At 39.7% G+C, this 72,089-nt stretch overlaps 1 long non-coding RNA gene across 1 annotated transcript; it reads right to left on the bottom strand.

Annotated features, from left to right (window-relative positions):
- Positions 1-34,762: 34,762 nt before the first annotated feature.
- On the bottom strand, positions 34,763-60,734 carry LOC122465480. The gene is made up of 3 exons (XR_006290378.1): positions 60,654-60,734; positions 56,050-56,141; positions 34,763-34,940 (listed from the first exon to the last, which is right to left on the bottom strand). It is a non-coding gene; the product is annotated as an uncharacterized LOC122465480 (long non-coding RNA).
- Between the last annotated feature and the right edge of the window lie 11,355 nt (positions 60,735-72,089).

Here is a 72,089-nt window from a genome sequence, read left to right as displayed (position 1 = left end):
TAAGATGAACCTCGAGAGCCATCTTGAGGCTTAATTTTTGTAATTGGGTTTTTTTTAATCTAGCAAAAGTCTATGTTATATTTTCTCATTTTTGTTTTTAATAAAATTTACCTATTTTAAGAACAGGATTGAATTTTTGTTGTTCTAAGAGGTTTGTGCATATGTTGTTTAATTAGCTGGTTATTTCAGCTAATTAATTTCAGCTAATTTCCTTTGTTTTTCTTTCTCAGCTCTTCCCCGGGGGGAGGGGTGAAAGGGCTTGAGAGTACCCCACAGGAAGGAATTCCCGTGTGCCTTTCTGGGTTCTCTAAAAAAGGGGGGAGGGTTGCACTTGGGTGGTAGCAGCATCTACCCATTCAAGGTCAGAGAGAAGCTGTGACCTTGGGAGTTTAATACCAGCCTGGAGTGGCCAGTATTAATTTTTAAAATCCTTGCAGGCCGCTACCTTCTGCACTCAAAGTGCCAGAGTGGGAAATCAGCCTTAATTGCCTTCAAATAAACAGAATTATCGGTTCTCATAATCTAAACTAATCTTTCCCCTCCAGCCCCCCAACAGCTGGTACTGAATTTTAAAATGGTTACAAATCCACTTTTCAGATTGTATTGGGAAAAGCCCAAGAGTCATTTTTATAATATGCTAATCTATTTGCAAAAATATGGATACATTCCATATCCAATAACAGTTCATATTATATTGCAGGTGTACAAAAATTTAAAAATATCCTCATAGCTTTCAGAGTTTCTTGGCTTCCAAATGTTGGCAGGTAATCAACTGTATGATCTGAAATATTAAGGGTTAGATTATCCCATCCACTTGCAGAAAAAAGTCATAACCCTTCTGAGCTGCAGAGTACAGAATGTGGGCATGTCAATGCTGCAACATCATTCCCCTTGCACTTTCCACAGCCACACAAAAGCCCACGAATGGTGGGATTGGGATCCATGGTTCAGAAAGACCAGGCAGACAGCCGCTGTCTGCAGCATCATCCCTCTCAAAACTTGTGAAGGATTCTCTGCATATGAAGTCATTACTGAATCAATCAGTACCATAGTTTCTGGAAAGGTAACAGCTGACTTACAACTTGGAAGGAGTGAAACATGTTTCTTTTTCTCTGTTCTTAAAGGGACACTATCAACTTGAAAAATTACATTTGCTTGAACATTTTGTAATATGTAGGATAACTATAGCTGAAATAAGTTAGTGAAAAACCAACTTCTTTGTCTGGTGTTTTCTTTGTGAATTTGACAATATTTGTTTCACTGTTTCCTCTATAGCCAGATTCTTCCTTGTTGAGAAAACCCACCCTTATAATCAAGGGAGCACAAAACAGCTTTTAATTTTTACATGAACTTTTTAATTATAATTTAGAATATACTTTTAACAGAATACTTAATCAGAATTTTTTTTAAATTAGTCACCATATTTGAAAAATAAAATTGACAGTATCTTTTGAATTAATGTTTGACTAAGGTCCAAGTGCTCAAAGGTATTTGGGTACCTGACTCATTGAAATCAATGGGAGTTAGGTACCTAATACCTTTGAGGATATGGGTAAAAGTACATGAAAATGGGAATAAAACAACTTGTACCTTTGAAGGAAACCCATAGCCAACAGTAAAGTAAAATACAGAATGAATACCTAAAACATAGAAAAAGATTCTCGGTTTTGCCTCTTCCAAATTATTGCTTTCTTTAAGTTTTCATTTATTATTTCATTAATGGGATTAATTTGCTAATAAATAATTTAGTACGAGAGTTCTATAGTAACAACTTTACAGATATCTACAGAGTTTTCCTTTTAATATATTTTTAGTTAGTTATTCTGGTGGGTTTTTTTTAAGTAATGCAAGTGGGGGGGAGGGAGGAAGAGGATGTTCTTGCTTTTTCTGAAGAAGTGACACACCAGTACATATTAAACAGAACTGATCAGTATTAGAGTCAAGCAAAATATATACAATAAAATAGTTAGAATTCTGCACAAAGAGTATCTTATCTATCGTTTAACAAGGAACTAATAAAAAAATATTGCTAGTGAAACCCAGATGTAAGGACAGTGGGAAGCCATGGTCTGAGAGTCACGTGTGTCTGCAAGCCAAGTCTGTCAATTAAAACGTTTTAGACAAAAAGCATTATAAAAAAATGCCCATCTCAGCAGGATAGTGGGCGGAAGGGTATTTGATCAGACCAGCAATGGAAATTGAGTCTTTGGGGTTTTGGGAGAAGAGGGAAGGGAAGGGCAGGTTTTGTTGCTTTGAGGCATTTACTCCCCCTCTCCAGAATGTTTGTGGAGAGTGAATGGGGGCCAGGAGGAGAAGAGGACAGAATTCTCTGTCTCTCCCCATTGGCAAGGATGTGTGGGGGATGGTGAGGGAACGTGAGGGAGCAGAGTTGATTTGACTCTCACACCCATCTCCTTCTTTTATATGAAGCCTTCAGAGATATCCCAAAGGTAAAGATGCAGCCTGGGAGATAACTGGTGGTCCTTATTAGTGTACTGAAAGAAGGGGAGTCTTTAAGTGTTTCCACATGACGTACCCTTCATATGTACCCTCATCCCCCGCACAAGGGGAAAATAAGAGGGCTGACTTCCAGGAGTTGGACTGAAGATGGCCAACCCTGAATATTATTTGGCAAGGAGGCCATTTAACACTGCACTGGACTGGTTTACATAAGGGCCTAATACTGCAAAGATCCATGCACATACTTACATTTATGCATTGTGATTAATTACACTGCATTGTTCAAGGACATTGAACTCGATGACGAATAAAGGTAAGCACATGTGAAAGTCTTTGCAGGACGGAGGCCTAAGCTGGTAAATAACAGAAGAGGAAAAGCATTTAAATATATAAAATGCAGCATATTCACTGATAGAATTTAGATAATGGCATGTGTGTCAATTTAAACAGGTTGGGCTTGTTTGAGGATCAGAAACAAAACAAACTACTTCAAGACACAGAGGGTTCTGGCTGGACACTGCAATTTTTCTGTTAAACCTGAGAGCAGAAACAAGACCAGTAGGCACCCTTATTGTCTATTGATAAACCAAGTATGGGCCAAAATCTGCCATTGGATGTCTGCATACAACCCATATTTAATTTAATCTCATCATATTTTTTAATCTATTCACCATCCCATTGTCAACATTGTGTTAACCTCAGCATCCCTTGCAGTCAAGAGGAGCTTGACACATGTATCCAAGGACAGAATTTGACCCTAAAAAATTGAATGTTCCTTTCTTTGTAAAATAAGATAGTTATAGAATAGCTGAAGTAACTCTACAAAAAATGTGTTAGTAATAACGAAACAAGGATTTAAACAAAATCCAATAAAATTATAATGTGGACCTGAAGGAAGTTGAGCACCAGTTTTCCAATAGAATTTGAAATGAATTGGCAACCTGGAAGTAAAAAGTTCTATATACTATTTCTAATGCGCTGACCCACCCAAGAAAGAGCATAACATGGAAATATTTTAAAGGGTGCTTTTAATTTCACATCTTCAACATGAAACTTTTTTTGCATTATTTCCCTAGCATTGTTTACAGTTAATGTCAGAATTTTATTTTGCAAAAACACAAAATGTAATATTTGCTGGGTTCAACTCTTTAGTGGTATCTGTGTTTATAAAGATCTAATATATGCAGAGAGATAATCCTGTTCTTGTTTGCTTCCTTATTTTAAAGTGAAGCTTTTTTATTTATGGCCAAACGTCTTTACACCTTTCATTGTGATCATTATTTTCTAAACACATGGCTGCCCTGTTTCATTATTTATGACTTTACCACATTTTATATAGTTCCTGAATAATCACTGAGTGTACATTTGGATATGACCTATATTTAAAATAAAGTTAAAGGTGTACCAAGATCTCTCAAAGAGAAGGAAATATATTTTATGATGGAACACATACCTACTGTGGGCCTATGGGAAAAGCTCTAGTGTTGGCATGTGCACACAAGACAGCTGGAATGCCACCTGGGGTTTCTATAGTGTAAGAGGAATCCCTGAGAGAGACAGAACAGGGGTGTGCAGGGAGGAAAAACAGGGGCACACATCGCCCCCACAAACATTGGGGGCTAAGAACTTTGCCGGCCCCAGCGCCATGAAGGCAGGTAAGAGTGAGCTCCTGCCGGGGGGAGGTGGTGGGGGGGAACAAAGAGCAAGCTCCTCCCAGGGCCAGGGCAGGCGGGAAGGGTAGAGTGAGCTCCTGTGAGGGAATACAGAATGTGCCCCTCCAAAAGGGGTCAAATTTAAATTCCTGTGCACATCCCTGCATAGAACCGAATCAATGTCTTTATCCCATAAGTCTTCTGGCCCCTGGTATGGTGTGGATGGGGGGAAAGAGCATGGCCAGGTGACTGCTGCATTTTGGCTAATCTGTCAGAAATGTCCCTTGGGAGGCCAGAAATAGTTTAGAGCACCTGTAAGGCTGCTCCAAGTTGGACTGAGATTTGAAGTGATCCTTGGCTAGCCCCAGGATTAGGCAGACTGTGTAAAGACTGTAAAACCATCTTAGACACTTCCCTTGGTCCTGCGCCAAGGATAGCTCAGGTGGACCAGAAGCAATGATCCTCTAATTCTATATTTTTACATTTTGAGTGTCTGGAAATTTGTTCATAGATCAAGAACCAGAAAGGTCAATGGATTCCAGCAGATTTATACAGTATACACACAGCAACGGTCCATTTTGTTTTGTGAAGTTAAGAAAGTCTGAAGTGGTTTATGATAATTTGAAAACTGATCACTTATGTGTTACGGGGCTAGGGTAGCAGCTGAGATTGAGGGGGAAGGGGAAGAAAAAACAAAGACAAAAGCAAACATGAGCCAAGACAAAAAGTCTCATTTTGCTTCCATATGCTAGTGCATGAGCAGACTATTGTTCTGGACTCAGCGCGATTCTTAATTACTTTGAGTAAAGAATGGTTTGAATTACTTCTACATATTTTAGTAAGCACAAGCCTCTTATGTGTTTTGGCTGAAGAGCAGCTGCAGGTTTGAGACCATGGATGATGGTTTCTGCTTAAGATATTTTCATGAGGTAAGAGGCTTAAACTCTGCTACCTGTAGTACCATCTTTGGTCTGCATTATCTAAAACTACTTTCATCTTCATTCTGCTGCCTAAATCTAAAATAAAATGCCTTGTAGAGATCACCACATTTAGATACTACCATTTTGGAATCTCCTCTGGATATTATCAGATCCAGATGTTTCTAAATGTCATCATCCATACACTGAAATGATTACAAGGGAAGAGATCTCTCTATAGGCTGTTGCTATTCAGCAAAGATTGCCAGTTTCCACTGCCTTGGAGGAGACATTTATTTCTAATAGGGTAGGGATGCTCCCATGTTCAATATTACAATTTTTTAAATTGCATGCAGGAAACATGGTTGCAGCCTTTGTTGAGCAAAACATGGAGAGATTTCCTCAGAGGTTACAAATTTTAATATATACATGTTTGTTTTATCGCTGAGATTACAGAGTTTGATTCCTTATCTGTTAAAGGTGGTACATGAGTTCATCCCAATTTTTGGATCTAGATTTTTTTCAAACATTTTCTATTATTTGTTTCACTGGAAGTATTGTTTTCCCTTTGCATCATTTACTCACAGGATTTACATTTGACAATTGCAAACATATTTAAATGTATACTGTAATGTCTGGCTTATACATACTACTGCCTTCTGCTGCAAGGAATATCCTGTTCAAAAGGTTATACTGCACTTTCTAGAGACATACAAAACTTGGGGTTTTTTCCTTCACAGACGTTCATGTATTTCATGTTCAGATGTGAGCTGCATGGGTTTAAATTCCTTGACATTTGCTTTAAGTTTTAGATTTTAAAGAACACTAAAACTCAAAGTGAAATGCAGCCAGAATCACTGACTTTCAACTGATTTAATCCTGAAAATATGAACTCGGCTTTCAGGAGTGCAATCCCTCAAAACATCATTTATTTATTTATTTTTGAAGTTGTCTGGCTGGCGGAGAGGTCATCTAGATCAGTGCTACTCAAAGTGGTGGTCCGCGGACCGGTGCTGGTGCGTGATCCATCAGCTGATGGTCTGCGCGCACATTGGAAAAAAAAATTGCCGGTCCCCCACATCAGATAGCTTGAGAAGCACTGATCTAGATCGCAGAAGTGATTTTGGGAGCTTCCATCTAGAATCCTTCCCTTCCTGGGTCATGGAGGGATGCAAAGGTTAGTCAAACCTTCCCTAAAACTCAGAAATCATCTTCAGGCTGTCACCTGGACCATCTCAGATGGTCATAGCTGCTATACCCAGAGCTCGAACTATTTGAGACTTTATGGGTGAAAACAACAACTCACACATCATGCAGAAACCCATTAGTAATGAGTACTGATGCACAGGTGTGGTTTTTGCCATAAAACGAATACCCCTTAATAAACAGGCAGCCGCATTGTGCACTAGTGGTGATTTCTGGATGGTTTGATGTTGCTGTCTCCCCTAAAGTAAGCATGCACTCCCCCAGTGCTAATTTAGCCAAACTGACTACAACCTGGGGAGTGCATGTCATAGTAAGAGCTGCAACACCTTTTGAAAGTCTGCATCATTAATATCTTCCATGTTCCAGTCCAGAGATAACGTGGAAAGGACAGTTATCAGGCCATGACTCCACCTCCAACACCCTGATCTGATCCCCTTTGTGGTGGCTAGAGGTGCTGTCAGCACCAGAAATCTAAATCCATTTGTACCAGGCTAAGACTATGGCTGTTCTTTGCTCAGATGTACAAGTTAGGGAAGTTTCCATCCCTGGCTCACTAGCATGGGTCTACCCCTATAATTTTTGTCCTCAGTTCTGTATATATGGAGTTAGCTAGCGGCTGTGAAGTCTGTAAGTGAAAAGCAATTAAAATGCAATGCTGTATGCAGTAGCACAGCACAAACTATTTCTTACTGCTCCCAAATGATGAATGTACATATTATACCCATTTTACAGATTCTTAAAACCAACTTATAATTAACCTTATAAGATAGTTTGCCTTACACAGAATATTCCTGTTGGAAAGTACAGATCTAGAAAATACTGATCCTGCTTGGTACTAAGTAACCCCTGTGAGAAGCTAAACACCTTTCACTGGCCTTGAGGATGCTCAGTACCTAACAGCAGGGGAGGGGGAAGTGTGATAGTGTTAAGAGCATTAAACAGTCATATGGCCCACATTAAAAGAATTATTCCCCAATACTATCTGCCCTAAGTACATGTATCTCCTCATTAAGTCATTTCTGGCTCTACTTCTAGTTCAGAATTCTTGTAAGGGAATTATTGGAGCTCAGAGCCATATTGTAACAATCTTTAGGCTTTTTGTTAGAATAAAAATTTGGATACAATAAATATGCTTCCAGTGTACAGTGTGTGACTTCCTCATGCATGAGCATTGCTGATTTTTCCAAACTCTTCAAAAATACATGGTAAAAAGAAAGGGAGAAGGAAAGTTTGCTAAATATATCATTGGAGAAGAGCATTTGAGGTGCTTGGTTGAAGACCTGCTGATGACTCATGGAAAAAAATTGAAAAATATTCTACTACATTTGGTGACATCTCTGCCTATATATTATGTACATTGAGATTTTTTTCTTCACCTTCCCTTCCTTTTTTTCCCCCCTTCTATTGAGAAGATTTGCTTGGAATTTTTTTTTAAATTTATTTTTCTTTTTTTAAGAAGCGGTCTGCTTCTTCTCCTCATTCACTTTCTGAAGACACATAATCTATGTAATTTGTAATATTCCAGTTCAGTCCAATCCTTTACTGAGGATATATGACTTTAGCATCACATCCTGAAGACTGGTAATGTACCAGCCAGCTCAACAACTTTACTAAGGCATCAATAAGCTTGGAAGCAGTCAATAAGCATGCTCCAAGCTATCAAACAATTTACTTATCTTGGCAGCATGTTGAACAAAGAAGCGAAAATTAACCACAAAGTGGATGTGCAAATTAAGAAAGGTTTCAGAGTAACAGCCATGTTAGTCTGTATTCGCAAAAAGAAAAGGAGTACTTGTGGCACCTTAGAGACTAACCAATTTATTTGAGCATAAGCAATGATGCGTCCGATGAAGTGAGCTGTAGCTCACGAAAGCTTATGCTCAAATAAATTGGTTAGTCTCTAAGGTGCCACAAGTCCTCCTTTTCTTTTTGCAAATTAAGAAAGCAAGCACCACATGTGGTTGCTACCATTACCAAATTTGGAAGCAACAGGGAATCTGTCTGGATATAAAAATCAAAGTCTTTAATGCTGTTATCTCGTGACATTGGTTTATGCATGCAAAACATGGACCTGTTATCATCAGCACATTAAAAAGCTTGACAGTTTCCACTTGCAACATCTACAATAATTTCTAGGCATCAAATAGCAGGACTGGATTTCCAACATGGAAGTCCTCGCAAAAGCTGGTCAGTCGGCATCAAGGTTCATTTAATCTCTACCCAGCTGAGATGGACTGACCAAGAAATCCGTATGCCTGAGACCGGTTAATCAAAACAAGTCTTATGTTCCAAATTAACCTCCAGCAACCATAAGCATGGCAGATGAAACGCCTCAAAAACATCCCAAAACAAAATCTGCACAATATGAACTTTTCTGACTCAACCTTGAGCAACTGGTGATTGATTGTATTGCACAGTGCCACACCGTAAGGGTGGGTGTCCATGACTTTGAGAAGAATTGCTTTGAGCAGCTGGAAGCACAGCACCAGGCAAAGCAAATGTTCAGCTCAATCAACACAACTAGGCACAATGACACAATGATTGTCAACATTGTCCTTGAAATGGAGGCGACTAGCATCATCATCATGACTTTACCATCACGCCCTGAAGACTGTGGACCTGATATGTAAAGGGATCTTCCTGGCCTCCCTTTTGGTGCCTGAAAATAAATTGTCATGCCAAGCTATGTCATTTAGAAATCTAACTATTTGATCTGCTGTGTTCCAGTTCTCCATCTAAATTCACTGCCTAGCTCTAAAGGTTCGTTGTAAATATATGTAAAATCTGCTCTAGAGACTCAAATCCTTTCAGCTATGTTTTTGAAGACATTAGTCTGTTAGAATTTTAAAATGTACATAGGCTACTCTAGTTCCTCACTTCTTCCTTTACCGGTAATTTGTTGCTTCTATTTATCTCTCAGCAAAGTGAGTGTAGCATGTGAGTGTAGTGTAGCATGTGAGTGAGTGAGTGTAGCATGTATTGTGTCAATGGTGTACTGTTCAAAGTTTAACAAGTGGCTCCCTCAAAACTTTTCTGACTTTGCAATTAATGTGACATTCCTCTGGTAAATATTCTTCACTCCTCCCCAGATATCCCCTAAATATCCATCAGTTCCACACTCCACCACATTAACACACAAATCATCATTCCATATACCTTTCCTTGATTTCCCCCCCCCCCCACTATGTTTCTTTCTGCACAATACCTCACAGAGGTTCTTCCAGGTCATTTTCCTACCTAGCAGTTTTTTCTCATTGCAGACAGCAGCAACAGGTGGATTGTGCAGAAGCCTCTCCTAGCAGCTGTGGCAACAGGCAAGACATGTTGCAGCCTATGACCCTGAGGTGTTTTGGTTGGGTGGGTGTGGTTTCCTCTTGGAGATGTGATGGGTGGTTGGTTGGTGAATGGTCCCTGAGGTGAACAGGGCACCTCTGGGCTCCTCTAGTCTGGGGAGACCTGGGAGTGTGGGCAGTAGGTTGCTGGTGTTTGAGTGGGGTGAGGAAAGAAGAGCATTGGATGGGATACAAACATCTAAGATTTCAATATTTTTTATATTCTATTCTGCTAATCTCTCTCCTCAATGAGATCTATAGAACAAAGTATAAGATACAAGACATGTAATTGGTGGGATTTCATTGATTGATGACCATCTAACTATTTGGACTGCACATATCTAAAATGTGAACTGACCAGGCCAAATTCAGAGGGAATGTAGGGTGGGAGTTTAAGTAATGCATTGATAAGTGGGTGAGAGTCTAAGTGGCTCTAAATAAGTAAATCTAATTTAATAATGTAAAAGTAGCAAACGTAATAAAGGAGTATAAACAGAGTTTAAACTAATGTAATGTTTGGGGAGGCAGAAAAGGTGTTAGTTCCACTAATTAAGAATTCTTCTAGATTTATTTAGACTCACCTTTGAATTTAACTCACCCTACATGTGCCATCTACTGCACAGATGCTAAAGCACTATGTAACTATGGGTCAAAGGAAGAATAGAATCAGTTTTGAGTTAAGGCGGTGAGTGAATTTGGGATAAATATTTAAGATGAAGTCAAGTATTTGTACAGGAAGCTGGCCATTTACCTTCCTAAGTTTATCCCCCATTACTACCTAGTTGTATGCAGCAGACATTGATTTGGCAAGTTGTAGTTTCAGAAGTTTTAAGTGGACTTATTTTGGCACTAAAATACCATATTGCTTCATTTTGCATGCTTGAGTTGTTCAATTCCTGGCAGTAGAAATTGCACTTTGGGGTTTTTGCAATCATTCCATTTAAGACTCAGAAATCGTAAGTGGTTATGTCTCTCTTGGTGAATTACAAACCAAGAGCCAGACTCTCCTCTGACAAACAGAAGACTAAATCTGGAGTAACACCACAGAAGTTAATAAGGTTACACTGATGTAAAACTGGAGTGAGAGAAGAATAAAGCATCACATGTATTTGCATGTTTAACTAAAATTCCTCAGACGTGGCTCTAATAAACATAGGTAATTTTTGTGTACATTAGTCTCCTAGTTAATTTGGAAGTTCAGATGCTAGATTACTTACAGATGTTTTATTTTATTTATTTTGCAGATTTTTAGTGATTTTATGTAATTCTGCAAATATTACATAAAACAAACATTGACTGTGACGTTTCAAATGGTGATAGGATGAATTGGCTCTGCTGGATTAAAAAGATGCTGCACTGTGGAGTCTATTCCTTCTTTTGCTAATGTTTTTAATTAACGTAGCATTCCTTATTTTACCATGATTATTTTAATGCGAGTATTTTCTTGTAGGATGCATAAGACAAAAAGTAAAGTGGAGTTCTAGGCTTACATTATGGTTTACAAAAGGTATTCTTAATACCAGAGGGTAAATATTTTAGCACTGTGTTCATACCAAAAAAGTCAGCAAATCTTATCCAAATATTTGGGTTTGTCCATTGCAATAACCTACTAAGTAATACTTTCGCATAACATTAATAAATGCAGAAACTGTAATGTATTGGGAGTCATGGAAGCAGAATTGTACAGGTGATACCATCTATTAAAAAGAATTATATACAGTGCTTTTGAACACATTAAACTAGCACTAAATTCACATCACTCTCTATCAGACATTTCAGGTTGACTGCATTTGGGATTCATTCCCAACTCCATTATCTTTTTTTCACTTTAATACTCAAGTATCATGTAGAAAGCACATAATTCACAACTATCTAGGGCCCTGATTCATGAGGCTCTGACACCAACTTTATGCCAGAATGATTCCATTAAACACTATGCAGTTTCACTGGTAAAACTGGTTTAACAGAATTTCAAATAAGGCTTTAGAGTTTTTTGTTAGTTCTAATTTTTCCAGTAGAGCAGACTTCTTGAAACTCATAAAATCTCTCAAGTATTGTTGTTCCACTGTAGGCTACCAACATCAGAAAATTATTATATTTAAGTAAATTCCCAGCTGGTTGAAGGACAATTAAGGTAAACTCACTCTGTTTGGCATGCTGATTTGTTTTTGTTTTTTAAAGTTACTTATTTGAACCAGGCAGCTTCAGCATCTGCCATAGATCTCAATTTCTTATCCAGACTGTAACGGGTAGTGCTCACCACCGTGGCGCCTTCTGCTGGTTGTTCCGGGAATTAGCTCTGTCCATCGGGAGGGCACCCTCCTCTTGTGGTGTCTCATTCTCCGTCCCTGCTTCTCCACCGTCTCTGCTGTCTGTGGGGACCCACGTCTCCCCCAGACTACGGCGTCCTCTTCAGGGCACCACCCTTCAGCTGTGCCCCAACTCCATTGTCTCCCCCGTTGTGGGGGAACCGGCAGTCCTTCGCTTGGCCTCTCGCCACAGTGGCGAACTGCAGCCCCTAGTCCAGCCCCTCACTCAGGTGCAAACTGCAGTCCTTTGGCTGGTCACTTCCCTTGGTGGCCAGTGGGGCAAATGCGGGGGAAGGCCCACCCACTACTCTGAGCCTCACCCCAGGAACCCTAGAGCTGGCAGCCACTCACTACCTCTCCTTCCCCTATGCAGCTACCTGCTTTCCTTGGGCCACTTCCCTGTAGCCCCAGCACCTACTTGGTCCCTGTATCAAGGCCACAGGCTGGGAGCCAGCCAGGCTGGAGCTCTGCCTGCACCCCTCACCCTGACCCTCACCCGACCCTGACCAGCACTGTCCTGTCCTGTCCTGTCCTGTCCACTTCTCTCTACAGTCAACCAGTCCTTCTCCCTCAAGCTCCAGGGAGAGACTCTCCTCCTTTCTGCCCTGCAGCCCTTCTTATAGGACCCAGCCTGGCCCTGGCTGGCTGCTTCTAAGCCTTCCTCTGGTTGGCTGGGTTCTGCACAGCCGCTCCAAGGGCTGCTATTAACCCTTTGCCAGCCAGTGAGGGGCAGCTGCCCCATCACACAGACATATGGTACTATCATAGAATTTACAGCCACCTTCTGTATCCCTGCTTCCTCTTGAGCCCACATGCAGTATGGTGCTTGAAACAGAGTGGGGTGTTGGCAGGACTCTGACTCCATCACTGCCTTTGAACTAGCAAGTGGAGATAGCATGCTGTGGAGGCGAATGCCCAGTGCATCGTCTCCAAGCGTGATGTATCTGCTACCTGGCTTGGGAACTGCTTGGGAAACTCAAAATGGTATTCTGACTCAGTCAGCCAGAGTTCCTGCTGCAGTTTCTGACTGCAGCACGACCCCTCTCCAATGTCTCCAGCAAAACTGAGAGTGATAAGGGTGCAATCAGTATCTGGAGGAATCCAGACGAAGCAATGCCATTACCAAGCATTCAAAAATCAGAAGCCAGGCACCTAAAAATAATTATACTGGTTTGAAAATAAAGAGATTTTTAAAAATATATATGTATTGAGTTATTTAAAATTTCCCCTTCTAGTTTTTGACCTGTTATGGTTCTTGCTTTCAAATTTTTCTCTGCAAACATGAAGGCTAGAAACTTACTTTTTTTTATAAGTGAAAGCTGTGCATCCTGAGTAACTCTTTTGGCTTTAATCCTTGTACACTGGTGTAACAGACAGGAGGATTTATTCCCTGGTCACTGCCTTTAGGAGCTAAGATTCTGGTGTGGAAGGGTCAGAGCATAATAGGTCTGTACCCAGGGTCCAAGCTTCTAGAGTCACTTAATGAAGGGAGAATCTGTTTTCAATTATTTTTTTTAAAAGTAAGTCTCTAGCCTTCATGGTTGCACAGGAAAGCTTGAAAACGTGCCCTGAATATAACCAGTGCAGTTCTGAACTGTCCCAGCGTATCTCAATAGGGTCTTAACTCCAAGGCCCCCTGTTTTCAGGGGCCCTATCAGCATCAACCAGATAGAGGACTATGTTTGTAGCAGGAAGACAGGAATGTAGCCTGTCTGGCCCAATCATCCAATTAAATACATTCCAGCTGCTGGAGTAAATCCCATCACTTCTGCTCCCATAGCGCTACTTCTCTGGGAGATGAGGAAAGCACCACCTGTCATTCTAAGTGGGGGTAGGACCCTGGTGCGGAAGGCTGGGCTGCAGAGAGGCTCTGGCATGCCTAGAGACCCAGGTTACCTTAATCCAGCCCTGGAGAGAGTCCTTGTGTCTGAGCCAATTTGGCCATGGTGTATTATTAATTATTATTATTTTATTTATTTAGTATGCAAATAAGGACAACCCTTATAAGGTTAACAGATTCGGGAACCTATCTTGCGCTGTCTGAAGTCAATGGAAATAATTATCAAAAATTGAGATGTTTATTAAAATCTATCTAAAAAATTATTCAAATTTCTTCGGTCTGGAAATAGATCTGAAAAAGTCATTGGGACCAAGTCTGATTCATATTTCAAGTATTGTCCTGGCTTTGTCCAATCCAACGGAAAGTGTAAAAATAGTTTTTGACTAGCCATTTGTTGCTTCCATTTGGGGTTAAATTAGGAAGTTCAGAGGTATGTGAGATGGCAAGGGGGAGGAAAATTAAAAACACATTTCAGTCTCAGAATGGTTCCTGATATAGTACCAGTCTTGAGCAAAAATTCATGTGGGTTCTAATGGATGCAAACTGTTTGCCTATCCTTAGTAGCAAGGCTCTTTTTTTGAATATTTAATACTAATTTCTACTGCCAGACATACACTTATTGTGGATTGTCCAATTTTGAAATAGATTGGCCAATTCCAAAGCTTTCCTTGGATGTCAAGAGAATTCATGCATTGGACCGAAAAGACATTGCTCACCCAAAAGAGCAGGAGGACCACCAGAAATTAAACAGAAATAAACAAAAATATTGAAAATCATTTAGGAAACAATATTTTCTATATAAAAAACAACAACAACAAACTAGAACAGTTCATCTACGTGGGCAGCACTATATTGGTCAACAGAGACCTCAAGAAGGAAGGCAAGGATAGGAAAGACAATCCATTTACCAAACTTAAAAACATATAGAAATCAAAGATATATAGCATCAGAACAAAATTCAGAATTTGTCATTCAAACATAATCTCTTTGCTAATATATGGCTGTGAGAGCTCGAGATCTACCAGAACAGTAGGAGGAAAACTAGATGCCTTCCAGAATAAGTGCCTACGAAAGATTCTGGGAGTTGGTCGAAAAGACTTCATTACCAACAAAGAGATCCATGAAATTAAAGACAAGCTGCTGGTTGGTGATCTGAATCAACAGGACATATCTGGGGCATGTACTCCAGTTGCTGACACACAGACTCTGACATGAAGCAGCCAAATGAAAGCAATTGGTGCGAGGAAAAGAAGGAGCTCAAGAGAAACCTGAAGAAGATTCCTTAGCAGGAAAGGCGTAAAAGTTTATCTCAACAGCATAGAACAGATGGAAGCAGCAGCAAATGATGAGAAAGATATAATAAATACATAATACTTAATTGTAATAAGTTTATTTTGGTATTATTTGCTTTAAAATATTTTGAAAAATCAAAAGATCTATGTAAGATCGCTCACCCCCTTATTGTACACCTTACTGTACCCAAGTTAGCTTTTCTTTTCATTTAGCCATGTGTTGAAAACAACATAGAAAACACTCATCATAATCATAGCTTGTTCAGAGAAATAAAGGGATGGACAAAAGTGATACATGTGTAACCCTTCTGCCCATCAGAGTTGGCAGCAACAAGGGGCGATTTCAATATCTAGGGGATCCATTCCAATAACACAATGCAAACCGGCTCAAGCCCCCACCCAGTGACCTGGGACAAATACATACCACCCCCGCTGGGCGCCTCCAAGAGGCAATACTTCCCCTCTCGCAAGCACATAGTCTGAGTGTAGCAAAAAGCCTTTTAATAACAGAGAGAACCAATGTGGCATTATGTTGGGGAAACACCACCAACAGGATTCATAACACAACCCATGAGCAAAAAACCCACCCCAAGCAAATTGGGGCATGCCCTTTCCCTTTGGTTCTTGAGTCCAGCAACCCCAAAATCACCCAAAGTCCCAAAAGTCCAATGACCCAAAAGTCTCTGTCCCTGGTCAGGGCAGCCCCAGAGTTCGAGAGTTTATCTGCAGAGCTTTACCTCCCAACCTGGGTGGAGATGGGGGCGGGGGTAAGAGGCACTTTACATGATCTGAAGCTGACCGCCCCATAGCTCCATAGGCCTTCACTCTGCTCTGCTCCGCTCCACCAGCCACCCCACGAACTGCTTCGCTCAGCTGCACTCTGCTCTGCGGCCCACAAGCTGCTCCTGCCGTCCCATGAACTGCTCCACCAGCCGGTCCACGAACTGCTCCACGTCCCACCAGCAGCTCCCACTGTCCTATGAACTGCTCCACCAGCCTGTCCACAAGGCACTCCAGCCGTCCCGCAAACTGCTCCACGATATATCTTCAGGCTCCCCCACTACTTAACACAACACTCAGTGATTTCAGCTTATAGTAGGAGAGCCTCAGTGGTGGTGCACCAAAGCGAGCTCAGCAGCCTGTAACTAGACTCCTAATGAAATCAAAATTAGCTCTGATATTCCACAGTGGAGAGAGGAAGAAGTGCAATTGGCATGTAAGGCCCTCACCAAGGGGCCCATGCCACCAAGTATTAATACTTGTCCCCAACCTCTCTCAATTCACAGAGTTTTGGAATCCATGACCCTTGCCTAGCAAGTGCTACTTAGTTGATGGTGAGTCCCTCCATCATAACAAAAGGCCGAGTACAGTTCCAAGCACAGTTCCCCTAATCCCCTAAATTAATAACAATTTATTCTTCCTGCCCCAATAACAGAGACACGGGGGATCCCACAGCAGCCAAAGTGGGGCAGCTATGGCCTCATTCTAGGCGGGGTGGGTGTGCCTATGCAAATGAGATCGGCCCCTGAAGTTCTTTTCCACAACTTGCCACACCTCACCAGCAGATGTCAGGGTGGAGCTCATCCTGACACTGCTTACATCATGCAATAACAACAGTAATGAACGGACAACAAGGGAATTAGTCAGGCTGGGCTGATTCAAACAGAAGTTGCTGCAAAAGCTAATTCTTTCAAAAACCTAGCATCCCCTTCTGTAGCATATGGATCTGAAATGCTGCAGAATTACCTTTCCAAAAGCTACAGGTTCATCTTTGATGTTTTTGGCCCTCAAACCTTCATAACAGTTCTCATGTGCACAGATCAGATTCTAGTTACATGACTATGTTCATGGTGTATGACATGTATGAACTGTGGAGCAGAAGATGAAATTTGGATGAAGTTGCCCCTAGGAAGAATTTAATTTTGCTTGCAAACAGAGTAAAAAATATCCGTAAATGGAAACGGCTGTAAATAGCCTATGAAAACATGCTTCACAAATTGTTTAGAACTTTTCTTCATTACCCTACTTGACATTTGAGGGGATGATGAGAAAAGAAGATCCTGTGTTTTCTATAAAGAGATTCACAGGAATTTCAGCAAATGAGTGTGTTTTCCTGTTCAAATATTTTTAGTATTTTTTCAATGTTTGCTCCTGCTCAAGATTTCTCAGCCTGTGTATTAATTTACAAAAAAACAAACAAAAAAAACCCAACACCATTTCTTGCTTTGCAGAGACTCACCACATGGCACACAGTTGAAAACACTTTGCTTTAACAAGAGCCACGGGGTGTTTAATGGCTTGCAGAGTAGGCAGAACCTCCTGCTGTATGTGGTTCTTTACACTGACTAGGATGCGAGCAGATAAAATATGTCCAGATTTCCCAAAAAGCAAATTATATGAATCTGTGGCCATATGGCTGAAAGGTAAGACCACATCCAATTTAGCCGCACAGATGTAATCTGTGTTTATTCTTTAAATTTATGAGTGGCTATGTTATAGTGCAATCAGCTTCGATTGCAACAGTCTTGGATGTGAACAAATAAAATATTTTTTTTTTAAAGTGAGCCTGCCTTATTCCGAATTTCCTATACCTGATTCTTTGGTGTCTTGTGACCACCAACAAAGTTTCCCCTCAGCCCCAGCAGTCTGTTTTAAATATGTCTATTGTACCTTTTTTCCAGAGGGTTCTGGTAAGATTTATCTGTTGAATGACATACAGAATGCCAGATTCAACCAATGACAGCTTAAGCACAGCACCAGTTGGTGTTCTTTTAATTTTGTTACTTTACTCTTTCTTCTAAGAATTTGCTTTCAGGGTTGACTTTTTGCCCCTTAGCAAATTGTTTCTTGAGAATTCATGATAATTTTTATGTCTCACCCCTTATTGAGAACTAATTTTACCTATACCAGTGTTATACTGGTATAACTCCATTGACGTCAACAGAATTGCTCCTGACCTGACACTGAAATCAAAATCAGGCTATATGCAAGCAGACAAAAACAAGTGCATGCGCGCGCGCGCACACACACACACACACACACACTATGTCTATGTAGCACATTAAATCTGGGCTCTGACACAGGTTTAAGCCCAAGCACTCCTCCCACATCCACACAGAAATCGGTCTGATTCAGGCCAGGAACCACTCTGGACTCAAGCCCACAGCCCCTGCTTTGGGGGCAGAGTGTCAGAACTTGAGACCTGTTTTAATGTGGATCGAAGCCCAGACATTTTGTAGTGTGGATGCAGCTCAACTTCAGGGTGCCAGACTCTGGTCCGGAGAGTCTGCCAATGCTATCCCACAATTCCCTGGGGCTGTGTTTCCCAGCCCTTCCGTCCCAAAACTTGTTACTCACTTTTCAGGAACTGGAAGTCACCTGGTTCAAATGTAGCTGCTCAGCATTAACCTTTCATTTCCATGTCGTCTGTTCAACTAGAAACACAGTTAACCTTCATGTGGATTAGCTATAACCAGCACCAAGAAATGCTCCGTGCTGGCTGCTCAGAGAAGACTAGGTACCATCTGGGGCAAGGCAAGCAAGATGTTTGACTTCAGCAAGAACACAAGAAATGATTGTATCTACAAAGCTGTATTCGAGTGGCTGGGGATCAACCAGACAGAAGAACAATGCAGAAAACAAATCAAACAACTGAAGACAGCCTACCACAAAGGCAACAGTTCTAATGGCACCTCTGGGAACTCCCTGTCTGCCTGCTGCTTTTAGGAGGCATTTGACTGGGTATTTGGCACTGTAGTGAGCAATGAGCCCACGGTGTTGGACGATACTATGCTGAGCAAGGATGGCAACCTTATAGCCCTGCGGTCACAGGCACCGCCAGAGGAGAACCAGCCTCTGATTGTTACAAGCATGGGTTGGGACTCCACAATTAACAGCCTCACATACCCCTCCTTATATTCAGCCACACCTGTACTGTCTCAGACCTCCTGAGTCCCCCAAATAGACAAATAAAACCAAAGTATGCTGTTGGTTCATAGCTGTCTTAAACTACAGTGGAGTCTGTGTTAGCAGACCCTATGGCTGGCAGTCAGATGGATCTGTGCATGGACAGAGGGTGTTTGTAAAGAGGCTGTATTGCTTCTCCATGTTAAATCAACATCTTGTTGATTTTACCATGAATTTTCAGCCATTTCTGGCTGGTGATGAAAGCTAACTTCTTACAGGGCAGGCACACCAGATGGTCTGTTATGTTGGGGGGAATACTTATTATGGCCCCCCTTCTGAAACTCATGAGACCCTCCATTTTCAGAAGTAATGGTCAGTCACTAGATGTCTAAATATCTCCTTATCATACGTGGATGGCTATCCTCCACTGTCTTGGAACAGAAGTCCATGCATCCACTTGGGGAACCTCCAGAATATCAATGTTCTCCATAACTTGTCCTGGCAGAAAGGACTGAAAAACCATGGCTAGTGAAATAGTTGTCCATTTCATTTGGTAAGATGCACCTTTTACGGTTTTGGCATTGAGTTTTGTATTGTGTTGTATATTAGGATTGCAGATGGCTTGCCTTTCTGGTACTTACACTGGTATGTAAATATGTGTGTAAAATAAATTGTTGAATTTGCACACAATCAAATTTTATTATATGCAATGTTAAAAGTGGCACAAACTTTAATAAATGTCATCACATGTCCATTCTCAATAAATTTAACAATAAAAATATTTGATTACTATGATGACAGTCATTAAAACTGAGTTGAAATACATGATCAGTATTTTTAAAAAAGCATAACACATTTCAGGAAAGTGTTTACAAAATTTGTAATCCATAATACCAACACATTTAAAAAAAATCCCAGTGCTAACCCGGCACCCATAAACAGCATAACTTCAAATATCATTTCATTCCCGCTGATGCATGAGTCCATGAAAAACCCATTACCTGAGCTTACAAAGCATCCTTGATTTCCATTGTGCATGTGGATCCAGTACCAGTATTGTCTGGCTTTGTGTACTGATTCAGAAATCTTGCACTGTCTTGAGTCCATTCCTGGTGAAAAGTTTCCCTCTTCTCCTCGCAGATATTGTGAAGAACACAGTAGGCCACAATAATGCAGACTAGATTGATGACACTAGCATCTAAGCAGCTTTGAAGACAGTGACAATGGGATTTCAATCTGCCAAATTCACATTCTACCACCATCCTATAGGTATGGAGTGTATAGTTGAACCTTCTTTTGCCAGGTCCTCTGAAATCAGGGTACTGTTTCATAAGCCATAGCAACTGGACATAAGTGGGGTCCCCTGGAACAACACTGGGAACAGTGACTCACTATAACAACATAATTCAGTGGGAATAATGTCACAGCTTGTCCACGAAGATAAAGTCCTGATCTCTGGAACGTGCTAGCATCATGAACCCTGCATCCCACATTAGTGCATCCCACATTAGTGTCCATGAATTTGCCCCTGTAATTGACCAGGGCCTACATAACAATGGAGTGCTATCCTTTGAGGTTTGTATACTCGTGCTCTTTGCAGAGGACAAACTATAGGCACATGACTCCCATCAATAGCAGAGCACAGTTTGGAAAGCCCTTTCTCTCAAAGCCAACAATTATTTCAGAAACATTTATAATACCTTCCACTTTGGGGTACAAAGTCCTGATTGCCTCACAGACCTCTGCCACAGTAACCCCTCATAGTGGATTCACCAACTCCAAACTGGTTGGATTCACCAACTCCAAACTGGACGTGTAGCAGTCTGTTGTAGCCAGCTTCCAGATGGCTATAGCAACCTGCTTCTGGATTGGCATGGCCTCCTTCATATGGGTGTCATGGCACTGGAAGGTTGGGGCAAGCTGATCACACACTTCCAGAAACATCTGCTTCTTCATGTGAAAGTTTTGGGCCCACTGCTGGTGACATGATCCCACCAGTCTGTGTTCATGGCCCTGCTCCAGAAGCACTGATATAGGGAAAATCTGCAGCTAAGACAACAAGCATGAGCAGCATCAGCTGGGTCACAGTTGACATGCCAGTAACCCCTCTAAGAGTTGTGGGAGACAGGTGCTGTTTAGACAGGTCAAAAACTGCTGTCAAGTGTCTCATGGATGCTCTGTCTGATTCTTGAACTAGGACTGAAAGTGTGAGGTGGACAAGGTTCTTTTACTAGGTCGGGATCCATGTCGATGACTTGGACTGCTGGAAGCATGCAGATACAAAATGGCTTAGTTGGATGTCTTGGTGAGCTAAAACCTCTCAAAACACTTCTGGTCAACTCTTGTGGAATGAACAGACAAGTTCTCCCACAACCCATTATGAATCAAACCCTAGAGCTATGACAGAGGCCAAGGGTGCTAATAACTCTGGGATATGCCTACAAAAGCTGAAGCTCTGATTTGAGTCTACATAGTGCAGCATGGATATGCCAGCATGATTGCCAGGCCTGGATTTCCAATGCAGTGAGGACAGTCAAGCACAGACTTGCAAACATCAACGTCTGTGTGACTCCTGCAGGAGCACGTCACACAGATCCAGGTTTACTATACAGTGTAGACATACCTACATGCTCTTTACTGACAGATTGTTTTAATGCAGTTTGAGAAACCTCAGAAATAAAGGAGTTTAATATATGAGCAATGATGAACCTTCTTTATTTACCTTGGCTTTTTTAGATGATGTAACAAATCCAGATTTTGTATATTTTGATAACCGTTCCTACACAATACCCCTTTTTCAGTTTTTTTCAGTATTGCCATTAGAATACTAGTCTGTTGTGATAATTCTGAGTGTAGTTCAAATTAATCTCTTTAAATTTAAGATTACACACTATGTAAAATGGTTTTAGAAACCCAAGGAATTGGAAAGTTAGACAGCAGAAAATTTGTCTGAAGCAAATGCATCCTTCTCCTCTTTTACTATCTGTGCACCACCATAATTCTTAACATGGATTTCCTTAGCAAACAACATATGCAAAAATAATACTTCCCCATTGATACTGGCAAACATCCTTTCAAACAAACTCAAATCCATGCACATGCACAACTGGAGAGGGAGGGGGGAGGATTATTTTAGCATACTTATCTTTTCTGGTTCTCATCATTCACTAAGTATGAACAAATATGAAGAGTGCCAAATTGCGTACAATAAATGAGACGATTTGAGCGAAAACCATGAATCCAAATGGCCTCACACTTTGGAGATTTTCCAATCTGGATATGAATCCAAATGTTGTGGCTCAGGCCCATCTCTATAAAAGTGGCAAAAACCAAAAAATGAATGTTAAGGATATGGATTCTACTTTAAGTTTCACAGTGAGCACTGAAGATTCATCAGATGGAAACAAAAACATTGTTGGCCTTGCAAGCGGGCATTATCCTGAATCTTGAAAAATGCACTATCGTACATCTGAGTTTAGAATCTAGCCCTAAGTGTTTTGTACTGAGCTCCAATCCCCTTATTTCCTACCACAATTTTCAAAACAACCAATGAGCTTATGAAGTCAATAGTTATATTCAGTATCATTCTACAAAATGTCATAGGTTTCAATCCAGCAAAGCACTTAAACGTGCTTAATTTTAAGCACCTAACTACTACCATGGAAATCAATGTAACACTGTTTCAATGTAGTAATCAATGTAGTACTGTTCACATACTTAACATTGAGCATATGCTTAACATACTTCGTTGCATCAGGGCTAGAGTAATTAATGATGTGTGAATCTTGTGACACTGATAGATCAGGTGCCAGCTTTTGCCAAGGCTGTAGGTATCATCTAAGCACTGGCAAATTCATAACTGAAAAACAGATCTGCTCACATGTATGTTAGTTTTTTAAAGATAGGTGTTAGACTTGTAAGGGTGTGTTTAGTGTTTAGACTCTATAAAATGCTTGTAAGTTGCTGATTGCATTAATCTTCCTTGTAATGTCTGTATCCCATGCTATATAAGGTAATATGAAGTTTTTGCTTTATAACTGTAAAAATGACTTCTCTGAACTTGTGAACCCAGGTAGGAGTAGTTCCCCTCCCAATCAAGAAGGGCTATCAAAACGAAGTGGGCCATTGTGAAACATCACCAAAGACTGTGTTGATGGTCCTCTTACACCCATGAAGGTGCTACGAGTGAGAAAGCTCCTCCCATCAGCTTGAATTCTGGAAGAAGGGAATAAAGATAGCTAACATGAAAATTATTCACCTCTTTGCTGTTTGGACTCTCAGAGGGCTGAACTAGGAAACTAAAGCAAAGATCCCCAGGGTCATTCAGTACAGACAGATTACTACATGTCTGTCACCTTTTGGAATCATAAACTAACACATTTGTGTATACATGACACCTTCTTTAACGTGTAAATAACTCTCTCATTTCTTTTTCCTAGTTAATAAATCCTTTGTTAGTTTACTATAGGATTGGCTACAAGAGTTGTCTTTGGTGTGAGATCTAAGGTAGAAATTGACCTGGGATAAATGACTGGTCTCTGAGGACTGGGAGCAACCTGAAAATTTTGTGGTCTTCAGTGTAAGTGACCATTTATCAATAAGTCCAGCTTGCCTGCGTGACCAGATAGACTGGAGTGTTCCAAGGAACTCTGCGATTCCATTGTAAGACTGTTATAGTGCTTTAGGAATTCACATTTGTTACTGGGTTGGTGAAATCTAATTATAGAATACACCACAGTTTGAGGTGTATGCTTTGTTTTTTTGACAGTCTGTACAGAGGTTGGCACTTACAGTCTTGAACCACTGCATACAGCATGACAAATCTCAAAAGACATGGAGAGTCAGATAAACACTCAAATACTGGGGGATGAAATTGGGCCCCTATTGAAATAATTGGGAGGTTTGCCATTGATTTCAATGGACCAGGATGTCACCCTGAATGTTTATCTCAAACATCCTAACATTTTTCATTTCCAAAATGGAAGTATAAATCTAAGGAAAATACTTTTTGATGAGATTTCCAGTATTTCTGTTTTCTTATTTTTTTCTTACTCATTTTTGGCATTAATGCATCCATTACTGACCAGAGCTGGAATTTGAAGATATTTTCAAGCAACAGAATAGGCTTGATTTAAGGTTTAAGGAAAGGTTGGATAATTTCTTATTGTAACCAAAACTGCCTCCTATCCCTTGTAAAAAAACATAACAATATTCTAGAGAATATATACCACCTTTTGTTTCTGTTCAGAGAGCTGAAGCTCTTAGCCAGGCCCTTATCACCTCTAATTTTGACCACTGCAACCTCCACTTCCACAAACTTCTGTGTTTTCTTTAATGCCAAACCTTTTGCTTCAATGGCTGGGACGCTTTCTCCAAACTGGCCTGTAAACCCTGACCATGATGTCCTCCTTCAAGCCCCTTCTCAAGACCTACTTCTGCTGCCTACATGAAATTGTCCACTGATAATGGCTAATAGAGGGCCAATAGAGATTGCTGATACTTTACAAATCATGTAAACTTTAAAAAACATCACGGTGTGAATGTAGGTAGGCTAGGATAACTCTGTAATTTTATTACTGTTACCCTTCTCCTTCCTATCCTCTACTTTTCTAAATTTGTAACATTCACTTGTGGAGACTTGTCTTAATTTGGGACCCCTATACGACAATGCTTTTACACGTGTGCTTAACTTTACCCATGAGCATAGTTCCACTAATTTCAGTGCAACGCCACGCATACCTTAAATTAAGCACATATAATTTATGACAGTGATGGACAATGCTAGAAAACAAGGTACAATGCGTTATGCTAGCATATTAGAAAGGGGAGATACGCTTGGGTCACATTTTAGAGACTATGGTGGAAACATTCAAATGCACAAATGGAAGTTAGGCACCAAATTCCCATTGACTTTGGGAGTTGACTGCCTATTCACCCTTTCTGTCTTTGAAAATCTCCCCCTTTATTTATACATGAACTATCAGAAAAAGTCATTGAAAATAGTGCTACATATTAGCAGGGGAAAAAACAATAATAATAACATTATGAGCTTTGATAAAAAGAAATCGTTCCAAGACAGTAGAGTAGCTCCACTGGCTTGAGCCCAATGCTTTATTTTCATTTCTCAAGGCGATGCTTGGATCAGATACAGTTCTGACTCTGCACATAAATCAAATCTGACAAAAGACTGAGAAAAACAACACTAGGCAGTAACTTTTGATCGTAAAAACTCCAATGCAACTGGTGGTGGGAAGTTTATAATTTAAAATGATTTAATCTTTTCAAAGGCTGGCACAGAAAAGGGCAAAAATAGCCTCTGCACAAAGATCAGATGAGAAATTGGATGGAAAATACAATAAAATAATTAGATTAACAGCTACAAAACATGTAGTCACTCTGAGAAGAGGGGGGCAGACACACTCTGAGGTTCACTCTGTTTAGTTTTCACTGGATTACTCCTAATGTGGGAGAGATTTTCATGTGTGCAAGTCTTCTCAACTCAATGAGCCTGTTGGGAATGGAAGCTCAAAACACATGGATGCTGATAGGTCCAGGGTAAGACCATCTCTTCTGGCCTGCCTACTGTGTCCTCCACATGGCTGCACAGCAGTTGGCACAAAAGACATTCCAAAGGAATTAATGCAGCTTCTGAACAGAAATCCTTCTTGTTAACAGAGAAAGATGCCACAGAATGTTTCTGGATTTCATTCTTCACCCATTCTTACTTCCAACTCCTCTTCCACCGAGCTACAGTTTCCTGCTTTCTGTGCCTTAGAAGAGATCCATTGTATTTCAATCCCTTACCTCATAGATGTGGATGGAATGATTGCAGCACTAGGAATTAGCAGCAATAAAGAAAGTTAAGTCACCTAGTCCATTCCCCTGCTGATACAGGATTATTCCTCTAATGTCTTTCTCGTGCACTGATTGCTACTTTATTTATCTCACAATGCCCAAAAACCTTGTTAACTTCACTACTGTTTTTACAGATTATTTTATTTTTTCAATTATAGATCTTTTAAGTCTTCCAGATGAAATAACTAAACATGTAAGAGGTGTACAAGTGCACACAGGGATGAATGTACTATGGATACAGAACCATTATCTACTCCTCTTGCAGTCATATTTCCCTCTGCTCATGTTTTGTACACTGATGGCGTGCCTGCAGTGTGACAGATTCCCAGAATCAGACTTTCCCCTCAAGAGTCTCTTTCCATTTTTTACATGGTGTCATTGTTTTCTTAGTGTTATATGAGTATGAGCAGCATTTCTAAACCCTATTTGTCACCTCTCCAATGCACTACATATAAACAGGAAAACAAAGTCTGTGAAACAACACTGTGAAACTAAGAGACAGGTATATATTATCTTACAAGAAGTGTAAATGAGCCATTACCAATTATGAAATAAGGGTAAGATCTGTTGTCACCGTAGATTAGTTGTAAAGCCAGTGAAACATGCTTATCACAAATAGTGAGCATTTTAAGAGGCAGAATGGGTTATGAACACCTCCAAAGGTTAGCAGCTCTGTGTCTATTTCAATTGCTGAGTTTGCAGTCTCCTGCAGTACAAAATCCACATATTTCCTTCATGAGGTGAGTGTGATTATTTGATTACACACAGATATTTTGGAGATACCTGAAAGCATGCAGCTGGTTTGGACAAAGTATAGAGTTCACCTCTTCATTAAGTCCATCTTACTAATGTAGGGTGACCAGATAGCAAGTGTGAAAAATTGGGATACTTCTTTTCTCAGGGGAGAGGGGGAATAGTTGCTTATATAAGACAAAGCCCCTAATATCTGGATTTTCCCAATAATATTGGGATGTCTAGTCACCTTATTCTCATGGCATGGAACCCTCCCTCTATACACCGTGTCCAAAAGGAGTACGTAAGCCAAACACCATATAAAAGTGCAGTTAAAAATACATATGATAGATACATATACAGTCTGTACAAAAAAGCATTTTAAAGAACTGTAAGGTTCACCAGAAGGTACCCTACACCAGTTAAAGGTACCTTGGGAGGCTATTTAACATTCACTTTAGCCATTTTGCACACCATTTTATGTTATTATTTACTACATAACTGAATCAAAATGTGAATTTTCCATAGCAACTCAACTGCTTTGTAGAGTTACAGCACCTCCTTAAAAAGGAGCAGAGAATAGTGCACTATGTAATCTGAACTCTTACAAAATGTTAATAGCAAAATATGGCTTTAATAAACAGCATATTTTCCCCATTTTTAGAGTGCATTTAATAAAAATAAGGTTGCAATTACAAATGAATCAGCTTTTTCAACTTCTTATTCTTTCTTTAATGTTTTCTCAAAAGTTAATCCATTTTTGAGAACAAAAGCAAAGGTGAGGCCTCACAGCTGGCAAAGTCAAGGACTTCAGGGCAAGTGGAAGGCTGGTTGGGTTGTTTGCATGATTTGGCAGTGTTTTTTTGTGCCACTGCCATCTTATTTAACAGTAAGAAAAGCAAAACTGTGATATTACAGCCATTTAGACTCTTGCCCTTTAATCGGTCCTTTTGCCAGAAAAATGAAGGGGTATTCTGTATATGACATAACTGCACATAAATAAATATTTATCCAAATCCTGTACTCACAGTAACATCCCACTACCAAAATAACAGAGTCAGCTGGACTTCTGGAAAGCAGAAGATGTCTAAAGTATCACAAGGTTATGCATCATTATACTGCTTGACTGATGCTTTGAAAGTCTCAAATGTACAAAAATTAACATATATATTCATGTTTATTATACAAAAACTGTGGAATTTCATATCAGTTTTTGATTTTATTTCTCTGCTAGCCTCAATTAAATATTAAAAATTCTATTCTAAATATCAATATTGTTATGGGCAGCTTTTCTGTTGTAGGTCTCAGTCACCAATAAAAGAGTCAACTATATATATATATATATTCAAGTTCCATAATTACAGCAGAGGGGAGGAAAGTTCTGTATGCTTATCATCTGAAAATAAACTATAACAAATGACATTTTTCTCACCCACATAAGCTGTCCTATGTTGATTCAAATCATACTGCTTCTGACATTTATTGTTATGTCTGTGAACACTGCAGAACAAGTACAGCTATCGAAGAGTGACCTAGATTCCATTCTACCTCAGGCATGAGTTAAATTAACAGCTAAGTCTTGACTGAAGAATCATAATTACAAATTATACTGCGATGAATGAAGGGGTGTTCTGTGGGAAATACGGAGCTGAACTTTAAATTATTGTTTGCGTAGAGAATTCCTGAGATCCTGAACTAACCAGCTGTGCTAACTTCAATTATAGCTTACATCTCCTCACTGCCCAGCTGACTGGAGTTAAAAGCACCACCACCCTTGAGTTAAGTCCTGTCCACGCACAAATGAAGCCTTAAGTTATGGGCAATATTCAAAGTGTAACACAAGTTAACTTTGCAGTAAAGACAAGCCCTTAGCTTTTGACATCATATTTTCAGTAGCAACAGGATATTGATGACATCAGCTTTTTTGTGCTGTGTCTCCAAGTCTAATGAGAATGTACACAAAAGGTTGCCATCTTGTTCATGCAAACACTTTCACTGTACAACTTACACAGTGCTCTAAGGCGCTAATGAACATACACAGTATGAATTTCTAGCGTTAAGCACTAAGGAGTGACTTTTAGTGGAAGGGAACAGAAGTGAATTATCAACAAAATATCAATCAGATGATCATTAACTAGATATCAGTGTACGAGAACTTTGTCTGGCTGCCAGGCGCATAGTCAATATGCTAGTGAGGGTCTAAAAACAATAGCAGAGATCTATGCAGTGGTGTAAATCACAAGGTGCTCTATGGCCTGGGCACAGCATATCTAAAAGATCATCTAAAGCTCAGGGATGAAGCTCATGGATGACAACTCCATTCTTCAAGCATAATGGAACCTTCTCCCAGAAGGGTAAATCTCATCTATGCAGGAAACAGAACTTTCTGAGTCCAAGACTGTGGAATGAACTCCCACAGAAACTAAGGACTATCACAAACTTCTGCAACCTTGACTTCTCTACAATAAACCCAGAGCAGTGTGTACATTTAAAAACAGTCCCCTCAGCAAAAGAAAATATTACACTACACTACTATCCACATACCTACCCCCCGCCACCGAGAGAGAATGAACCATACATGACAGATATTACTTATGAGAGACAAGGTGAATGAGGTAATATCTTTTATTGCATACAGTTTAGTCTTTGGGTGTTAGTATTTATTATCAGTAGGTAGGGTGGTGCTCTCTATTTTTTCAGCTATCACTAAACAAAGCATTTAACTGCTCCCTCATTTAGCCTGGCTAACACCCATCAGCTTCAGTGGAGCATGTGACTGCCCACAGTTCAAAGACATGTTTCCTGGGAGCTACCAACACCCTTCAGCATAGCAATACAATAGAATAGGAGATCTTCTCATGAACACAGGTCTGTTCCCTTGTTATTCACCTGTATCTGTGCAAAGTCCAAACCTCAGGGCTTCTCTTTGAACCTACCAGTGCCACTGCTGGGGCAATCCTTGGAGTACATACAAACAGCACGTGACTTGAAGAGGGTATCCTTTTTTCTTAAGGCAAGTCAGCCAAAGTTTCATTGTTTGGAAGATTGGACTAGACCACTAGTTCAGCATAGCAGCCTGTGGGATCCTTTTTATTTCTTTTCTCTGCTTCCTAGGGAGAGCGCACTGGCTAGGCTGGCTAAAAGGACAGCAGATAAGTGGAAGAGGCTGGAGCTGAGGCCAGTTGGCTCAGGAGAGATAGACAATGATGTCCTAATAGTTCTGTCCAAGGTCTTATTCCCCCTCTATGGTCAGGTCTCTTGTTTTCATCTGACTTTACTCCTGAGCTACTTTTAAATCATTCACCTGCTGAGTAGGACACATTGTTATACTCTTTGGGGACACAGATCCTGTGTTTTGATGTAGGTGTGGAGAACACCTAGCATGCCATGGGTACTAGCAGAACACTAAGGACAACAGGGCCATACTCCCTGTAGAGGGCTCCACCTGTAAGAGACAGCAAGGATAGTTTCATTTTCAGATTTGAGTGAGCAATGCTGGCAATTACAAAAATCACCTTTTCAGTTTATTTAATCACAATTGTAACTAAATTAGCCATGCTGTTGTCACTCTAACATTGTAAATTCTTTAGTGTTAGGTGAAATTTTCAAAAAGCACTTAAGCGACTTAGGAGCCTTGGTTGTATTAACTTTCAGTGGCACTTAGGTTCCTAGGTCACTTAGTCATTTAAAATGTTTTTACCTGTGTACCTTTCTTTTGGGACACTATATTTTCCTTCGGTTGGATTGGTGTGGCAGCTGTTGTTTGGGTGGGTGGGGGGGGAGAGAGAGAGGATTTGGTTGTTTTTGGAACTAGCCCTCTGCAACTTTGCTTAGTGGATGATGTTGAAAGATATAATTTAAAATGATTACTGGTATGAAGTGTCAAATTCCCATTTACCCAGTACGAATCCTAAGTGATAATTTCACAAAACCAAGAGAAAAATACATTTCTGGGTGTTGTGCTGTTTAAAATTCTGTTACACTAATACAAACTATGCTGTGCCTGATTTTTGGTTTTTATCTAAAAATCTGATTTATTATAGGTCTATTTATATTTGATATATATATAAGGGTATCAAACGGCTCTTAATTGTGTAAAATCCTACTGTATGTGATGTTGTAAAGTGTCACTTTACGTTACTCTTCCACATATATGTAGATGTAAAATCTATTTTATATCAAAACGGGTAATGCAATATGGGATAAGTTTAAAAATGGCTAATGCAGAAGGAAAAAATTATCTTCAAACAGTAAAAAATAATGTTGTAATCCCATCCTAGGTTTCTAGCAACGCCATACACCATGAGACAATAAAATACTATGAAATGATTTGCTCACTTTAACAAAAAGTGTAATATATGTTAAAAAACCCTCTCCCCCCTTCACTACTTTTGTCATCTTCACTTCGCACTTTAGTTTCTATCCTATTGTCTAGAGCTCCTACTTCCTCTGCATTTTTATATTTCACCCATTACTCTGCTGAAAAGCATTTCATTTTACCAAAAAGCTGCTCCTCCTACTTTTCCCCCCACAGCACGCATGGCCATAGACATCAGTCTCTAAAGCACTTCACAAACAGCATGGCCATTTCTCAGTTTTTTAAAAAAATTAAAAAGTAAAACTGTATCAAGAACACGTTAACATTCCTTATTTAGGTTTCCAATGAAATGAAAAGTTGGTTATCTATGAACAAAGTATATTTGAATTACATGGCAATGTATTGATGCTAAATCTTCAAAACAGAAGCATTATCTGTAGTGTAATAATTCTGTGGCCACATACCAAATTCCTGGTAATCAGCAAGGACTGAACTCAGAACCTTTTCTTTCAGAAACACAAGCTGTTACAACATGAGGCAAAATGAAATCTCTATTAGTTGTATATATCAGGGCCAATGTCCTCATATAGGTTAGCCTCTACAGGGAGATATTATCACAGAAATTTCTACTGTTCTGACATTCAAACCCCATTTGGTAAGGCCCACATGCTTCAAAAGGATTGTCCCAATCTCATCCTTATGCCCACCTGGAGTATTTTTGATCCGAAAACAAGCAAAACCGAATAGTTTCAGTGAATTTTGTTTTGAGTTGTTGGGCTCATTTGTGTAAAATGCCCCGCAACTAAGATAAATCAAATTCACACAGCACCTCTGTATAGTTGTTACATTATTTGAACAGTTAGTATGCTTACACTGTAAGCTCTCTGGGGCAGGCCTGTGTCTTTCCAGGGATAATGCCTAGCAGCTTCTGAGCACTGCATTATTTATAATATAACAATATAATATCAGTTGATCAACTTTTAATCTGTGTAAAGTATGCCCAGATGCTACAATGATGGGCACCTTATATATGCATGTAATGATTGATAGACAGTCACGGTCATGTTTAAGTAACTGATGGTCTCAGTCTTGTTTCAGATCGACAGATACAGTTGATCACATCAAATACACTATTACAGTAATTAGCCCTAAAAAGCACCCTTGTTTTTGGTCTCAGAGGAGATACCAAACCTCTCACTTCTAGAGTCCCTCCAGGCCAGAGTTAAGAGGTGTGGCAAATTGGTGTGGGAAAGCCTGAATGACAGATCAATAGATTGAGCAATAACACCACAAACATAAACTGTTTGGGGCCCTATTAATGAAAAAAATCTATTCCGTGGTTAGATCTGAGAATAAGCAGGGCCGCAAATTATAAGCAAGATTTGTTATAAAATCCATGTGTTCATGAGCATGTGTATGATGGAATATGGGTACAGAAAGTTATATGTGGATTTCAAATAGATGCATGGGAATTCCTGGTACTCATATAATTTATATGTTCTACTTAGAGGCATAATGAAAAGGGTCAGTAGACTGTAAATATGTTTCCTTGCCACATAAATTAGAGTGATAAACAATGACATATCCACATTCTTGGAAATTAGTTTTGAAGCCAAACTTCAGTCTGACACTAAATGAAGTAGGTATGTGGGATAGATAAACACAGCTGCCCATTGAATGGACACTAAAAAGCATGAAGAGCTAAAACCAGAAATTATGAAACACAGGATAAATGATAACTGTTTCTTCACCATTACTACCTTGTTCTGTACCTGACAGGATTGCTTGATAACAGTAAAATAAGCCTCCTTATTTTACATTTCAAGTGGGCTTCTGGAATAGAGAGAAACTAAGAAGCTGTTAATGGTTGAGACATATTGTGTATTTCACATAGGTTATAGGAGTAAAGAATAGTCATTTAATGTAGAATGGTGTCACAGTGTTATTTGTCCCTAAAATACCTATATTTATTAGGAATTTGTTTTAACCAAAGAAGTGTCCTTCTGAGGAAAATATTTTTATTATACAATGGCCACCCTAGGCAAGCTGTAGCCAAGATATGAGCAAGGCACTTATGTACTTCTATTCTTGTCTGCCTCTTAAAAAAATATTTAATTTTCCATTTATATATTCATCCTTAATTTTTCTTTTCAAGCACAGCCAAGGTACATGAGATGAACATAGTAGATGTGTCAAGTTTTTGTTGACAATGCAAGCAGTATTCCTATTGCCCATCCTCTAAGATCAAGGATATCACATCTACAGTACACCTACATCCTAACTAGTTCATGGAAGCACTTTAATGTGGGGACCAGTTCTTCAAAGGGGCTTCAGCTCATTTTCCATTTGTTCAGACAGAAATGTCTGATCACATACTAATAGCCCACATAAGTGATAGACAGAAGACATGTCAACCCCATGTAAAAGACTGCATATGGCCAAGGGCTGAAGGAACAGAGTAAAAAAGTCTGCCTTCTGAGAACCTCCTTGCAAGCCCTGGAGTATGGGATGTGCCAGAGGTAGCGGCATGTCAGGAGTGGAGCCACAGGATACAATACTGTGGAGATTCTGGGCAGTGCTGCAGCCCATAGTGCACCTTGGTTAGGCTGCCTTAACTTATATAGGACCTTGAGACTGTCTAAATTACACCAGCTGAGGATCAGGAAGGGGGAAAAACAACGTATATAGATGGACCTCTAGTCTGATTCAGTATGGCAATTTCTATCCTTGTGGACATGAATTCTCATAAAAATGCCTGACACATATCCTGTTGTGACCAAAAGTAACTGGTCTTGCTGCTGAAGTGGTCTAATATTTCCTTCTAAGCACGAAACGCTGTCATGTGATAGCTGCTTTCTGCAGTTCAAGATTGTCCCGTTCTTTAAAAATGGTAGCAGAAAAGAACAGTCTGAGTGGCTAGAGGAATGAATAGGCCAATTCATTCAGGCAGTGACATTCTGTGGCTGCACAGGATGTTCTGATGATCAAGTATATGGATCTCAAAGGCTGCATAGACTTTATACATGATAGCGAAGGTAGAATTTCTGCTCCAAAACCACAGTCCCCCACCACTTTATATTACATTACAACATGAAACTCTTTTACCTGCTATGATGTGTTTAACATCATCCACCAGATCTTACTGGTAAATATTGTTTTAACAATGTAAAGTATGGTGTGTCAAAATGCAATGGCCTTCATCCACTGAAAATAGAAACTCTTGCATCATCTGTGTGCTATGGCTTCGTGAAGTTCACTTTAATAGCGCTATAGTCTTCAGATAAAATGTATGCAATGGGGTGGCTAGGAGGCTTGACATAGGGGGAAAAAAGCAGTTGTCACAGTCAATATCTTCCATATACACACAAGGAGTGTATTAAGTACTCTATTAATTACTGGTGCCAAGCTGGCTAGGGTAAAGGGGGGCCAAAGTTCCAAAAATAATAAGCTGGTAGGAAAGTAAAGAAAGTCAGTAGTTAAAAACTCAACAAAAATGGAGGAAAAATAAACACTACCAAGGTTGTGCAGGAATAACAAAAGGCCCCAAGAAATGTTTCCATGGTAACAGCAGGTTTAATCAAAAATTATTAGTTTAGATTTGGAAAGAAGTTGTGTACAGGACAAAGATGGGTGGCATAAAACAGAATAGTATAAATTGACATAAATGACACTGTTATCTGTTACAAAATAGCAATAGCTCTACCCAGTATCTTCTAAACAACCTAATTAACAGGATTTTTATCATGAACATAGGAAATAAATACATTTATAACCATATAATGTGCATATATTATTACTATATACATATATACAATGCCATACGTATACAGATATTTTATATAGCAAACTGTAGACTAGGGCCAGTCGTTGCCCTAACAGTCTTACAGTTTACCACAGACAAGGCAAGGGACTGCACTTCAGGTCCAGAGACCAATATAGGGCCCAATGTTGCAAGGTGGCTATTGCACTTAACTCCTACTTCTGTCACTAGGGTCTCTGTGATAGGACTGTAGATTGCTTGAAGTGGCTGATTTAGGCTGTGTGAAGACGACAGCAGTGGTAACTCGTGTCCCTGGAGCTCTGGAGATTTTAGAGGACGGGAGCTTGGCCTGCAGGAAGAACTGATAACAAATGTCTCCGATAATTGGATGGCTCAGAGAGCATAGTTGCCACTGTTTGGGGTATACATGGAATGGGAAGAAAGGTGATGTCACTGAGTCTAGAGAAGCAGCAAAGTTTTGAGAATGCTCCCCCTATCTTGTGCAGCATGGGATGCAGAAAAGAAAGGGAAACAGGATACCAGTTGATGTTACTACTACATGACCTGTAGCAGCTGGAGACCCTGGGTTAGAGGCAGTCGAAGAGCATGGGTGGCAGAAGGATGGGAGTGGGAGCAAGATAGGTGCTCTGCATTGGGAGCAAGGGGAGCTATTGAGATTCAGCTGGGGGAGTGGAGGTTGTTGGCTCAAGGCTGGGAATAGGGAGAGGGGGCTGGCAATTTACATCTCTCTCACTGGCCACCAGAGGTAGATGCTCCCAAAACCAGCCTGACCGTGCCGGTGCCTACTTGCTCCTGGACTGATGTTGGGTGCTGCAGATCCAGCCCCCCAGGTTCCATTCATCTCTACCTGCCAGTATGTGCAGGCAGTTTACAGGGAACATTAGTTCCCAGGATGCATAGGAGAACAACACTTGGCATGGAAATACAGATCAGCACACAACATTTCTATTGCGGGGGCACTAACGCCCACTGCCTCCCAGCTCCACCAGCCCTGCACTGGGCCACTGCTCTCCACAGGTGTATGTGAGCAAGAGAGAAACTAAATATACATTTCTTTCTTCAGATACATCTTCCTACTTTGTTATCCAGTAAGTGCTAACAAAGTGATCTATTTGATCCATTTAGAATGGGAAGATTTGTTCATTTTTATGTTTAGTACCCAAGAAGGACCCCAGTCTAGCAGCTGTAATTATGACTCTCCATGTGACATTTCTGCTCGGGAAGCTGCATAACAAACAGCAGCCTCATGACTTTTGCCAGTGAGGCCTAAAGAGGAAACAAAACAAACCAACAGTACAATAAAATAAAGTAAAAAAATAAAAATAAGCAATGATGAAAAACATCTTTGCCTGCCATGTTGCTAAGCGAAAACCTTGAATCGTGGGTTATTAGTAAAAAAAATTACAGACAGTTAATAGTGTAACATCTGGATCAGATGAACAAATGCACAGCCAACATCAATTTTTGTGAGGGTTTAAGTGAAGTAATTCATCTGTACTTTAACATAGGCTTTTTCTCCACATGAAGAAGTGGGCAGTCGTTCAATCGGACTTGACTTTTAAATTGTTTCAGTCAGTTAAACTGTCCAATTTTTTCATACGTTACTTTGTAAAAAAAAAAAAAAAAAGAGGATTGGGTGCCACTTGGCTATTAATATATACAAGTCTCCAGTCACTCACATTTTATATATAAAGTCCTGTATTAATATATATGTATGTATTACACGTACAGCAATCAATAACATTAATGGCATAAAATGAGAGTAATATGGTGGTGAATTAGGACCACAAAATATCTTTAGGGGTTGGGATTTTCAAAGCAGACTAAGTTGCCCAATTCCCATTGATTTAGCTCGGTGCCTAACTCTCTTCAGCATCTTTGAAAAGTAACACATTGAAAGCCAATCCTTACCTAAAAGGAGGAACAAGATGATGGTCCCATCTGTTCTAAGGGAATCCCAAATGAAGGTTTTCAGCTAGTGTCCACGGCTTTCAGTTGGCAGGTTTTGGAACAATGAATTTCATCACTGAATTCCAACTTATCTGGCCACATTTCGTTGCACATATGTCAACACATACAAGAAGGCCTGTTCTGGTGCACTTACTGAAGAAAGTGTCTGTCAGATGGTTAGCCCGATCTCTGGCTACTGTCTATAGCCTTAATACTGCAAACATTTAAGCACATGTAGTAACGTGAGGAGTCTCATTGACTTCTATGGAACTACTGGCATCCTTAAAGTGAAACGTGTGTAAATGGAGCCCATGATTCTAATTCTCTCTAACTGTGTTTCAACTCTTCAAATCCTACATCTAACGGTCTGCTTTTCTTTTGTTGATTTTGTTATACAGGCTACAATTCTTTTAAAAGAGCTTTTGAATTAGTCTAGCATCACTGCTAAGCAGCACATAGCAGAATATTATGGAATTATTCCAATTAATTTAGGATTTGCAGCTAAATATAGCAATAGGTGACATAATTTAACGTATCAGAAGGGTAGCTGTGTTAGTCTGGATCTGTAAAAGCGGCAGAGTGTCCTGTGGCACTTTATAGACTAACAGACATATTGGAGCATAAACCATTTCACCTCTAATGGTCCTTTCAAATTTGTAACCACTTATACTAAATAATTTTTTCCACCTTGTATTTAGCAGGGACACTCTGAGTAAGTCTCCCAGACCTGAAGAAGAGCTCTGTGGAAGCTCTAAAGCTTGCCTCTCTCACCAACAGAAGCTGGTCCAAGTTGCTTCTCACCCCCCTGATCTCTCTAATAAGTTCATGAAACATTTCAGTGTTGCCAAATCTGCATTTTTCACCAAAAAACTTTCAGCCAAAAAGCCACCCACTTCTATTTGTGAGGCTTTATTATCTAACATGTCATTTTTATCCCTGATAAAATCAGTGAAGTTACACTAGGTCTGAATTGGGATCAGTATATGCATAGCCTGATTTCTAATTAGGCACAGTAGGCACTTGCCTAGGGGCACCTAAAAGTGGGTTAAAAATTTCCTTTTTTAGGGAAAACACAAAAGTCAGCTGTACGCGGGTGGGTGCTGAAGATGCTGTGCCTGGGGCTGCGTAAGATGTAAATCCAGCCCTTAGCTTATGTACAATACTTTGAAAATGCAAAGCACTCTCAGTGGCAAATATTTCTCTTATTGCTGATGTTATTATCATCATCAATTTCTATACTCCAAAGGTAATCAGATATTCATAATGGTTCTCATAATATCTGTAAAAGCAGGAGGTGGGGAGAATGTAAGGGTAAAATGTGCCTTTCACAAAGAATCTCTTTTTCTTTATAAAAAAGGAGAATGCATATATGAAAACTTGAAACCAGCCAAAAATAATTCTTTTGAAGCTGGAGGTGAGTTGTGTATTTTATGAAACTTCAAAAGGCAATAAATGTAAGAAAAAAAGGTGTGAAGAAAAACAGTGAGTGCCTTGAAAAATATTAATGTATCGTCTATCCTGAACTAACTCTTTGAAATTATATATTTTTTCTAATATAGTTTTTTTAATTAGGTTTATCTGAATTATGGCCTCAGGAAAATATATATAAAACAATAATGAAATAGCAGTGACATATTACAATTTATTTCAATGAATTTTAACAGTTATATATTTAATAATGGCTTTAGTCTTCATAAAATTATTTAATTTCCATTTAAATCCCTAATACAACGTGAGTAACCTTGAAGCAATCCAATTATCGAGAATTCCACTGAGTCAAATAAAGATGAATTTTGTCCCGAGAGGAAGAATAATGAAGAAGTCACAAATTGCTGAACACTAACACTGTCAGCTAATTTCTAATCTGAAATTAATATATTTTGGAATTGCATAAAGAGGCAAAAGATTATTGACAGAGTTTTCACTTAACCCTAAAGCAGTTTATTAGATCTTAAACTGTCTAAATCTTGAAAACAAACAAATTAAAATTTAGGTTTCATTGGTACCTTATCTACCCGTACATAGCAACAAATATCTAGGTGGATTAATGTTTATATTTCTGACCTTTTCATCTGGCCATACAATGAATTGCTGTATATTCATCCAATTCTGAGTATATAATACATAATAGGTTACTTAGGTACTTAATCATGTAGCCATTGAAGTCAATGGAAATTAGGTTATTAATTTAAATGAGCTAGATTATCCACAACACTCCATTATGAAACCTCAGGAAAGGACTTCAGGGTTTCCTGTCCCATCAAGAGATAGCAATTTGAAGAAAATGAGGCTTCCAGTCACCCCAAATGGATGCTGACTGGTGTTATCTGCCTGAAGAGCTGCACCTCTGAATGGGTCTGCTTTCACTCATTTGATCCCAGCAGCACAGTATCTTCACAGTCGGTCACCAACAGCTGTTCAGTAGTGGCCCCAGGAGGAGTTTGGAATTGTTTTAAGCAATATCTTCTCCAAGTGGAATATTTTCCTTGATATCCATGGGCTTTTGAGAGGAGTGTAATGCGGAGATCAGTATGAACCACCTTCCATGATCCCAAAGCTCCTGAGAGCTCCCATAAAAGCTTACTACAGATAAGGAGTTGTAGAGGAAGTACACTCCCACTATCAATGGTCTGAAAGTATCCAGAAAGGATTTTCCAGCTAAATAAGGCTAGAATATCACATCCTGTTTATCTGTGCTCAGTACAAGACTTGTGGGAGTGAACTGTGACTGTAGCAGTCTTTACGCTCACCTGCATTTGGGGCCAGGATGACACCTAGCCAGTCCCCAGCTCCAATTAGAGCAGCCTCATGGCTGTGAATACTATTTACTGTTAACCAGACCACATTTTGTACTGACAAGCTTAGCTAATCTGGGGTAAATCTCCCTCCCCCACCACTGGAATGAAAACAAACATCATTATTTTTGTTTTCTAACCAGCCCTAATGGTTTGCCAAAGCAGGGCAGATCCTAGCATTTTTGAAAAACCCAGTTGACCAGAATTGTCTTTTGTGGATTTGATTCTAAACACAAGATAAAAGAGTTTTGAATCTTTGGGGTAAATTTAAGGAATTCCTTAATCTGCCATCTGACAAGAAACCTTTCCATTCAAGAAGGAATGAAAAGGAAGATGATAAAGAAAGAAGCTGGAGTTAGGAAAACCTAGTAAATCATCCAATCCAGCTCCCTGATAATGCAGGATGGCTCCCTACAGTACAGTACAGCTCCCTGGTCACTTTATGCCCTGGGAATATAATTCTAGTAGAATCCCATAAACAAAAAATGCCTATTGTATTTCTTTTGCTTGCAAATACAAAAAAAAAAAAAAAAGGACTTAAAAAACTACTGATAGGGTTGAGACCATTTAATGTATATCAAGTTACAGCACGAATAATGATTTTAATGCTAGTTTATAGCTCCCTGAATGTATAGTCTTATAAGGTAATCTTTAACTGTAGTGTCTTTAATAAAATCCAAAATAATCATCTTCATGGAAGTTAAAATTTATAAATGACAGCTATTTCTGCAATGCCAGTGAACAGGAACAATGTTTCAATGTGGCTACAGTCTTAATATAGATCAATAGGGTACATGAGAATCTGTAACTTCTATCATGCATTGTTTAAATGGAATACGTTAGTAGCTCATGACTCAAAAAGGTACACACAACTTTTTTTTAAAATTATTTCCATGTGTGGGATGGGATCTAATACAATAACTATTGTTTAATAAGAGTGATATGAAGTTTTCAATATAAAAATGGGAGATGTTTTAGGTCTTAAAAAGTTTTGGCTTAACATTTTCTACAAAAGATTAGCATTAAAAACTAAGACTAGAAACACATGTCCAAATTTTGGTTACTTTTGCTTTTAATTCAGAAATTATTACTAAAGCATAAGAATGCCTTCTAAGGGCAAGCAATTGCAATTACTCTGAAGAAAAAACAAATGTTTAATGTATTATATTCTTGAAAAGCAAGATAAACTTGTTGATGTTAAACCTGTATATGATATTTAAAGAATTGCAATAACGAGATCATGTAGGGCCATTCATCCTAGAACCAGAGCTCTTTGCTTCAGTGGAGTTATGCCAATTTAAACCAGCTGAGGATCTGGCTCCTCATCGCCGATATAATAGATCATTGATAGTTGAATTGCAGTGTTAAACTTGGTAAACAAATTTTTTCCATTAAAAGTCTCCTAAAGAAGTATTTTAATTAAAATGCGCACTTTCAGAGCACAGCATAAGCCATGTCTATTCAAAGCAAACAGTTTATCTAATGAATTTCGGGCCAGATTTTTAAAGACTTTTTAGGACATGGGAGTTAGGCACCTAGGAAAATCATATTAGGCATCTATCTGCATCTTTTGGTGACTAAGTACTTTTAAAATATGTTCCAACTCTTTTCCTGATTGCAGATTAACATCAATCAGACTAATTTTTAATTAATATATTCTTTATTGACAAAAATTCAGACACTTTTCATGAAAACGTTTCAATCTATGGGTTATTTGCAAAGTATTCACTTTTATTAGGCTTTCAACTACTCATTTCTCATGGTGCATAATTAGTCACCTAAGTCACATGGTATCATCTGTGCTCCCTGATTGGGTATCTGAAACTTTTTAAACAGGGAACAAGCACTTTCAGTGTGAACCACAGGCTCCCATATTTATATGTGAATACACTTTTACTGAATATATATGAATGTGAGTATCTGCATACAGAGGAGCCATTTCCCAACATCTGTGCACACAAAATTAGTTTACATGAATAGTCCCAAAACAGCAACCTAAAATTAGTCGGGGTATGAAAACAGCAGACTAAAATTTGATTCAGAATTCACACAATGTTTGTGAATCATTTTTCCCTTTATTTGCCTAGTCTAATCATGGCTAATCCAATATCTTACACTGTAAAACATAAGATTTAATAATGCTTTAGACTGTGTTTAAATTTTATTTCTAAGACAAATTATAAAATGTCAAATTCAAGAGGTAGGCATTGTATCATAACAATAGCATATTTTAGTTCCAACTGCATAAAACAATGGTATCCCTTCTGGAAAATCCCACATAAATTAATAGAAGAGAATTATCTTTCTATTGGGTTTTAAAACCATCCTGTAGAATTCAATAGTGTACCATATTCCAGTATGAAATTCTATAGAATGGTTCATCCCATAGAAAGACAACCATGGTCTATTACATTCTACAGATTTTAGACTAATTTCTACAGCATTCTAGAGGTTTCATCCCTATTAAATTCTATAGGACTTTTTTGATAAGGGATAGCTGATTTATATATGTACTGCTTTATACCTTATGGTCATTCATGAGGATTTATACTGGACCATATTTGTAAATGGATTTTAAGTGATTAGAGAAAATACTCATGCAGATGCATGAAAGCCTTATCATGCACCAGCTTGCCAGCTGTGTCCTACAACTGCTACCCAGAAAAAAACAGGGAGGTGTAATATAGTAAGTGTACACAGTAGAGAAAACTTTACTTTACTAACCGAACAAGTGTTGTATATCTGGCAAACAGGGTCCAGCCACCGCAAGGGGAGAACAGGGGGTCTGAACCCCAAAGAATAAGCAATTGAATCAACTGGTTGTATACAATATTATTGTGTATAAATATGTGTCACAGAAGGTCTTTTATGAAAGCTTGTAATGTTCTGAACTTGATGGTAATTAGGAAATTTGTATACAAGTTATGGTTATCAATGTATACATGTGTAGAACATACTAATTGTTACCAGGGAGCTACTACAGCATCACCTCACAGCAGTGTAGGGAAGCAATTGGGCAGATAGGGTCACCTCCCAGGCTAGTTGTTTACACAAAACTAACTCCAAGCACTTAGCATTGTACAACCCAGGGAAAGACAATGGTAGACCATTAAAGTTAACAGAAAGACATTGAAATGGAAAAGAAATTCCCAGCCTTGGAAAACTGAGAAAGGAGGGAGCTTCCCCTGCTCTACCTATCCATGAATTATCATAGTCTGAAAGAAAATTAAACAAACAAACCTGCAAACCTGTTTAAAAGTGAAGGGTTTGAAGGGAAGGCTATCCAGAAACTGAGGACATGCTGGGAAACTGTTCAGAAGTAATAGGTAACTTGCATTAGACAACATGATTTAGCTAATATGGAAGTATACAGCCTGAGATTGCATCTTTATGTTTAGTCTGTGTAACTTGTATGTGTTTCCTTTTCATTACTGTTTCATCCTTGACTCTATAAGTTTTCCATTAAATAAGACTTTTATTTATTTTTACCGCAAGCAGAGTTCTGTTGTTCAAACTGTGTGGCATATGTGCACTGAAGTGAACTGATAATTGGGCTCAGTAGTCACTCTTCAGTGGGTGACGAACCATAGGTGAAAAGTCTGAATGTCCGGTAGTTAAGAACTTGGGGATGGATTTGGGGAGACTCAGGACCAGAAGGGCTATTGGGGGTCACTGTGCAAGGAGAAACTGGGTGGCTGGATGCCATGCTTGAGACTTTGATGCTTGTAGGCAGATTACTGGTGTCAGAGCTCTGTGGCCATGTGTACACTACCAAGCTTACAGTGAAGATCGCTTATGTAAGATTGCTTATGTAGCTGCGATATGCTGATGGAGATGAGTTCTCTTGTCAACATAGTAAAACCAGCTCAACGTCTCCTGCCGAGATATTGCTGTTCTCACCAGCGCTTATGCCAGAAAAAGTTATGTCGCTCAGGGGTGTGGTTTTTTCACACCCCTGAGTGACAAAAGGTTTGCTAACGTAAGTGCGAGTGTAGACATAGCCTGAGCCATAGCAGAACAGCATTTAGGCACCCAAAGTTCAAGCCAGATGGTAACAGAATCCCTTATCGGCCTGGGTAATCCCCAAAACGTCTTAGCAGAGAGAGGGTTTTTTTGGTCTGACTGCTTAAATACACACTATCATATATGACAAAAGGGATCAGGTGGTAAAAGGAATAGCTAATGAAATGTGGCTCCTTCACTGACTGGCCACAAATCTGAATGTGGACAAAAAAAGCCAGAGTAGCGCAATATTTTTTCTAATATTTCAATTGCCTGTGTAAAATGGATTTCATCTCCTAGTTAAAGTGACCATTGCCTGGTTCAGCTGGAACAGAATCACATCTTCATACACTGTTCCAGGGAACTTCACTCAAGACACCTGAAATGTCTTAGTTTTCCATTTCATCAGTCAGTTTTTTTCCCCTTTAAACTACAGAACATTTGTTCAATATATTTCACTACACTGAGTGGAATTTGCTCTTCGCTTATCAGTAACAAACAAAAATTATATCATGATGTAGAACAATTATGTTTGGCTGTCTCTGTAATGTTATATTCAGAAGTATGAAACTGAAGATTTCCACGAGTTGGAGAGTTCATCAGTGAGTTATATAATGTCCTCAATCTCTCCACTTATACTAAGAGCAGTTTAACAATCAGACTGAGAACAGTAGACTGGTTGGTGTATTTAGCTAACGAATAGCTTTGAATGTTTTTGTTTCTGCATATTGCACCTTTCCATTTTTAAGAATTCTTTTTATGTGCGGAGACAGTAGCCATTTTATGTTTGATTCAATACAGACTGTAACAGAGGATACATGTACATTATGTGCACCATTGTGGTATCTTTCCTTTTGTTCTTTCTTGAGTTGTTTTTTCCTTTACTCTAAATAACCCTCAACAGATTATATGTCTGTTCTGCAAGTGAAGTTGTGATTGTAGCACAGGTAGGCAGACAAGTGCTAGCTTTAACCTAGCTAGCATATGTAACAATAGCAGTGCAGACATTGTGGCATGGGCTTCAGCAAAGGCAAGCAACCTGAGTACAAGCCTTCCGGGGATCCTAAGAATGTACTCTGGTGGCTGGCTCATGCTGAAGCCCATGCCACCATGCCTATACTGCTATTGTTACCGGTGTTGGCTAGATTAAAGCTAGAGTGGGTATGACGACATGCGCTGCACATTTTTATTTGCAGTGTAGACATACTTTATGGGGTTAGGTAAGGAAAGCCATTAGCACTTAACTGACTTGATTACTCCCTAAATGACCCGCTTTCACTGTTATAGGTTTTAGGGGCTTTACTATGGCCTTGGTTAATTTACAGAATATAGAAATGGATAGAATTTTTCTATTTTAGATGCTCATCTATGATCATCTAAAAGCTACAGATTAGAAGTATTTGTAGTCTATCAAAGCTTTTCTATAGCTTATTGACTTTACAGTGCAGGACTATGTCAAATGATAGATTATATAAGCCTCTGATAGCCCAATTAGCCTTGGCATTAAGAAAACTTTGGATAAGAGTTATAAAATAATAATTTTCCACAGACAATTTATTTACCTTTAAGTACTGCGCATTTTTGAAAAGGTATATTATGGAGAACATAATTCTTTGAAGGTCATTAAAAAAAAAGCTTATAACAAAACTGTTATTCAAGTCAGAGCAACAGGCTAGGTTTTGAGTTAACTTAAAGACACCAGGACAATATTTTCCCTAATTACGTTTAATAGAGCTCTTAAAATCTCTAACTGTGTTTTTTAATAAGTGAATTTTACCATTTCACATTTTATGGTTTTAATCCAACAAGGGCAGCTAGGAATAATTATAGCGGCGCCATTCATTGCATTTAGTTCAGGGTTTCTATTTTGTCTACCTTGGTCATAAAAGCTGACATTTGAGGGGTGAAGTTTGGTACATAAACTCTTTGCCTTGGATCACGTACTTTTTATAGGGCTGGATTCTGAGATCTATATTCATGCTCAATAGTACTTTACTCTGTGGATCATCCTACTGATTTCAATGGAATTAATTCCAAAGTAAAGAACTACTCAGTATAAACAAGATTAGCAGAATCTGGTCATTAATTATGTGTGGCCCAATTTGCCACCCTTACTCATATTGAGTACATCTTATTTTGGGCCAGACAGTAATACCTTACTCCTGTGGCCTTATCTTATATCATGAATGGTCCTACTGAAGTAAAGGGGGATACTTCAGTAAAGCACTATGCAACATGAGCAAGGGTATCAGAGTCTGGCTCTATTTTTTTGGTCTTTTTTTTAATTATTAAAAGAGTTACATTTCCTCTACCCCTCTCCCATATTTTTACAGCTATTCAAAAGAAGTTTAATTTTTAAAATGGCATGTTTGTTGACAATTAATTTGCAATGTGCACTGGTCCCATTTCATACCTTTTGTAGGAAAATGCAAACATTGGATTGTTTGGGTATTTTTTAAAACTTCTTAATAGATTTATGATGCTGACGTGCAATAACATTTGTATACCATACAAATCAGTACCAGGGTACAGTATATTGGGAATTATCCCCTAAATCAATCATATTGAATTAAAAAAAATAAAAAGAACAAAACAGAAAAAGGAACAGAATTTACCCATGTGAAATACTAACATGAAAATTTTGGCCATATTTTAAAGGGCTATAGTCATAGAGTCATAGGACTGGAAGGGACCTTCAGAAGTCATCTAGTCCAGTCTCTTGCACTCATGGCAGGACTAAGTATTATCTAGACCATTCCTGGCAGGTGTTTGTCTAACCTGCTCTTAAAAATCTCCAATGATGGAGATTCCACAACCTCCCTAGGCAATATATTCCAGTGCTTAACCACCCTGACAGTTTTTCCTATGTTGTCATAATCTAACTAATGCACTATCAGGTCCAATGCTGGATCTGGCAATTCAGCAAGAAGGAAGGATGTACTGGTGGAAGGAATAGGAAAGGCAAAATACAGTGAGGTACAGGACAAGGGACAGCTACAGGAATCTGAGAGAAAATTAGTCAGGAAAGAATAGCCGTATTAAAAAAGAAAAAACTGTGGATCCTAATGCACAACGAAGAGCCTTTGGTGCAAAGAAAAGAGCTCTGGCTCCTTTTTCTTTAGAACAGCACATTCTGTTTTCTTGCCTTTTTCTGTAGCCTTGAGAATGGTGGTGTTTCCTCTTTTTCTAGCTAAAATGAATGGGATTTCTCTGTAACATATTCATCAGTATAACTTTTGGCTTTTCAACAGTTTTTGTTTGATTCTTTGAAGGTTGGTAACGTGTAAAGATGTCAACTAACAGTTTGAGACTTCATGGGGAAGATGAAATTGTAATTGTACAAATTTATATAGTGGGGGGTGATCTCCACCCCCTGGGGTTTCTTGGCAAGTACACTGTACAATACAATAGCAACAGTGGAGAGAGAGCTCTGAAATCCCTTCCCAGACATACGGTTTCAACACAGAAAAACACCTTTACAACAACCTCACTTTTGTTTCACCCTGCTTGCTGTCCAAAACAAATATTATCCACTTGGTTTTTATAGAGTGTGAGGTTTAACTTGTTCTTTATGGTGCCGCATAGAGAGAGTGAGAGAGGATGAGAGCGAGAGGATATGTGCTGGTGGTTTATCTAGTCCAACCCCCTACAAATAGCATGTTACTTAGCATATATTTTTCAGTGATTTATCCAGATAAATGGAATAATTTGTGAACAACATTCTTGTTCCTCTTGCCCAGATTCATTACAGTCCATGCTTACAAGAATTAGAATAGCTTTTCCATCTAGTCTCCTAAACAAGACAATTTTGATCGCCTCCTGGCACTGTACAATTTGTTGCTGGGTACTCCCAAGTAAAATAAATGAATAAAGTTGTGACCTAATTAAACCACATCCATGGTCTCCTGTCAGCATTTATGGACAACAGAAGGATTCCTTTAGCATTTACAGCTATACAAAAGGCTAACCTCTTAGGATTTGTCTATAAACAGAAGTAGCACTTATTGAACTTAAACGGGTTTAGTTAAATGGATGCAACTTTTCTGTGTTAACTCTTCTATGATCATTTAGAACTAGCTGTATCACCTTAGTTAAACCAATGTGTCAGGTTTAAACCAATATAAAAGAGAGTCCACACCAACTGTTGCACTGATTAAGTAAACTGGTATGAAACTATACCTTTAGTTATATCAGTGCAACTTCATGTTTATATCAGGCCTCAGAATTGGCTTCCCTACATCATCCGGCATCAGAGGCATTATATGAGCAAGTACAAGGAAAAGCTTTTGTAAAGGAAAACTAGACTAAAAGTCTACTTTAAAGTTATTCTTCAAGTCTATAAAGGAAGGGTTTTTAAAGCATTCTGAAAAAGAGGACAATTTTAATCAACAAATCAGAAGTCAAGAAGGAATCTATGCAAGAAGAACCTCAGTTCCATATAAAGAGCCCCCCCCCCCTTTCCATAATCCTGATTATGGGTCTGTTGCCACAGACTGACATTAGTTCAATGTGCGATTATCACTGGTATTTACAAACTGAGAGACAATGGGATTTCCTGACGGATTGAATTATCTTCACATAGTCTGGCACCTCTAGCAGCATATACTCCAGAAAATATTGTAAAACAGAGAGCGTTTTCCAAAGCACCATGTATTTTTAATAAAAGAGCAAAAGAGTTATTACAAACAAAGCATTTTATAAAATATAATGGCCTGTGTGGTGTTTATTTTTAAATATGTCTGAATTTTCCCATAAGCCCCATTCAGTGTTACTTATCTGCTCCTGCTGAGGCAGACAGGCAGTGGGATTTTTCCTCCTCCACCCCCTACCTGTCAATTACTCTTTGTTGAGCATGGTGTCATGCGGCATTAGGGAAAGTAGATTCTTAGAGTTTAATTTTCTCTTTTTCTAGGCTGCTGTGCTATGACATTTACAAACTAGTGTGCACCATCACTTGCCCTTTGTGTAGCCCCCAACATAAATCCCGTGGCCAACAGGAATTATAAATTGTTTTGTTGAGTGATACATTTTTGATTCATGACCAAAGAAGTATAGAAGTAATTATGTGCAGTAGGACTGGCAGAGTTTTGCTTTGTTTTTTTAAAACAATTTAAAGCACTTCTTTCTTCATTTAGTTCACTGCTCCCCTATTAAAACGTATATAGACTTTAATCTTCCTTGCTCCCACATCCATTGAAGCTTTTTGAATGTTTTGGAGTCCAACTACCCAAGAAACCTACTCTGTCCAGAGATCAGCTGATGTGGTCTCACTAACAGTCCTTAGATCTGTAAGTCTGGGGGGCTGAAGGCATTTTCAATAGTGGGCTCACAAATCTTGATTTCACTTCCCTAATTGGGTTGACAGAACCCCACAAGTTGAGCTGTAGGACACAGTTTTAACACCCAAGTTTTTCAATCATGCTTTTGCCTGAAGGGGTAAAGGTGTGTTCTATGTACAACGTTACTTGCATTGCTTAAGACTTCTCTACATGCTCCCTAAGACAATGGTGATAAAAGCATGTTTGAATGCAATGTAGTCAATCAATCATTATCTTCTTTATAAAAACATATTTCTATCTTTCTAGGTTTTAAAATAGAAATGGGGATTTATAATGAAATTGCTCCAAAATCTTTGAATGACTATTATTGGTATTTCTATGTGGTATTGCATTCAGGCCCCACTCAGAGACTGGGGCTCAACTGCATTAGCTATATATATATATATATATATATATATATATATATATTATATATATATATATAAAATGAAAAAGGCAGTCCCTGCCTCAGAGGGCTTATAAAGCTCAACAACATGCAAAAAACAATCAAAACACTTGTCTTCCTTCCCAGACTAGAGCTGTTCTAAAAGAGGTGTAAACTCAAGACATAGCTGGTCCTTATGCTACCATTTTTTTTTTTTTTTTTTTTTTTTTTTACACATTATATAGTTGCTCCCCAAGCGGGAAAATAATAAAATGTTTCACAAATAAAAAGCAAGGTACTGGTGCAGTGGTGCTTAGTTATGAAAACAAAGGGAAATACTCCTTGGAAAATGAAGTACTAACACACAGTCTGAGCCCTGACTATTGTTTGAAAGTTGCAGAAGCCGTTGTTTAACAAATGATTTCGCCCAAAGCCTTGGTGTGTCTACCAGGACACAATATTAAATAACAGTATAGTTGGGACTGTTATTAAAGTGGCATTAAATACACTTAAATACTAAACTTTTATTTGGGTTATATGCATTATTTCTTCTAGTAAATGTCTCCTGGAAAAGTCATTGCAGAATAAGAAGTAGTTTACATCTGACTCTTCTGATCCTACAATGCTGGATCTAGTACGGTGGTCCAAACTTTAAACAGTATTACATTGAATGATTGAACCATTTCCCTTTCTACTTGCTTTATTAAGTTCAAGACATTCTTAAACAGCTCTTGTACATTTCTGTTGCCAGGATATACACCAACCCGCACCCACGCTTAGCCAACAGATACAAACAATCTACTGCTGAGATTTTTCTCCATTCAAGAAGCAGCTCAGCTCCAACAGAGGAATTCAGAGTATGAATACAAAGGCCTGGTTAAGTGAGGTGTGCAAAATAACCACTACAAGGCCAGTACTATCACTAGAATATTTAGGACCAGCAACGTTCATAAAATGATATTGCAAAATCATCCCTCAAAACAGATGAAATATCAAACATATTTCCCTAAGTCTCAGGAATGCGTTCAAAATACAGTTTTAAATTGCTGTTCTATGGTGACCGCTCAGTCAACACCACTCTCCAGCCCCATGAAACTACACCAAAGAGAATCTTTCATTTCCAGGGGAAAAAATTATTTCTAATTCCTCAGATGTTATGAGATTAAAAGCCTTTTTCATGATTTGTTGTAATGATCTAGAAATAAAAGTTAATCAGCTGCTGCATAAAACTCAGCGCATTGATAAACTATCCGCTAACAATCTCCTATGACACCCCTTTGGTATAAACAGACTCACCTACTACAATAAGCTGTAACATACAGTCTGTCACCTAAAATCACAGAATTAATTTCTAGGATGTGTTAACACAGGAAAACTCATGTGTAAAAGCTTTTTCAGAGTCAGAGCTACTGTGTGAAAACCAAGGATTCAGTCACATTTACTCTGTTGTATAACTCCCTTACTTCAAGGCTCCTCATGTCATGGGCACCCCAATCTAGTATGCTAATTAAGGTTCCCCTACTCTACCAAAGGCTACTCTGGTTTTGAATATACTTGTTTGTGTCATGCAAAATTCTTACATTAAGTGAGAAGTCCGTTAGGGAGGAGGTGTGGAGCTTCTTTGTGTTCACAAATAACAGATCCCAATCCTGGGCCCAGTCCTTCTCCCATTGAAATCAGTGCAAGTTACTGACTTCAATAGGATCAGGAAGAGGCCCTTAATACTTTAGGGTCAGATCATGCTTAAGCTCTATGCAGGTGTATGATGGAAGGTAGGGCTGCTTCCTCCTCCTCTTTGCACGGTCCATGTAAGGGCTGGGAAGAATTATATTCCCTGCATTCAGGAATGCACAGGTCCTACTATGTCCCTATTTCTCCCAAGAGTGCATGGTACCCAAAAGGGGAGGTGGGAGGGAAGAGAGGAGGTGGGGCCATGTCTCTGATCCCACCACAAGCAAGATGGGAGCTGCACAAAGGGATGTAGTAGCATATGTGCTGCCTGAAAAAGAATGCCTCTTGGTATGCTCCTTGGGGCGAAGCATTTGATACAAGGGCTGTGCCTACACACCACATTTCAGCCCTAGATAGGTGTTTGGAAGGGAATTTGTCAAATAAAAGTTTACTTGCAGTACTTTATTACCATTAACTTACTAGTAACTATTATTCAGCCTTCAGTTTTCTATCAAAAGGGGTGTCTTTTTTCCCCTCTCAAAAACAATAGACAGCGTGGTAGCTTTCCCTACTCCCATATTGAAGCTATCCGGTGATTTGAATTTCACTCTTATTAACATTGTAGCTCCAGATTCTCCATTAATTTGCTTATACTGTTTGGTATCAGTTTTCTGTTTGATGACACAATAAAAGTCACATAATTAGGTAACAACAACTTAATGCACTAACTACATGCTTGTAAAACCACAAGAAATTTGTGTGACAGGTTTATTACTGATGCTTTACTAGTGTTTGCTTTCACTTCCCTTGGTTGTATTTTGACACTTAAGAACACCAGAGGTGAAAACCTCACTGCATCGAAGTTAATGGCAAAACTTCTATTGACTTCAAGGAAGCCAGGACTGCACTTCAGCATTTAGGTTCTGATGTGTAGGCTTTACTAGAACATTGTCTGGCTATACTGAAAGAAGGACAGGAGCCATTTGACATGGGTTTAATCAGTCCACAACTTTATTATTAGATGTCTGGGACTACCCAGAAGATAAAAGTGTACAGTGCAGGTAAACTCATGTTTTTCTGTAATTACCCAGGGGCTTTTACCAGCCTCCTCCCCCCAACCCCCACTTTTTTTCATCCAAGTCCCTCCAGCAAATTTATTGCTGAGACCGTTCCATACCTAGGGGGATTCCCACCAGCTCCCCCTCTTTTCCATCCAGGTCCCTCCAGCAAATCCATTGCCAGGGCCTTATCATCCACCTCCCTCATAGGAGGGCTAAGGTGGGCTATAAGAATGGGGGGTTGGCTCCCTCCTGTACCAATCATAGGAATCCCCAACCACCCCCCATTAGTTCCTTTAATGAACACTTCTTTTTAATTCCTTTTCTAAGCCATTTATCCGGTCACTGTATACCTTTCCTATGGAGTACCTGCACTGGACATCCACCCTACACTTCAATAATGAGTTACGACATATAGCCTACTGCCCCTCATGCCATGGAGCCCTTCCTGAACCCGCTGGAGGGAAGGCGAAAAAACCCCAACCGCACCCAAGTCAATATGGTGGTAAGGCAAAAATTCCTTCCCAGCCCCCCTAAAAAGGGGTGGCCAGTGTAATGCCCACATCAGGTCTTGACCAAACCTGGTATTGTACCACATAAAAGGGAGGGAGGGTGGGTAAAAGGGAGGCTCCCAGCCCAGGGCTGCATCTTTTAAACCCTCCTTTTAAGGGAGTGAGTCAGCAACCACGCTGACCCCTTTTCCAGCAGTGTTCATCTCCCTCCCCCCAACCCCCCAGCCATAAAGCACTGTTCCCTTCATTCGGCAATCCAGCCAAATACCCCCCTGCTTAAAGGTGCAGGGCAGTCATTCTCCAGTACATACTGGTTTTATAGTTTAGATATAATATAAAAATCAGCATGTTATAGATACATTATATATACACACAGCAAATTATATACACATATGCACACACACAAATATCATAGAATCATAGAATATCAGGGTTGGAAGGGACCTCAGGAGGTCATCTAGTCTAACCCCCTGCTCAAAGCAGGACTGATCCCCAATTAAATCATCCCAGGCCAGGGCTTTGTCAAGCCTGACCTTAAAAACTTCTAAGGAAGGAGATTCCACCACCTCCCTAGGTAACGCATTCCAGTGTTTCACCACCCTCCTAGTGAAAAAGTTTTTCCTAATATCCAACCTAAATCTCCCCCACTGCCACTTGAAACCATTACTCCTTGTTCTGTCATCAGCTACCACTGAGAACACTCTAGATCCATCCTCTTTGGAACCCCCTTTCAGTTAGTTGAAAGCAGCTATCAAATCCTCCCTCATTCTTCTCTTCCGCAGACTAAACATCCCCAGTTCCCTCAGCCTCTCCTCATAACTCATGTGTTCCAGTCCCCTAATCATTTTTGTTGCCCTCCGCTGGACTCTTTCCAATTTTTCCACATCCTTCTTTTAGTGTGGGGCCCAAAACTGGACAGAGTACTCCAGATGAGGCCTCACCAGTGTCGAATAGAGGGGAATGATCACGTCCCTCGATCTGCTGGCAATGCCCCTACTTATACATCCCAAAATGCCATTGGCCTTCTTGGCAACAAGGGCACACTGTTGACTCATATCCAGCTTCTTGTCCACTGTAACCCCTAGGTCCTTTTCTGCAGAACTGCTGCCGAGCCATTCGGTCTCTAGTCTGTAGCGGTGCATTGGATTCTTCCGTCCTAAGTGCAGGACTCTGCACTTATCCTTGTTGAACCTCATCAGATTTCTTTTGGCCCAATCCTCCAATTTGTCTAGGTCCCTCTGTATCCTATCCCTACCCTCCAGCGTATCTACCTCTCCGCCCAGTTTAGGAACTTGCTGAGGGTGCAATCCACACCATCCTCCAGATCATTTATGAAGATATTGAACAAAACCGGCCCCAGGACCGACCCTTGGGGCACTCCACTTGATACCAGCTGCCAACTAGACATGGAGCCATTGATCACTACCCGTTGAGCCCGACAATCTAGCCAGCTTTCTATCCACCTTATAGTCCATTCATCCAGCCCATACTTCTTTAACTTGCTGGCAAGAATATGTGTTTGCGCACATGTGTATATAACAAAAAAAAAAAAAACATTAAAAACATTAAGGTTGCAAAGTCAAACACTCAGAAGTTGGTAAATGCAAGAATTAAGTTACCTGTGCAACTTTTATTCGCTCTCCTTATTCATATGCATTAAGATACATTATTTTAAATCAAATTATCTCATACAATTTTTTTCCACAAGACCGTTTCCTGACTCAGTGCACAGGGGGGACAGTGCTCAATTAATGAATAGCTATTCAATATTTCATTTTATCCTCATTGTTCCATCTGTGCCTTACACATTATACAAATCCTGGTTGGAAGGCAGAATTATTTATTTCGTCATAGACTTTTCTATGCCACTCATAGCTATAGTATCCAAGTCCTTCGGAAATATTAATTAATTTGTCTTCAGAACCCCATATTACAGATGGGGAACTTGTTAGAATATGGATATTCAGACCTGCCTGTAAAGGCCTATACTTTAAGAACGTAGGTGTATTTTTATCACTTAGCTAGTTATAGAGGTATAAAACAAAGAAGCAAAATCACAGTCCATCTGTGTATGGGCCTTCTCTCACTACGATAGTCTGAGGCCTTATTCTTAGGCTAAGGCCTTTGGCTAAGCAGCAGGGGCAGCCATAAGCTGGGAGGCATACGGTCACATCCTCACATCCCAAACCAGTCATAGTGAAATAAGGTTGTATTGGGCTTTTTAGGAAGACGATCCTGTCCTGATAGTGCCCATCACCACCAGATAAAGAAACAGATCTTAAAGAAAAGACGAAAACTTAATCTGATAGCATCCTGTCTGGCAAGAAATCACTTATCAATCGTTGTGAAACCCTCATTTCTGTATTGTTTTATCTTCATAGCCTCCACTTTTCTATTGTTAATCTGTCTGGTTCTTTAATTGTTTCTGTCTGCTGTATAATTAATTTTGCTAGGTGTAAGTTAATTTGGGTAGTGGGATATAATTGGTTAGAGAATTATGTTACAATATGTTAGAATTGGTAAGTTAAATTTCAGTAAAATGATTGGTTAAGGTATAGCTGAGAACATTACTGTATAAACTGGGGTCAAACAGGAAGTGGAAGGGAAATTGGAATCATGTTTACTGGGGGGCAGGGAACAGGAACAGGGAATAGGGAACGGGGAACAGGGACACAGGCAAGGCTCTGCAGTGTCAGAGCTGGGAAGGGAACACTGGGGAACAATAGAGAGATAAGCCTGACTAGTGTGAAGGGCTTCAGAATATGCTCGCTTGGAAACTAACCCCAATAAACATTGCATTGTCTGCACGTCGGACTTCTGGTCTTCTGCTTTCTGTCTATGTGACAAGAACCAGGGCAGAGGGTGAAGGGAAAGCCCTCCAACAGTACTGAGCACAGAGAGATTTAGGTCTAAAGTATCCACTCATTTTGGGTGTCCAATATGGGAGGCCTAGCCTGATTTTTCAGAATACTAATTATTATATAGCACTATATAAATTCAAAGCACAGCTCCCATTGACTTCAGTTACAATTGTGAATGCTCAGCACGTCTGTAAACCAGACCTCAGTGTCTCAAGACACAGCAAAAACATATTTTTTTCCTAACCCAAACTGCTCTTGCTGATTTTTTTTAATTCACCCAGCATGGAGAATTTCAGCCCAAACAGTTCAAGTCTGCCAAAGGTATATGCGATTGAAAACAGGATCTTCTAATGGAAAGTTAACTCTACGAATTAATAACTGCGCCACCTATAATATTGTTCTTCCAATACCAGTGTTTTGTTTCTAACATCTATATGACCCCTCTGACACATGGCAGCAGAATTCCTCAGCTTTACAGGTCAACTTCCCAGTGAAGGAGAAATCAGTGACATGGAGCATATACTAAGTGTATTCCGTGTGACTTGCTTTATATATACATATTCACAAGTCATGGAACAGAGGCAGTCATAAACACCATAAACAGTCCAGAAATCTCAGCTCACACACCACTTCCTGGTTCCCAGGAAGCTATTCTGCCCCAACAATTGACTCTAGATAGGAGAGATTAAGGCAGAGATTAAACTTTCGGCTATCTGCCACAGTTACTCTCATAAGAACCTTGCATAACCAAGCAAACAATAATATTGCATTTCCTCGAACACTAAACACCTGCTCACACACTAGGACAAAGAAATTGTTTGACTGACCAGTCCTCAACTTCTACATACCACAACCCTTCATTATTCAGTATCATCCTATATGATTTGCACTACTCACCCAAACTTTTGCTTCAGTGGGGCCACACATAGATGCAGGGAGCGGTCACATGGTTTTGTTAGAAGGATATGGGCTTTACATTTGGAAAAACACTAGGAGAAAAAGAGAAGCATAATACTTCATCCTGTCAGTCAATGGGAGTTAGGTGCCTAATTCACTGAAGTGCTTATGAAAATCCCATCCCGAATGCTGCTCTCTCTCAGCCTTCACCTTCACCCCAGCAGGATGAAGTCCTTTCTTTGTATTTTAGATGTATTGATATAAGATAGGTCTTTTCAGTTAAGCAAAAACTCCCACTTTCTACTTGAAAAGCCTGACAATATATGGACGATTTTATGCCATACGTAGTACATGAAAATATAAAAGATTGCACAACTTATCATCCCTATTATTTTAATCATAAGTAATGTAGATTACATTTTCCAAGTTAATAATAATGCATAAGTCAATGCATTGCTCATGCTTCTCATACAAAAGGCCTCACAGCTGTTAATAGATTGTGAACCATATGGCAGACCGCAACCACTCAGGATAAATTAAACCCTTAGAGTTTTATTTTCCCATAGTATGTTTGTGTCAGAAGAATGATAACCTCCAACTAACTTTACAACCTGTTCTCTGAATTAAGTTACATGCATGCAGATTCAATTTAAACAGGTCTACAGGACTACACAGACTGTACAGGTTTGTGAGCAGGATGAAGAAACACGGGGACCGCACAAGAAATGCAAATGTTTTGAATACTTTTACATTCTTCTTCTCCCTTCAAGACCACCCTTATCCTCTTTTACCACTTCTTGATCCCTCCTACCTCTTAAACTAGTCCACATGTCAACCTACTATGTTTCTACAAGCCCTTTTTCTCCCCCTTTATTTAAACCATTAGGTTTCTGGACTATTGCCATGTATAGTAAATTGAAATGCATTTCATTTGCTCATTCATTTGTCAACAGAAACATGACAAGTCACAGATGTCCAAACACTGTAACTCTCTATATCCAGTTGGGAGAAGGGAAGGGTTGTAAATAAGACATTTTTTATTGTTATTATTAGAAAACATAGTGCAGGTTAACTTAAGATGCTGAGGGAGGAGACTGTAATTATCTCTAAGTAGGTACAACATCCTGAGGGCTTTCAACCGTTTAATATTCACTTTACACAGAAATGGTGTCCCAGATGGCTTAAAAAATATTGCGAAATATTTTAGGACCCAAATACAGGGATGGACATTTTTAAAAGGGGGATTTAAAAACAAAACAAAATATAAACCTAATACACATTTAAAATCCCAGTGGAAACTTTTTTTTGTTTTCTATACATACTTCAGCAAAGTTTTGAAAACAGAAACCTAGCACCATTGTTGTCAGACATGAGACTCAGAAAGTGAAATTTACTACAGAGCAAACGGAACTTTACCATAGAGTGTGTGCCCTTGCTTATGCACAGAGTAAGCATAGCTTAAATAATGTACAATAAATTAGATTTTTTTAAATTTTCTCCATTTTAGTAGTCTAATATGATATATGCAGGTAAGGATTTATATGTGCGTGAGAAATATGTGTGACTACTGTCAAATGAAGACAGATCAAACCCCAGTCAGCATGAGGCCCTATTATGACTGCCTTTTATTAACCTCCCACATACTTGAGGGGTTTGTCTTTTTTACACTTTGGCAACACTTGTACAGATTGTCATGCCATTAAAGTTCCACTGATTTGTACATTACATGTGTCTGTAGGTGGGTGAGGTTTCTACATTTAGCAGGCTGGATTTTCTTAAGTGGGAGTTAAGGACATCTAGGGTCCAGTTCCCCTCCCATTGAAGTCAACAGCAAATCTTCCAGTGATGTCAATGGGAACAGGACAGGGAGTTAACAGCACTCAGCACCTTCCAGAAGCTGAATATAAAAGTACAGTATCTCTAGCCACAGTGTGGATTTAATTCACCATAATCTATTCCAGTTCTAGGTTATCAGATATTCATATCCCAGGTTTAGAAGTTTCAGCACTAGAGGACATCATGGAGATTGCAGAATTTGAACACAATGTATCCTCCCAAAAATCTAATATAATACAGATGCTCATAACAGGTAACATACTCACTGATAATCAATTTCTAGATTTCCACTGAGCTACAAATCTTTAAATTTCATCTAGTCATTTATTTCTGGCAACTGCGTATCGAAAATAAACCCAGATCTGAAATTCGACCACGTACCACATTACCAAAATGTTGTCATTTATTTATATTGGATTTCATCCTTTTGAGTTCCCTTTTGTGTATATTAAAGGGGTAACAATTAGGGCCTTCCTTTCAGAGAAGTGAAGGTCATCTCACATCTCCAGTTCCATCTCTCCAAAAGTATATTTATTGAGTAACAAAAATTACATATCACCATTACAGGGTGCTGTTAAAGAGATGTATTTGCTCCTCAGCAGTTGTATGCTGCATTAGGGAGCATCTGATTAAAGAATTAGTGACAAAACACTGGTATAAGTAAAGTGACCTCAACCCACACATTGCCTCAGATGTTAAACAGACACAGTAATAACAGGCTCTTTTGATACTAATATAACCTATCTACCAGTTTCTCAGTGTTTTATAGACTTGTGAAATTATTTTGTTCCAGTTTTGCCATAAAATCATAAGCAGCATTGGTTGTTGAATACCTGGTCATTTAAAAATATGAGCTAGATGGTTAAAAGTACTTTGTTTTTCACAGGCCCCTTTTTTATTCAAATAATAAAACTAAATGATGTCACAACATAAAAACTCAGAACTCACAAAAGGCAAATTTGTGTGCTTTGGCACTAGCCTAGCACTCAGGAGATGCGGGTTCAATTCCTTGCTCTTACATTCAGGGCCAGATTAACCTTTTGTGGGTCTGGTGCCAAACATATTTGTGGGCCCCCACGGGAGCAGTGGAGCATGGCACAGGGAGGTTGTTCCCCAGATCAAGGGGCTGGCCAGAGGCAATGGGGCATGGCATGGCGGGGACAGTCCCGCTCCATGAAACCGTCAGTTGCCAGAGGCACACTGGCCCACCCAGCCCTGTGCTGCCAGTGTGCCTCTTCCCCTCAGGGGTGGGCCCATACCACGCCACACAGACACCAACTCTGTCACGCCACACAGTGGCCCCCACCCCACCCCACAGACACCAACTCTGTGGGTCTCTGGGGCTGGAGCACCCACAGAAAAAAATTGTGGGTGCTGAGCACCCACCAGTGGCCCCGCCAATCAACTCCTCCCCACCGCCTCCCTCCTGCCGCTGATCAGCTGTTCAGCGGTGGGCAGAAGGTGCTGAGGAGAGGGGGAGGAGCAGGGTCATGAAGGGGAGGAGCACAGTTAGGAAGAGGCAGAGCATGGGTGGGGCCTTAGAGGAAGGAGTGGAGTAGAGAGGGGGCCTGGAGCAGAGTGGAGCAGAGCACCCCTGCGGAAATCAGAATGTTGGCACCACTAGAATGACCCCCCCCCCCCCCGACTCCCTATGGCCAGCACCGCTTTAGACCCCCCCACAAATGCACAGTGCCCTGCACAACACCACCCCTGCCCAGCGTCCCCCTGCCCACAGCTGCCCAGCACCCCACACAGAATTCCCACTTCCTAGTGCCCCAACACACACATCTTACCCGCCCCCTCACAGCCCAGCACCCCCTGCCCAGACCCTTGAGAGACTCGTTCCCCCACACCCTGCCTCCTGGTCGTACTTACCGGCCCTGCTGGGAGGCGACTATGTCTGATGGGCTGAGCTGGCAGCGCAGCCAGGGCTGGTCCCAGGGCAGGGAATCACTCCAGCCCCTTGGGAGTGGCGCAATCAGCTAGGTCAGGACCCACTTGCCAAGCCTGCCCCCACTATCCGTCCCGCCCGACTGGCCAGGCTTCTATACCTGTCCCAGGCAGCTCAGCTCCGGGAAGAGAGGTGGGGCCCCACAGGTGGGGGGAAGCAGAGATTGCCCAGAGCTGGAGGTGCACTGGGGTTTGGCCAGGGGGCAGAAAGGATCTGCCGGTTGGAGCCATGGGGCAGAGAGGAGCAAGTGATGGGCAGGGAGGAGCTGGCGGGGTCTTCGGGTGCAGCGCAAGAGGAGCAGGCTGGGGCCCCTTCTGAGCATGGGCCCACCTCCATGGCACTACTGGTGCCATTGTAAACCCAGCACTGCTTCCATTTAGTCTCTTTGTGCCTTAGCTCTCCATCTGTAACAAGGGAAGTGCTCTTATCCTGACCTCACAGGGGTGATGTGAGGACAAACATATTAAAGATTGTGAGGTGCTCAGATACTATGTCAATGAGGGCCCTATAAATACTTAAGATAGGCAGATAGATCAACATTGATAATTATGTCTGCCTGACAGTAATCGCTATGGATGGGATTTTCAAAGGGCCCCTTAAGAGAGTTAGACACTAGAGCTGTGTGAATAACTGATTTTTCAATTATTCAGCCAAACAAGAAAAAATAATTAAAAAAATTATTTCAGGTTGATGCAAAACTATTTTGTTTTTAATTTTAGGGTGAAACGTTTTTCAAAAAATCATTTTGGGTCTATGAGAGAGAGCTCAGAGGGCCAGGCATCCTAATGGTTAGAGCACCCAACTTCTAGCCCCTTACCTCTATGTCAGGGCAGTAGAGGTGTCTGTCCCTGATCTTAAGTCAGGGATCTTCAGCTTTCCACTCACATCTTCCTCTCCATCAGGTCCCAGCCCAAGGCCCTGTGGGAAGCAACAATGGCAGGGTGTGCCCTGCAGCAAATCTAAATTGCTTCCCTGGGCTACTTCCCACCTATAGGCCCTTTCAGTTTGGGGCATGGCCCCTATAGCCCCAAACAACCAAAAGAATTCAAAGGAGCTGGGTCCTCCCCAACCTGTGAGTTTTCAAAGAGGATGGTGGTTGGAGAAAGCTCTCCCTGAAGGCCTTACCAGCTCTATAGTTACTTCTCAGGCTCACTCATATGTCTAGCTTCCTAGAGAAGGATTTCTTTCTCCTGCAGCCTGTCCATCACCCTTTGCCTAGGCTTCTGAGCTCCTTTTAGCTCATTCCTCTAGTCAGAGCATGCTTGGAAGGTCTGGGCCTAGTACTGCCTTTTAATCTCTTCAGGCCCCATCACAGGGTCAAATGAATTTTTTTGTTTGAGCCAAAACAAAATGTTTTGTTTCATTTGAGAATTTTTACCTTTTTGTAATAAAACTGAAGTAAAATTCGAAAATGAAAAGTCATTTTGAATAAAAAAAATGAATATTTTATAATAATAATAAAAATAAATATAATAAAATATTTTAATTTGATTATTTCTTTTAAAAATTCCAACCAAAACAATTTGGCAAAAGTTGACACTAATTGTTTTGGATGCCACAACGTGCAATTTTTGGTGAAAAAAATCATCCAAAAATTTTACCCAGCTCTATTATACGCTTAAATCCTATTGAAAATCAGTAAGAGTTGTGGGTCCAGTTCCCTTTGACAATCATAGACATTACTGTTCTGTGTGTAACACTGCTAAATCTGTTTTCAAACATTCAGGAAAAAAATACATAATTTTTGAGCTGAAATTTCCCCTGGTTGTTTTGAGACCAGAGACCAAATTATTCTTGAAAATGTCAAAAAACTCTACTTGGCCACTTTTCAGATAACAAAAAAACAAAACAAAAAGCGTTTTTCACTATTTCAGACGCTATTTAAAAAAAAAGTTTGCATCCCAATTACTCCAAATCAGCTTCTCTTCAAAATTTCAGGCTTGACAATGAAGATTACAAACAATTTTCTGCTAATTTGGGAACAGTGCATGAAGGTATAGTGTGGCTTTTTTTCTAGGCCTCAGAGCTACCAGTTTCACATGCTTAGTAGGGTGCATATCCCAATGTGTACAAAACTGAAAATGTACATGGAATCTAATGATTCCACAGCCTGTTATGTAATAGCCAGAACTAGGCAACTAAATACTATGGTGGCATGTATATTAAAAATGTCAAACAGATCTTTTTTTTCTTCTTAAACACTCTCTGAAAGGAGCAGCTCTGAGGTATTTTATGGAAAACTAAAGGTCTGGGATGGAAATGCATGGCCCCAATAAAGTCCCTGGGAGTTTTGCCATTGATTTCAATGAAGGCAGGATTTCACCCCTCACCTGTAAAACATTTTCCAATGAGTTCAATGCTTCTTTCAATTGCCTTCATTCTGACTACTCAGAAGTAAGTAGTTAGAGTCAGCAGGAATAGATCCTTCTGACTATCTGCCAATTTAGAAGTGCATATAGATAACTTGACTTTTCACCTGAGTGAAACTACAAACAGCACAGCAGAAAAGAAGTGGTCTTGAACTCCAATCTGACAACACCATGTTCACCAAGAGACCTCACTCAACTTCAGTGGGTCTCTGTGTGGGCATAGGTATCCAGCCTCATGTGTGTCCAACACATTTCAAGTGCAGGGCCAAGATTTGTCTCTTTTCACCATTTTGTGGACATTATAAATTGTAATTGTATTTTGCCTAGTGTAGTTTTAGAAATGTCACTAAGTTAAAAGCAGTTTTTCCAGGACAAAATCATGTTTTATGGAGTAAACAGAGAAATGGAATTATGTAAGATTTTTCCAAGTGCAGTGGAATATGCAGATGTGAGGTTTTTACCCATGAAAGCTTATGCTCAAATAAAACTGTTAGTCTTTAAGGTGCCACCGGACTCCTTGTTGTTTTTGTGGATACAGACTAACATGGCTACCCCCGCTACTATGCAGATGTTGACATTCCAAGTTTGCTTTTGAAAAATCACAGAAAAATGTTTAGGCTTTTTCCCAAACTCCACAACACAAAAAATTGCAGATCAAATTCATCTTTACAAACCAATTTATGCATATGTTGAGTGCTGTAGAAGATTTGGAGTAACTTCTACCATATTCGATAATCTTTTCAAATGATTCTGGAATGGGCATGGGAAAAGCACTGTGATAATGTTAGGTATAATGTTTCTTTCCCCTTCCCTGGACCTCAGTTTACTGCTCTACTATGGCACAGACCAGAGTTTAGTCTTTTCAGGGTGTGGGTGTGTATAAGAACACAAAGTTTACTCCTTATTTAATCCTTGAAACAACTGTGAATATTTTTAGTAACAACTCTTTTTTAAAGACAATATTTTCAGTGAATTTTGCTCAAGGTTTAGTACTTGTTACTATCACAAGTTCAAAAGCAAAATATAATTATGTTTGTGCACATACATACACTCCCCTAGGGCTCCTGTCTGGAAAGATTTACCTTTCTCACTGCATGGAATGATGTCCAAACCCTCTGTCAGGCTTTCTAGCTCCTTAAAGTTGGGAAACGGTCTTCTTTATACTCCCCTTGAGCCCTCGCTATGACAGTCTTCAATTTGTACAGCCTGCAGCAATTCTATTTGTCTTCTTTTCTAGTGGGATGAGGGAGCCTACAGTCTAATCCAACAAAACTGGCAAAGTCCCTGTAACACAATCCTTACAGCAGATCCTGCTGGTTTTTATTCCCCAGTCACTAAGTTCCTGCTCCTATTTATAAACTCCCCCTCTCCGTACATTCCCATTGGTTCCACTCTCAGAGAGGGACTCTGGGTATCCTTACAGATTGCTTGCCCATAATGGAAGCAACCTAAGTAACTTCAAACTACTAACTAGCATACCTAGTGCTTGAAGCCTTTTTTTTGGTAGATAATTCTGGCCCAGAACAGAGTCACCCCACCCAGCCCCAGCAAGTCTGCAAGCACAGAGTATCCCAAACCAATAACCAGAACTATGTATCCTCCCCGCTCTCTCTTCCCTTATTTACACCACTAAATACTGCGATGTGGGGTGACACTTCCTCAAGAGTGGTTTGTACCATTTGATGGAAAATTGCCTGTTTGCTTTTTTTTTTGCCTGCTGCTTTCTAATAGGGCATGCGCCAAAAGTTATTTGAACAATCTCTACTCAGACTAGTCCTATGGACTTCAATGGTACAGTTGTTGTTACAGACTACTCACATGAGTATGGATTTGCAGAATTAATTGTATTGCACTTCCTGATAAAAGCTGAATGGCCTTTGTAAATACTATAACTCATTCTCTCATATTCTATGTGCATGTCATGTATTATTCTAATTTTAATTCTTAGGTAAGAATTGGCATTTCAAAGGGTTGATACATCTACATTCTGGTCTCCAGGCATATTATTGCTTCCAGTTCATCTTCTTAATCTGTGCTTTCGGAACAGAGGATATTCCAATCCCCCATTCCTACTAAAGTTCCACTGCCAGAGATGGATTTAGACAGCATTGCCTTCAGCCTATTTCTTTAACCTCTCCTCTTGTATTAGATATCAGACAATAATGCATGCTTCTCTGTCTCAGAGTTGTTTGTATAAACTTGTAGACCTGAAGAAAAGCTCTGTGTAGCTCAAAAGCTTGTCTCTCTCACCAACAGAAGGTGATCCAATAAAATATATTACCTCACCCACCTTGTCTCTCTAATATCTGGGGACCGACATGGCTACAGCAACACTGCAAACCATATATGAATTTGTGCCAGTAAAACCTGATTTTCCCAACTTTTGTGTACGGATCATGAAGTTGATATAGCTTCACAAAAATAGCTTTGCAGAATGAGTTACTGCTGAATGTAAATGTTTTTCTCTTTAAGTGCTGTTTTTATTTGCTACCATTGTCAACACAGGCTGAGTGTGCCTGTTCATCAGCACTGCTTTTTATTACAAACTGCAACACAAGATAGATTTCGCCCTGTATTTGTGAAAGCCCAATGATCTACTTGTTACTTTATTTGTGTGGCATGGACATAAATTTAAATAAACTCCTCCAACACATGAGAGTCAGTTTTACAGCTACTGCTGGATGGCAGCTAATAAAAATAAAATACTAACTCTTACTGTCTGCCTGCCTTTTCATGCATCTCTCTTCAATCAGACCTAGGAAATTCCATAGTTAGCCTGAAAATCTCTAGCACTGTGTAAAGTGGGAATACGCAAGTAAAAGTCTTCCTAGTACCTTATACCCCGGCCATGCAAAGTCTGACACATGTTCTCAACTATATGGCACTGACTCTTGTATTCTTATCCAAGTATTCATCAGCAAAAACCTTGTTCTTCCAAGTATTCAGCCCTGGTTTGTACTTCAATTAGTAGAATTCATTCATTGCAAGATGTACTTGGACACATGCAATATCAGTGCCATCAGTAGGTACACGCACTTCTTTCCCTTCAGTACATTTTTTATTCTCTTTAGAAGACTGGGCAGAAAGACTTGAACAATATTAGCAAAGCAATGAAAACTTATTTGCTAATGAGTGTGAGCCATTCTCAAATTGAAAAAGATCTATGAAGCTACACAGCATTGCATTAACATGATTAGGGCCCTGATCCTGCAAAGACTTATGCAGAGCGAGGAAGCTTTAAAAAAAAATGAAAAAATTCCATGGGAAATTCTGAAGGAAAAAAAAAACTTTTTCCCCAAAATTTTCAACAAAAAACAACTGGTATTTTCCATCCAGCACTATTAAGAATGCAACTGGGTTCCAATGTAGTTAAGTATTACAGCTATGTACAATGTTTGCAATGAAACCTGAAACCATGTAAACACACAACTGAGTTGGGATTTAGTTGAAACTTGGTCATGTTTGTCAAAAAGTCTGATACATTTTATGCAAACCTGGGCTAACTTATGCTTTGAATTGAAATAGTTTTGCATAGTTTTGGCAAAGGGTGTTTTCTTTAAGTTTCACTTTGAGATTCCGAGTTCCCTTTGTCCTGAAATTCAAAGCCAAATTTATGGGTATTAACTCTTGTGGATTAAAACTAAAGAAAATGTTGGCACAAACCTGAGGTAAGTTAAACTGCCAAAATTCAAACAGCTCTGATATGCGTATAAAGTCAGTAGTTTATTGTAATCACAATCAACTGAGTTTGCTCCACCTGAAGTTTGAGGACTGGGAAGAAAATTCTGAGGCCTCTCTGGCCTCATGAGTGCTTTGATCAATTTAAGAAAGTCTAAATTTAACATTAATGTTTTGAACATGCTGATCAAACCTGGATTAGCAGATGTAAAATAAAATTAGGTGGTATTAGTGCTAATTCCTTCTGGGGAGCACAATGATGAAAAAGAATGAGAACATGGTACTAAACATCATGAATTTAGAATTTAAGTGCAAACTACAATCCTTTACGTTAGAAGAATTTTAGAGAGTGTTGGTAGGCTGAGGGGTTTTATGGTTTGAATGGTTCAGTTTGTTCATTAGATGGAAGGGCAAATTCATCCCATAACAAAACATCACACTGAATTGGGTTATAATCTATAGAGTTCTTTTAAATTTCATGTTTATTTTCCAAGGTGGAATTTTTAAATCATATTCCAAAATGCAGAAAAAGAGTTACTATTTATCAAATAAACATTGTCTCTGAGGTGTTTTAAATAATTGTTTAAAATTAAAATATTCTGCAAAGAGTGAATAAGCATCTTGGGAAAGAAATGAATATAACAAACAACTCTAACTAAGCTTTTATACTGGAAAAAAAAATTGTGTTATAATGTGGCCATTGTTTCTCTGGCTAATTACTGCTTTCCATAGCAGTAGGGAGCCTGCTGTAAAGCAGTAGGGGAGTCTACCTCCCATATGCATGGGCTTTTTGGCAATCATACAGGACAAAAAAGAACAAGGGGGAAAAACATAGAAATGAAAACAAAGATCTAATAGTTTATTTTTCTGGGAATTAAATCAGTTGAGTCCATGATACACTCTATATATTTGTTAGAGTATACGGTCATACATGAGTTACTAATCATGGATCAAGGGTGTCAATGTGATAACCAGTCTTATGTGCATAGTGCCATTCAAAATAGCCACTTAAACCTTGAACCCATTCCAGTCTTTCCAAACAAAAATATGTTTAACTTATGTCTTTTTTTAAATTTATATTTCAAAAGTATTGTTCCATTTCATAGTGGAACTAGCAACATATAAGCTTTTGGCTATGTGTATTTTAGATTGCAAAGGAAAAAGAAAGCAACACCTGACTGGAATACAAAGGAAAAATTAAATATTAAGAATAATTAAGAACACATTATTGGGAACAAGAGTATTTTAGAGATTCAAATGTGTTAGTTAAACCTTTGAAAAGAAATATCTAATTACAACCTTTTGTCTAGGGAGCAAAAATATGCTCCCAAAAGTATCTAATTCTTGTAGTGTTCACTTACTTTTAACAAATTCAGATAGCAATACTGGAAAACAGCTAAAATTGCTAATGGAATGGATAATTTGCATGGCGAGCCTTCAATAAAAGGTACAAAAATCCAGATTGTGAATTAATATGGCTTTAACTTTAAACCTACAAATATTTAGAAAATAAAGAGGTTATGATTCTCATGGAAAAACTGACTCATTCCCTTTTCACTTGTAGGTTATATTTATTAAGCTATGTATGTGGAGGAGATTTTCAAAGCACAAGTAGAAGTTAATAATAATTCTATGTATTTTAATCTCAGACAATTTACAGACACAGATGACCTACGTACACCACTTCAGCCTGACCTTTTTCCCTCTGAAGTCAATAGGAATGGTGATATTGACTTCAGTGGGAGCAGGACTGGGACTTACATAAAAGTACAAAGTTTTTGCAGAATTCTATAAAGCCTCAGATAATTTCGCCTCTTCTAACTTATATTTTTTCTGTGCATGCATGAAATCCATGTTAGTAATGAATTATAAGTTAAAAAATATTACAAAGTTCTCACTCAAATTCACGTAACAGCTGTTTCTCATGGTGGTCTAGCCATATGTGAGGTTTGAAGTTTCCAAGTTTAGGTATTCTTTTTTTATAAAAACAATAGCTTCTTCATAAAAATGATCAAGTAAATAAAAGTTATCGTATAAAACTAATCAAGTGTTATAATCAAAGTCATCTTGCAACTTCAAATGAAATTTCCAGCACATCTTCTATTAAAAGCTGTTAATAGTGCATAGTTGCTGAATACGAGATTTTCAACAGTGCTCAGAACCAATAACTGGTAGCCAGATTTTCAGAGATGCTCAAAGGTAAATGTTGAATCCTGACCCCTTTTGAAAATGTGGCACTTCATTTAAGTGCCTAAATCAGAGCTGTTGGGTGATGATCTCTTTTGAAAAATCTGATCCTAAATATATAAAACCAACAACCAACTAATACAAAAAATTCCTGTGCAAGTTTCAACATTCCTCTATCTGTTGACTGTTTTGAACATATTCCACTGAGTTTACCAACTTCCTTTTGAGCAGATTAATTGTATGGTAGAAAAAAAATCTCTTTCCCATTTATATCAGCGTATAAAGCATTCAAGTTTGAACAGTGTTTTCAAGCAATCTTCAACTTACATTTAATTTTGTTGTAGTTAAATGTAGTTTTGTTTTAAATTCACTTTTTTTTTGTTTATTTGATAGGCAGTTTGTGTCTGAGATTTGTAGATGAAGATAAATAAACTGCTCTCTCTTGTTCTGCTGAGAACTGGAGTTCCTATAAAGTGCTTCACTCTCTCATCCCACACATATGCATGCTCTATACGGGGAGGATTGAGCTGGATGGGGAGAAAGATATTTCCAAGCCAATCAGATTCATTCTCTCTTTCTTGTAACTCCAAATTCTCATTTGAAATAAAAATAGAAAAATTATTTTAGTTTTCTTTCACTGTCCTTCCTTGGGAAAATTCCATGCGTTGGCATGGAAGAGTGAGAGGGGGCTGGGATAAGAGAAGATTATATGACTATATTTCTTATAGTTCCTCTCCCTGTTTAGCTTTTTCCAAATTACCACACAGTGTTGGGGAGGAAAGAAAAGGTATTGTTATAATTATTACAGCTGTGCAAAATTGTCATGAAAATTGTTATACGGCTCAGGAAAATTTCCAGTTACCCATCCTTTGCCATCATGACTGATGGTAATTACAAACCTGATGGTATTTTATTTGCCTGTATAAAAGAATTACTCACAGTGGGAAAGCAGAATTTTTCAAGGCCGGAATATTATTTAACATTAAGAGCTTATGTTAAAGGCAGTACTGCACAAGACGTAGAAGAAGACACATTCCATGCCCATGAGTTTCTCATCTAAGCAGCTGAACAATAGAAATTGCACTGGCATACTCAGAACAAGGTTGTAATAGAACAGGTTGGTGAGTTGGTATTTGTGGAGCTAGGGGAAGATGTGACTTTTAGGAAGGGATTGGAAAGAAGGAGTTGGGCTATATAGGGAGAGAGTTACTGGAGTAGGAGACAGCAACAGCATGGCAAAAGGCAAGAAGATGAGAGTAGATGGAAAGAGAGGACATGTAGAATTCACTGGCAGAGCTGGAGCAAAGTAAGAAATAGGGGAAGAGACACAGGCAAGTATACAATTATACAGAGTTTTGAAAGCGAGAACAAGCTTGACCTTGTTAAGAAGGCCAGAGGAGAGCTATGAGGAAAGAAGTGAAATGGTCTGAGTGGCATGTGAGGAAGATTATTTCAACCTCAAATGAATGGAGTGGAAAATGATACATCTCGAAATGTGATGGCACTATTATTTCAATAAGAATTGCACCTGATGTGACACTTGCTAGAAAAACAATAAACAAGGCTATTATTCCTTATGCGACATGGAATAAGACAGTGGTTCTCAAACTAGGGGCGCCGCTTGTTCAGGGAAAGCCCCTGGCAGGCCGGGCCAGTTTGTTTACCTATCGCGTCCATAGGTTCAGCCGACCGCGGCTCCCACTGGCCGCGGTTTGCCATTCCAAGCCAATGGGGGCTGCGGGAAGCAGCGCGGGCCGAGGGATGTACCGGCCGCCCTTCCTGCAGCCCCCATTGGTCTGGAGCGGCAAACCACGACCCGTGGGAGCCGCGATCGGCCGAACCTGTGGACGCGGCAGGCAAACAAACTGGCCCAGTCCACCAGGGGCTTTCCCTGAACAAGCAGCACCCCTAGTTTGAGAACCACTGGAATAAGATGATCACCAAAGGCCTGATTTTCTAACACTGACTCATGGTGGGGACTTACTCATGCAAATCGCTCTGATTCAGCACTGCTAAATGAAGTAGATTGTGAGGGGAAAGAGAGAGGAGGTCATCTTTTACTGGAGCAGCTGGAGACGGAGGACCATGTCCACACTGGAGTAAACTGCCATGGTCCTATTAACAACAGTTGAAAATCTGGGTCATAATAGCAATCCATGACAGGCCTTTTGGCTTTTCCCTTATGGCAATTTTTAAAGTTTGTATGATGAAACTTTTTTTCAACATATCAATGGAGCAGGGTTATTTTGTTCCCATATATATTTTGTCATATTCATACCCCAGGTATGGATTGAATTTAGGAGTCTGAATCTAGGAGAGGATGGTGAATAAGATTTTTTTAAAACATGCCATTTTATAATATTCCCATGTTGCTTCAGCACCATGTGGGTATGGGAGTTCTTCAGAAGAGCAGTATGAACAGGGTTTTTTTAAATAACAGCAAGTGTTGTAACCTTTCTTAAACTTTACCTAAGCTCAAAAGCAGGGAGAACATTAAAAACTAAGCTCTCTCCCCAGGTGGGATGTCTCAGTGTGCTGGTTAAAAATTTTAAAAGAGAGCTCATGGCCTAAATGGCAGTAATATATATAGTGTTCTGGACTGCAAGCTCTTTAGAATGTTTATTAAATATGGGATACTTTTATTTTAAAAAGGTAAAAATAGGCTGATAACTACACTGGGTACCTGGTAATAATGGAGGTACAGTAATGTTTCTGCTGATTACTTTCAAACACCAATTAAAATTATTTGAAAATATGAATGGGCTGTGGTACAGCTTAGAGTTAAAAATAACCATTGGCTACATTGTGACCTATAGCCCAATAGCATCTGATCCTAAACCCACTTCAATCAATGAGATTCTTTGGATCAAGCCCTTTGACGAGATCCAGGGCCTTTAATTGACTTAATGGGCTTTGGATCAAACACTTGGATCAGAGGGCTAAAAGATCGTATCTTCTCTCTACTAACTCCATGAGTAAACTTTTCCATGGGAAATGCGTGAGGATGAGTCAAGGGCCAACAGCAAGCAGAGGATTCCGTGGCAAGGTGGCGCCACAGAGTAGCCCTATTAGAGGGCCTTACCAGATTCATGGCCATGAAAAACAAACATGTCATAGACCATGAAATCTGGTCTCCCCCCATGACATTTGGTCTTTTGTGTGCTTTTAGCTTATACTATACAGATTTCACGAGGGAGACCAACGTTTCTCAAATTGGGGATCCTGACCCAAAAGGGAGTTGCGGGGGGGAAGGGAGGGGGGGTCGCAAGGTTATTTTAGGGGCAGTCACAGTATTGCCACCCTTACTTCTGTGCTGCCTTCAGAGCTGGGTGGCTGGAGAGCGGTGGCTGTTGTCCAGGTGCCTAGCTCTAAAAGCAGCACCCTGTCAACAGCAGCACAGAAGTAAAGGTGGCAATACCTTACCAGGCCACCCTTACTTTGGCACTGCTGCCTTCAGATCTGGGCAGCTGGAGAGTGGTGGCTGCTGACCGAGAGCCCACCTCTGCAGGCAGCAGTGCAGAAGTAAGGGTGTCAGTACCATACCATGCCCTCCCTAACTCTGCACTGCTACTAGCAGCGGCTCTGCCTTACTCTGCTGGGGTCCCAGCCAGCAGCCATCTTTCTCCAGCTGCCCAGCTCTGAAGGCAAAGCTGCCGCCAGCAGCGGTGCAGGAGTAAGGGTAGCAGTAATACAACCCCCACTATAATACTTTTTTGACCACCCCACATCTCCTTTTTGGGTCAGGACCCCTACAATTACAACACCATGAAATTTCAGATTTAAATAGCTTAAATCACGAAATTTACTACTTTAAAAATCTTATAATCATGAAATTGACCAACATGGACCGTGAATTTGGTGGGGCCCTACCTAATAGGGAGCCGGAGCAAATCAAGAGCTGGAATCTTTTAGCAAATCTCAAGGAATCCATGGAGCTGAACCCCTTCAGCCGACTCGGCAAGCAGAATTTTCTTCCTCTTTGAATTCTCCCCTCTGGGTGTTTACAGTGGAGAGGGCAA

Source organism: Chelonia mydas, chromosome 4, assembly GCF_015237465.2.
Source record: "Chelonia mydas isolate rCheMyd1 chromosome 4, rCheMyd1.pri.v2, whole genome shotgun sequence".
NCBI lineage: Eukaryota > Metazoa > Chordata > Testudines > Cheloniidae > Chelonia > Chelonia mydas.
Note: the sequence above shows the minus strand (reverse complement) of the source record. Positions and strands in the feature narration are given on the sequence as shown.